Genomic DNA, 72,089 nt, shown 5'->3' with positions numbered 1-72,089 from the left:
TTCTGATGATAAACTGTTTAAATGTAAGCACCAATCTTGAAGGGACCAGCATACAGGGGAACATCGAATTCAGAAACATGCACTTCAGTTGTCTCTCGGTTAAGAATAATGATAACTTGATTCCACTTCTTAGAACTTGACCTAGCTATAACCATTATGTGTTTCAGCATGGTTGACCTCTATGTTTTTTTTCTATTTGTATTGCTGCACATCTGTAAGAATCACAGTTCCTAGCTTGATCTGCTGCTCCCTTTTCTGTTGAGCCGCATATAAATGACAGTAATTGTAATGTGATATTGTTATGCTGCCTCACTTAAAGTAGCTGACACATTCTCTTTCTTTTTACTACTCCTGCAGGTAGAAAACAGGCACACAAGTTCATTCATGTGAACTTCCGCGGGAACAGTAGAATATTTCATTTTATTTTATTGATGCGCCATGCTAATAAAGGGCATTCTCCGGCAAAGAGGACTGCCTGAGATTAGTGTGTCCAAGATGCAGCATCAACAAAAGATGAAATCGGGGGTATGCATCAGGTGTATATACTGGAGTGTATATCAAAACAATGAGGAAAGTGTGATTTCTTATAAACGTAGTTTCACGTTCCTTATGAATATTATTTTATTGATTGATTTCAATTCTTACCATGGGTCATGTTCTAGCGAAGTGTCAGTCACTGGCATAAAATATAACTTTCTCCATGAGTCAACGTGTAAACATCTAGGCTCTTCCTTACATGCATCCTTATATATATTTCCATTGAAAATATTCTCATCTCGTTTGTAATGTAAACATATTACCAATACATAAAATGTTTTACCTGGCAGTTGACTGCAAACCATTGGTTGAGGGCGTCCGATGATATATTTTCCTACTGTTTCTCCGGTTATATATAAACCTTTGTTTCTCTGTTTATAATTTATTGTGATTCGAAAGGTTCTCTAAAAGTAAAAATATATTGTTATTGCCTTCTATATACGGGATTTATGGGATCGTGCGCCAAGGCGCACCACAAATCTTTGACATATCAATGGCCAGTCAAATCCTTGATATGTATGATTTATCCAATATACGGGATTATGATTGTCATTTTAGCATATAGATTGCTTAGCCTGAATGTGACACAACTCCATCCTTGTTATGTATGATTTACCCTGCCCGCAAAATTTTCGTGCCTCTTATTCTGATTTTTTGGGATAGATTGGTCTAGAAGGTAATGAGTAGGAAAAAAATTTGTGACTCAAGGATTGGCTCAGTTTATTTGAGAAGGCAGAACAATTCAATAGAAGACATATATTTAGTCATGGGATTAGCCATTGGTGTTTTCTTGCTGTGGTTCTGATATTGTCCAGACAATTTCCTTTACTTTTTCTTGAAAGGTAATTTTATTTGCTTATATTTCATCTGTTTTTGTTGTTCCTCAGATCACATATTTCATTGATTTTCTTTGCAGTATGGATTTAGTTTGCAATCATAATATTCAGCTAATTGTAGATGCTAGCTATTATTTTGGTTATATGAAGCAGCAAGTTGTTTCTTTGGATGTTTTCCACATCAATACAATGTGCTTGATTTTAATCATGCTATGGCTATTCTTTTCAGTTATGTACATGTTTTGCTGTATAAGAAAAAACAAAGCTTTTAGTTTGTTCATGTGATTATTACCAGGTATGGATGCTATTTAATATGTGGTCTAGAAATACTGTTTTCTTCTCTTTCTAATGAAATTATGGTTCTACAAGCCAACACATTTTTCTTCCTTTAACAAGTCAGGGATAAACTAACTGTATTTTATATGGTTGGCTTAAATCCCAAGTCGAAAAGCTTTTTTTTCATCTCTTTCTGATTTTACTGATATTTCTTTCGAAAGTCTTATACCATGGATGGATATGCGAAAAAGAAAAAAGATAACCTAATGTCTTTGTTGGTTGTTTCCTATTTTACCATTAATTAAGTTGTAAAATATTGTGACCCTGCAGCCTCGAGTCTCTACAAGTGCTTTATATGTCTTTTGCTTCAGGGATCCTGTGCATCCTATCGTCGTCGAGCTCCTCTGCCTCCATGATGTCTCTCTTCGTCGTGTGTGGTGGCCAGAAGGTTCGCTTTACTGGCAGTGATACAGAGGCAAAGCCACCTGCGCAGTCGTCGCCTACGTCATGCACGGCAGACGGACGAGGAGGTACCCCTCCTCACTATTAACTTATTTTGCATCATTGCATGTAGTGCATGTGTACAACTAATAATAAATAATGGTCTTCCAATCACGGACCACTTCAATTAGCGTATATAGGGACTAAAACAGGATCACATTTTCACTGTTTCTCAATTTTCCAAAAGTTTGTCGGAGAAGCATCAAGAGTGGTGATTTAACTTGCATTTCTATGCAGTATAATATCATTTTGATGATTGCACTTTGTTTTACCAGAGTATTAGTGCGAATAATCCTGATAACTTACCATTCTGTTATATTACAAGAATTGATTTTCTGAAGTCATTTGTATTATACCGGTTACTTGTTTTATCATACTGATCTTGATTGATTTGATTCGGATTCTGTGCATTGATTATACCATGACTGTGTACGTATGCACATATGTGATACTGAATTAATCATCGAGTTTTCCGGTAGATTGGCTCCTACTACATATATATGATGCCAGGTTTTGTTGATGTGATATTCATGGTGTCTTTACTCAAAACTGTTGTGGGGCGCTCAAATTGTAGCTAGCTCATCTATTTTGCAGCGGACCATGCGTTTACCAGCAAAAAAAATTCTTTTGACTATGTATTGGCTGGCTAGCTCTTCCTACTACATATTTCAACCCAGGTCCTTGTGTTAGTTGCGTGACCTTGGTGAGGACATATAGATCATTCCACCTTGGCCAAGATGTCGCAACTTATCTGTTTCAAGGTATATATCTTCGGTATTAACTACGCATTTTCCAGTATTTTGTATTTGTATGAATCCTGATATGCCATATTGTAGTGGCTAGATTGGATTGTGCAGTTCAAGATTTATGTTTTTTTGTCTTTCAACTACCCTCCTCAAAACCTTTAGGGGTGTATCCATATGAGACTGGGTTTGCCAAAGGTGAGCAGTTCTCTGGCTGCTATGGGTCAGATGAAGATGACACAATCAATTGAACCCTAAGGTCTTCAACCCTGACTCCCAACTGATGTTTGTTTGTGTCTGCTGTTTTCGTGTTAGGCTACTTGTGAGAAATAATTAGTAGCTCTATTGTGAACTCGACTAGGACCTCTCTATGTATTAGCTATTGTTAATATATTTCCTGTTTTTTCCACTTGTATGTAGCATGTGCATTCAACAAAGAGAGATTTGTAAATTCCTGGTTAAGTCATGCCGCTCCCTCAAGAATTGTCTCTGTGTTCTTTACTTATTACATTCTCCCTCCATTCATTAAAAGATGCCTCAACTTCTTAAAATTTGGGTGTACCCTTTGATACATCTAAATTTTGACGAAGTTGAGACATTCTTTTATTGATGGAGTAGTAGACTTTCATATGTGGTTAACATAATGTTGATAGAATGATTTACTTTCTCAGGCGATTAGCGACACACCCACCAAGGCCGAAGTGGTGGTGACATTCCCCCATCTACATGTCATATACATAGTTCCATTGGAGAACTCTCAGTGCAGTTGTTAGACGAGCAAGCAACCATTGGATAGCTTTTTTCCATGTATGTTTTATTACCATTGATTTGTAGAGATGCTTAATATAGGGTTTTACAATCTGTTCACTAGGACGGCGAGCCAATGCGAGCCTCAAAATACTGCTCTATTTTCCGATTGTATATAAGCATTTTCTACTTTGTTCGTGATTTTGCAATAATGGTATATGATAAATAAGTATGACACAAGATGTAAGCGTTATCTGGAATAATTGGGCATAGAGCGTCTATAGGTGGCTTTTCAAGTCTGCCGTCAAATTCCATGTGTTTTATCCTAATTTCATCTTTCAAATTCGTTTTATAAAATTATATTTTCATCATTTGTATACAAAGTGTAAATATGTACGAATTTCACGGGATCGTGCGCCAAGGCGCACATCTAAATCTAGTTTTGGTTATGCTTGGTTGCTCCTCCTGTTCTTGGCTTTGTTCTTTTGTCAGTAAGTTACAGTTTGCTCTCACAGCTTTGATTGATACAATCTCTGAATCTACTCCCAGCATTTAGAGCATAATCACCGGTGACTCCCAGCTGGCAGCACACATGTTGCCTACCTACTGGGGTTGCCGGCAGCAAATGCCGGTCGGTCAAAAGAATTAGAGTGTCCACACCGGTTAGCCCCCATAGCATGTGCAGGCATCAAATGATAGAGGAGGTGGAGTGTTTGGATGGTAGATGGGGAATTAAAAAGGAGAGAGGGGTAAGTGGGGAAGAGAGAGGCTGACAACGTGGGTTTATGTGAAGTTGTTGTGGAGTTGTTGCCGTGCCCGATAGCCTCCCTATGGATCCTTTGGGGTTCGCCGACGTTTCTATTGGGTTCGAGCTGATGTAGATTTTCTATAGAACCGCTGGTGTGAGTTTTTTTTTTTGTTTGAACCCCAATTTTCAAACATCCGCGGATGACGAAGGCATGTCCACGAGTTGGTCATATGTGGCCTGTGATGTAGTTTGTGCACATTGGATTGCTGATAAATCTTAAATAACCTTGTGAAGTGAACAAGTACTTACATGTCAAAGTCAGCAGGAAGAAACTTAACCTTGTAAAATGAAGCGTAAAATGGAAGGAACTTGGGATCACTGGTAGGAGAATTACTCCCCAAGAGCCACTGCATCTGGGTTTGTGATCACAGAAATGAAACTATATGACTGCTTCAATTACCTTGATGCTGAAATTTTCATTGCTAAGTACAGATCTGGAATCTGAAGGATTCAGTAAAGCCATGCCAAAATGGAACGAAAAAGAATCCCTCCTCTTCCTCGAACTTGCACTGAGAGATCATATCCATTAATGCATTTCTTCATGTCATATATATCACTTGTGTCGGAAATGGTTGAGTATGCCAAAGAGCAGGATTGATTGCTCGATGTGGATTTACTGAACCGAGCTGAATTGCATCGTTTAGAAAGTTTTGAGAAATGTGTTCTAAAGTGTCAGGGACTAGTAGTGCTATGGAGTAGTGGGTTATTAGCTGTAAGGGTAGTATCGGTATTCCACCTATGTTGTCATGTTGTAGTTGGTTAGGTCTATATAAGCTTATCCTTGTATCCCCTTCAATAAATCAAGAAATATGAATCCTAATTTTATCTTACTTTCCTGCAATTTACCTTTTATTTAGTTCTTGTAATTTACCCTTTTTCTACCAAATTCCTCTTAAATCTCCCTTCTTGATGATCCTTCTCCGGTCAGATCCATCGGGATCCTGACAAAGTGGTATCAAAGCAGTCGATCGATCATCTTCCTCCTTCGTCTTCCTCCTTGATTCCGTGCAGATCCCCTCTTCCTCGTCGATTTCGGTCGCGTCGGCGACTTATCCTTCTTCACGCGATCCGATTCGTAAATCCCCACACTCTCTTTCCCCAATCGACTACGGTCGGCTCCAGATTTGCATCCATGGCGAGCTCCCCTTCGACCTTCCCCTTCTTCTCCCCCACCGTCGTTTTTCCCCCGCCCCCGTGTAGCTTCGGAGCACCAGCGTATGGCCACTACCCGGCTCCATCACCTTTTCCCTCCGCCGCCACCTACCCACCTCCTCTTTCCCATGCCGACTACTCCACCTCCCCTCCGCCCTTCTATGGTGCCTCTCCGCCTACGCATACGGCGTCGCCTTCCCAGCACCTGTGTCCAGTTTCTCCCCAAATTGGCCAACTTGGTCACCACCTCCTCCAGACCCTTCCCCTACACCGCTCCTTCCGCCCACTCCAATTCCGATACATGGCGACGTATCCCATCTCTCTCCCGTTCTCCACCACCCCGTACACCTCCCATGTTCTCAAGTCCAGCCGCCGCCTTCAGGGACGCCGGCCACAACATCCCTCGACTGCCTCCTCACCGACGTATTCGACCGCACTCTCGAGGTAACCTCATCTGCTCCCACCAGGCCAGGAAGCACGACCACGAGTTCCACCTCTTCCTGGTTCTCACCTGCTCCCTCAAGGTTATGTAATATGGGTACATCAGCAAGCTCCTCAGAAATTCCCCTTAGCTTTCCTCTGGGCGAATCTTTTGTTGCTCCTACACCGGTGTGTGTTTCTGCTCCTGGGATGAGCGCATCAACTATCAACTGTGCCACCAGCTACTGTTTATGTCACTCCACACGTGTTTGGTGAAATATCAACACCAAGATCTTGGCATGGAACACAGGCTGCACCTAACTACTATTATGGGTATCAAACTCCAGTTCAGAGTTCGTGTATGCAAGATGGAAACACCAAGCTCAGCTGCAATTATCAACCTTTTACTCCCCCAAGGAATGAGCAACTTTCAGAACAACATACACGTTCTGTCACTGAAGCACAGAGTATTGCTGATATGATGGCGCATATTCAGGCTAAACTAAAGATCATGAGTGAGAATCTGAGCTAGTCCCTCAAGCGCATGAAAAGTACGGAGAGTAAGCAACCAACAGCATCACAGCCCAACCATTCCACTCAAGAGGCCATGAACATGTCAGGAAAAATGCCATTATATGATGTGTATGCTGAAGAAGAAAATATTTGTTCGATTGGTTCCTGTAATGTTTCAGATACCAACCTTGTCATTCAGCAAGATGGAGAGGGCAAACCAGAGATTGAACATACTCCCAAGTACTTCAGCAACCCATCAGAGAATGAGATACCGTCCCAACAGCCTCCAATGTCTGCTACTGCTACTCACCAAATACAGTTTGAGACATCTGAGAGCACGCCAAATTCTAATGTGTATGAGAAAGAAGATATTTGTCATCGTGGTGAACAGACAGATGCCATGTGATGACTTAAGTTGGGGCCGAATGGGCGCTAGAGGATTCGGGTGAGGGTTTTTGGTAAAGATGGGATGGATCTCCTAAGATCTTGGCCTTGGCCAGAGGTAGAAGAAGAAGAACACAAGTAAGAACTCAGCTCTAGATCTCTTCCTTTGTTTATCTCAAATGGTTACAGGTTTCTGGATACAAGGCTCAGTATATGGCTCATGCAACATCTCATGTCGTGCCCGCGATGGGGTGTGCCCCCTCTCCTTATATAGGGGAGAGGGTGGCTTACAGGGGAAGAAACCCTAGGAAACCCTAATGGCATCCTTGAACAGACAAACTACTTTACAAAGCTACTTTAATCATAGATGACGCCGGTATCTCTTTAATCAGGGAGGCTGACGTCCTCCGGATGCTTTCAGCTTCACCTTCTTCTTTATTGTCACGGCTTCGTTTAAAGCTACTTTGCTTAGCTCATCTTTGTCCTCTTGCCCTTCAGAGAATCTTTGACCAGTCTCGCCGACGTGCTACAATACACATCTTACCGGTAACCCGGTGTCTTCTTAGCTCATTCCGGTATACCCCTCTTGGGGATACCGGTATAGATTTACTTAGCCAAACGTTTAACTTCGCACTCCGGAATAAACCTTAAACCGGTATCTTGATGGCTCAAACCATCCGGTTTGGCATGCCTTTGGCTAACCGGGGGTCATCCCCCCAACATTAGTCCCCGAAACTGGTATAGTCCGGTGGATTTTATCCGACGGACCATGCCAGGTTCCCATATTACAAGGTACCGGTTTAATCTTTCCGGTAGCCAGTTTAAATTCCCCGGCATCTTTGCCGGACTCATATCTTTCTCTCTTTACGAAGCATTTCCGGTATCTTCCCTTCCGGTATCTATGACATTAAATTCTTCCTCGGTGAAGTCGAGAATTTCTCGGGTACAGTGCCTGTCAGAGACATGCGCACCGTTCTCGACGCGCCAGTGCTAGGGGTCACTTCCCTTCGGCTTCTGCGCTAGCATTTATGGCGCCGCACCGGATCCTCGCTGCCGTTCCGGATCCGTGCGGCCTCCCTGTGGCATTTCGTTTTCCGCGCGTGTATCCTTGCGCCACGTGGTGGCCCACGAACCGAACCGCCGCGGCCCAGCGGTTGCCAGCCCACTACTTCTTCTATATAATAGGGGTGCGGTTCCACTCCATCTTCTTCTTCGCACTTGCCCTCTTTCCAGCGCACAGAGCTCCTCGCCCCTTGCGTTCTCATCGCCGCTGGTCGCCGCCAGAGCGCTGCTCCCGACGAATCAGCGCCGTTGCTTCCGCTGCGCTGAAGGTCTCCGCAGCACAAAGATCCACCGATGCTCCTTCGCCGCCGCTGCCTCGAGCTTTCTTCGGCGGCTTTTGCCCCTCTTCGTCGCCGGCCTTCGTCGTCGACTGCGAGCTCTCCGTACCTCCGGCGAGCCTCTTCTTCACGTCTCCCGCTGACTCAGGTGAACCCCAATGCCCATTTGCCCTCTTCTTTCTCGTTTTCCAGTTCTTGGGCCGGTAGAGTATTTACTCTTTCTTTTCTTTTGCTTTTTCTCCTACTCGTAGATCTTCGCGCAAGGCTAGATTTTGGGGAATCGGTTTCTAGGTAGAATCCGGTGTCTCTTAGACTTGTATGTCTAGCGAAGACTATCTTTCCGAATCAGCCTCCAGCAGCCACCAGAGCGAAGCTTCCGACGGGCTTTCCGCTGAACTTTCCCGGATGGAATCTGATACCGGAAGAGGTCAAGAGGCCGGCAGCTCCGGCCAAGGTTCCGGGGTGGATCTATCCGGTATCACCCGCGGAGCCTGGAAGGGCTCCGATGTAACGCAGGCTGAAATTGACTGGATGTACCGGTCTAGAAGGATACCGGCAGAAGTATCCTGCTGGCTTCCGCGCGACGAGATCGAACCGGTACTTGAACTCGGCGAGTCCGTCGTTTTCCTTGCTCATTTTGAGCGCGGCTTCGGCCTTCCTGCTTCCGACTTCTTCCGTCAATTCTTGGATTTTTTACCAACTCCAGCCTCACCACCTTCCTGGCAATGCCATCTTCTACCTTTCTTGTTACGTTTCTTTCATGGAGGGCTACATCGGCCTCCTTCCCACTAAAGAGACTTTTGCTCGCTTCTTTAGCCTTCGGATCAACTCGGTCCAAGGCAAAGATATTCCTAAGCCCAAACCCCCCGTTCAATGCGGGTCTTGCATCATCGGCTCCCGCGAAGGGAGCCCCTTTTTTAAATTCTCCGGTCTCGAGTCATGCCGGGCATGGCAAAAGACCTTTTTCTATGTGAAGAACACCGGCGCCACAGATCTCATCAATCTGCCGGCTTTCAATCCGGGGGTGCCCACGAAGGCCAATTGGGGCTACAATCCTGGGACCAATCATATTGAAACAAACCGGATTGTTCGCTTCATGGATCAGCTGATGAGGGAGACAGACATTTGTTCTGACGACATCATCCGCACCTTCATTTCACGCCGGGTGCTTCCCCTCCAGCGTCGGGCTCATAAGATAAGCGAGATGTACGGCCCTCGCGACCCCACCAAGATCACCGGCCTCCCCTTAAGCAAGGAGCACGTGGTCCTTAAGGCTAGGCAAATTTGCCAAACAGCCATGCCGATGGACTGGGAGTGGGGCTTCGTTCCCCTCAGCTCCACCAATCCTCCAACTCCTGAAGTAAGAGATTATGCAATCCGGGTTGTTTTACCGGTAGCTTTTATGTTATGGCTAACTGTCTTTCCATTCTTTTTCAGGCAAAGGAGCGTTTATCTCGCATTGTTGCGGAGAAACGAGGCCCTCGCCAGAAGCGGGATCTTGACACGGAGGATCCGGATCCATACGTGCACTGGACCGATCTCAAGATGGGCCGCAGCCACACCTCGCGCCCCGGTAACTTCTCATCCGAAGCTTCCGGTTCCGATGATGATGTCACTATTCTTGAGGTATCTTATTCTTTCACCTCCTCATATGTTTTCTTGCTGTAGATGCTCCCTCAGCCAGCGCCAACCCACAGGTCCTGGATCACGCTACCCCGCTACACGCCGAGGTTTGACGGGAGTTCTTTGATAAACTTGCCTCCCAGGGCAAGAAGAAGAAGGCGCCGGCGTCTGAAGCCGGCCCCAGCGAGGATCCTCCCGCCAAGCGCCCCCGGCAAGAAGTTGTCGGCGGGAAGGTGGTCTCCAAGAAGCAGTACAAGAAGCGGCAGATGCCGGTTTCTTCCGGGTAAGTTTCTTTTTTCCCTTTTGTTATGTGAACTTGTTTTTTTCCGGTTGCTTTTTCTGAAACTCCCTTTTTTCTATCTTTTTTAGTCCTGCGCTTAAGATCTCCAAGAGCGCTTCCGGCATGAGGCCGGAGGGCTCTGAGGAAACCGCGAGGACCTCAACTCCTCAACCAAGCCCGGCACCATCTGGTGTCGGCAACCTTTCTGCCTCCCCTCTGGGAGGCACCACAAGTGCGGGGCGCGCGGCCCCTACACCTCCAGATCACCGCGCGGAGGAGGACTTTGTCTCCCCTCCAAAGACCCAAGATACCGGCGCCACCAACACCGGCGCTACCACTGAAGATGCCGGGAGGGTGGAGCCTTTGGCTCCTACCGCCCCGAAGAAGAAGAAACAGAAGGACGCTAGCTCCTCTCCCTCCAAGACCGCGCCGGACTCCTCCGAGCCGGCAAGTTCCACTTCGGCAAAGGATGCTCCTGAGGCTCCTGCGCCAACCAAGACTGCACCGGCACCTCCACCGGCTTCCTCTACCGGCGAGCCAGCCGATGTGAAGCCAACGCCACCAAGCCAAGCTCCCGCGGCGGCCAAGCCTACGGCTTCGGGGGCATCAAGCTCTCCAAGCCAGAAGCTACTGCCACCAGCCCCTTCTCTTCCGGCTCGCAGACGCTAGCTCTGCACGCCGGCCGCGCCGCCGTTGTGGCCGGGGAAACGGCTTCAGCTCAGCTGGGCCGGATCACCGAGCTCACCCGCGGAGGAGCTGAGCTTGGCCATCTGCTTGATTACGCTGAAAAGTGGAATCAAGCGGATCTGACGCCGGCGACGCGCGGCCTCGGCAAAGACAAGCTGCCGATTGTCGATCCTTACGGCCCTCGGAGCACCGGTCAACATTTTGGCCGGCTGCGACGCGCGGTTAAGGAGTTCGCTATCGCGTGGCATGATGCCAGCGACAACGTATCGGTAAGTTGCCCAACTTCCACCTCTTTTAGATTCTTGCCGGTTTACTTTCCAAATTCTCAAGATTATATATAATCTTCCCAGTCCCCGAGTTTCGGGTTGAGAGCATAGCTCTGAGCGCGAAACTTTCTTAAAATACTAAAAAACCGGCATCTCCTTACTTGTCATTTTTACTTGAACAGAGCACAGCGGACGCCCGGAAGCGCCTCTTTGAGGAGCTTCTGTGGGAGCACCGGAATCTTGCCGAGGCCCACAGCCACTGAGCTCTTTTAGCTTCGGCTTCTTTTTACCGGTTGGTTTTTCTTTTCGTTACTTATGAATTCTTTGCATAACAGCTGTTCCGGAAGCCTCAATTGACGCCCTCAAAACTCAGCTCGCCGCTCTCCAAGGTATTTTTCCCTTTTCCGGTTGAATTGCTCCTCTTCCTTACCGGTTATTTTTCTGTTAATATTTTCCTTCCGGCCTGCAGCTGAAAAGGAGCGGCTCGCCAAGGAGCATCAGCGAGCTCTGGATGTTCAGAGGACCAATTTCTCTGAGCTGAAGGAACAACTCAAGGCGGCTGAGTCCCGGCATTCCCGGGAACTCAAGGAGGTCCGGGTGGCAGCGGAGGCCAAGCTGAACGAATCTCTGGAGGAGTACACGAACTCTACCGCAATGCTGCAGGCTAAGCTGGAGGAGCAGACCAAGCCTCGGGAGGAGCAGAGCAAGGCGCGGGAGACGGCTGAAAACCAGGTTGCCGCCCTCATGACGGAGCAGAAGGACTATGACCGGCTGGTCATACAAACCGACACACTGCTCCTCAGTAAGCCTTTCCTCTTTCCCCTTACTGCTTATAAGATTATGTCATCCTGTAGTGTGTCCTTATCCTCTTTCTTTTCTTGTAGGTCTCTTTCCGGACTCCCAGGTGTACGCCCACCAGAAGGTGGAGGAGCGCAGGGCAGAGCTGTCTTTCCGCGACCGGGAGCTTCCCTGGGATGCATATGACCATCTAGTCGCGCTCTCCGCCCGGGTTCAGCATATGCGCTCCATGGACTGGCACCTAGTCGATCTGCCAGATCATGCTAAGGAAATCTGCAAGGTGCTGTGGCCTAAGGACGTTGTGCCGGAAAACGTAACGCTTCTCTCTGACCGTCTCAAGGACGCCTGCCGGAGGATCCGGGAATGGAGATGTTCTGCGGCTCGTGCCGGAGCAGATGCGGCACTGCGCATCGCCTGCTCCTGGTACGACGACCTGGACTTGGATGCCTTCCACGCCCTTCGTGGCGACTCGCCTGCTGATAAGGATCCGGTTCGCGTCGCCAAGCGCCGGGACCGCGCCTACCACATCGCCGAGTTCGCCCACGTGCGCACCTTCATCCCTCCTCCTCCCGACGTCAAGGATGCAATTTCCGACGACGAAGGAGTCGAGGACGAGGAGGATGAGGACGTCGAAGAGAACGCGGTTGATCCGAAAGAAGGCGCTGCTCCCCCGGAAGCCCCTGAGGCCGGTGCTTAGCTCCCTGTTGCCTGAATCTCCTGTTTGTTTTTACCAGACCTGTTGCCTCAAAAACTTAAGCTCGTTAAATTTCTCCCCGGTATGCCGTGGTTCATGGTGTAAGATAAAACTTAGCATTTTGGTTGTGGTACAACTTTTATGCCGGTGTCTTTTTACACGGTATTTTATTAAGTTAATTTTATATGCTATCTGTCGCATCTTACTTAGTGTTTGCTTTTATCCTGCACTGCAAAGATTCCGGAATTGTTTCCGCGTCCAATCTGATGCACACTTGGTTCTTTTGCTTTGCCTCTGCCTACCTATTTGGGTGTCTTGGCGTATGAGTTACAAAGTTCTTTTGCCAAGCGAACACTTTCTTGAACTTAGAAATAACTCGAAATTTTCACAAAAAACCGGTATAACCGGGGTTAGTTAAACTTTTCCGGATTGTTCGTTCCCACTTCCTCTTTTCGTGTTTCACGTGCTTAATTCCTACCGGTTTATCTTGCTTGCCATGAAGCCGGGTTGCGGACAGCAGCAGAGTCGAAGACTTCGGTAGGTTTAGCACGTTACTAAACCGGAAAGAAAAAAGGTTCAGCAAGCAACCGGTAAACTGAAAAAAATAAACATATTGCATGCGACTTCGGTAGGGGTAGTCCCTGAGATTCATTCGAGGTTCCGACATCTTTTATTCATAGCATAAAAGGTACAAAAAGAACTCCTTACAGCACATCTTCAGGAATAGAAAGGACGCAGCAAGGCTATGTTCCATGGACGTTTGGATTCTTCTCCTGACCTGTCCGCCTTTCCCTTCTTTGATTCCTGTGCATCGATTAGGTAGTAGGCATCATTGTGTAGAGCCTTGCTCACAGTGAACGGTCCTTCCCATGGAGGTGAGAGTTTGTGGCGTCCCTCAGTGCGCTGCACTAGGCTTAACACCAGGTCTCCTTCCCGGAACACTCTCGGGTTAACCTTCCGGCTATGATAGCGTCTGAGGTTTTGTTGGTAAATTGCTGTTCTTGCCAAAGCCAACTCTCTTGCTTCTTCTAGCAAGTCCACATCGTTTTCCGGGGTCTCTTTTACCTCCTCTTCGGTATAGAGTTGTACCCTTGGTGAATCATGGATGATATTGGTTGGTATCACGGCCTCTGCGCCATAAACCATAAAGAATGGAGTGTATCTGGTAGACCGGTTTGGAGTCGTTCTTATGCTCCACAACACTGATGGCAGCTCATCAAGCCAACACCCCGGTGTCTTTTCGAGTGGTTCAATGAGCCTTGGTCTTATACCGGAAAGTACCAGCGCATTTGTTCTTTCCACTTGGCCATTGCCTTGTGGGTGTGCCACTGAGCACAAATCCAACCGGATGTTGTTATCCTCACAGAATCGTTTGAATTCCCCTTGGGCAAAATTTGAGCCATTGTCAGTGATGATGCTATGCGGGTATCCATACCGCAAGATGACATCTTTCAGGAATTTCACCGTTGTGTGCCCATCACATTTTGCAATAGGTTTTACCTTCAGCCACTTGGTGAACTTGTCCACCATAACCAAGATGTGGGTCATGCTTCCCCTTGCAGTTTTGAATGGGCCAACCATGTCGAGGCACCAAACGGCAAATGGCCAAGTTAATGGTATAGTTTTCAAACCGGATGTTGGGGTATGATTTTGCTTGGCGTACCTCTGGCACCCGTTGCACTTTCTTACCAAATCCTCAGCATTTTCCAAAGCAGTGGGCCAGTAGAACCCATGCCGGAATGCTTTTGATACCAGCGCCCTTGATGAAGCGTGGTGCCCACATTCCCCTTGGTGAATCTCCACAAGCATTTCTTTTCCCTCTTCTGGTTCCACACATCTTTGGAGGACACCGGTAACACTTCTTTTGTATACCTCACCATTGATGATGGTATATGCTTTGGACCTCCTCTGGATCCTTCTGGATTCACTTTCGTCAACCGGGAAGGTGCCGTTGATCAGGAATTCCTTAATAGGTTTAACCCAAGATGGTGCCTCTCGAACCAGAAACACCGGTACGTCTATCTCCATATTATCCACCAGCATTGCTTCCTCCGGTATGGACGCAGCAGTCCCCGAGTTTACCGGAACAGTCCCCAAGTTTGCCGGAACAATCCCCGGGTTTCCTTCATCGATATCCATTGGTACTACATGTGATTCCGGTACGAAAATTGACTCCGATTCCGGACTCGGTTTGATCGATGGTACTCTTAAGTGTGCCAAGGCTATTCCGGGAAGAATTTCTTGCCTAGATGAGCCCAGCTTGGACAAAGCATCCGCGGCTTCATTTTCTGCTCGTGGCACATGGTGAAACTCACACCCTTCAAAGAAGCCGGCAATCTTTTGCACGTGAAACCGGTATGAAGCCATGTTGGCATCTTTTGCGTCCCAATCTCCGGAACATTGTTGCACCACAAGATCTGAATCTCCGTAGCAAATGATCCGGTGTGCACCGATTTCTTTTGCGACCTTAAGTCCATGAATCAAAGCCTCATATTCAGCGACATTGTTTGATGCCCTGAAATGCACTTGCAAAACATACCGGAGGTGATCTCCTTTTGGCGAGGTCAGTACCACACCGGCACCTAGACCCTCTTTGAGTTTGGATCCGTCAAAGTGCATCTTCCAGTACTCAGTTTTTTGTTCCGGCGGCTTGTATTGCATCTCCGCCCAATCAACCAGGAAATCAGCCAAGGCTTGCGATTTTATGGTGTCTCTTCTTTCGTATACCGGTACGTATGGTGATATCTGAATTGCCCATTTGGCAATCCTGCCGCTAGCATCTTTGTTGCACATGATATCGGAAATAGGTGTCTCACTCACCACCTTCATGGGGTGTTCCTCAAAGTAGTGCTTAAGCTTCGTGGCGGCCATGAACACGCCTAAGGTCATTTTCTGGAAGTGTGGGTAGTTTTGTTTTGAGAGGGAGAGCACTTCGCTCAGGTAGTATACCGGCCTCTGCACGGTTTTTCCTTCCTCTTCTCTTTCCACCACAACCACAACACTCACAACCCGGTTGGTCGCTGCTATGTACAACAGCATGGGTTCCCTTTCCAAAGGCGAAGCCAACACCGGTGAAGTGGCTAGCATCGTTTTTAGCTCTCTGAATGTTGCGTCTGCCTGAGGGGTCCAGACGAAAGTATCGGATTTTTTCATCAAAGCATAGAGCGGCAAAGCCTTCTCTCCCAATCTGCTTATGAACCGGCTTAGCGATGCCAAGCTTCCGGTACACTTTTGCACGTCCTTGAGATCTTGTGGTATAGTCATTCTTTCGATTGCCCGGATTTTTACCGGATTAACCTCAATGCCCCGGCTTGATACGAGAAAACCAAGCAGTTTGCCGGCGGGAACACCGAAGGTGCATTTTGCCGATTGAGTTTCATCTGGAATCTTCTTAAGTTATCAAATGTTTGCCGGAGATCGTTGATCAAGGTTTCTTTTACCTTAGTTTTTACCACGACATCGTCCACATAGACTTGCACATTTTTTCCGATTTGATCAAACAAGCACTTTTGCATACAGCGCTGGTACGTTGCACCAGCGTTGCGCAAACCGAAAGGCATAGTGACATAGCAATAAGCCCGTGCGGGGTAATGAACGCAGTTTTTATTTGATCTTCCTTTTTCAGGGGAATCTGGTGGAAACCGGAATAAGCATCCAGGAAAGACAACAACTCACACCCAGCAGTGGAATCAATCACTTGATCGATCCGGGGTAACGGGAAAGGGTCTTTTGGGCAAGCTTTGTTCAGGTTGGTGTAGTCGATGCACATGCGCCACACCTTTGGAGCCTTTGGTTCAAGGTTCTCCTCTTTCTTCTTCTCGACCAGCACCGGATTGGCTAGCCACTCGGTATGCAGTACTTCCACAATGAAACCGGCAACCAGTAATTTTGTCACTTCTTCTCCGATGATTTTTCTCCTATCCTCAGCAAACCGGCGTAAGGGCTGTCGCACCGGCTTAGCATCCTTCCGGACGTTTAAAGAGTGCTCAGCCAGCTCCCTCGGAACACCTACCAAGTCATCAGTAGACCAGGCAAAGATATTCCGATTCTCACGGAGGAAGCTGACGAGCGCGCTTTCCTATGCCTCATTCAGGCCGGCGCCGATACGAACGGTACGCTCCGGATAAGCCAGGTCCAGCACGATGTCTTTTGTCTCCTTGGTTGGCTTGAACGCTGGTGTGCCCAAGTTTCCACTCATTGCCGCTAAGCTCAACTGTGAGGACTGAGCCAACACAACTGCAGTTTGCATCCTTCTTTTTTCTTCTGCAATCACCAGCGATTCTGCCAGGTTTGATCCGGCGGAAGCGGTTTCCAGTGAGACTTTGTAGTTTCCCACCACAGTTAAGGGTCCACGAGGTGCCGACATCTTCATCTTGAGGTACGCCGTATGAGTTGTGGCCATGAACGCTGCCAATGCCGGTCTCCCCAGCAACGCATGGTAAGGGCTGTCTAGGTCCACCACTTCAAACTCAATGTTTTCAATCCGGCAATTGTCACGCCCTCCGAACGACACATCCACCCGTACTTTTCCCACTGGCGCGCAGGACAAGCCTGGAACGATTCCGTGGAATGTTCTACGAGTTGGCTGCAGCATGTTTTCTGTTATGCCCAGCGTATGCATGGTGTGCCTGTACATGATGTTTATGTTGCTTCCATTGTCTATCAGCACTTTGCTGAACTTGACTCGAGTCGTTGGCCCATGCATGATTGGGTCCACAACGAGAGCGTAACCACCCGGATTAGGCATTATTTTGGGGTGATCCTTGAACGACCAGGAGATTTCTTGATCTGACCACAGCATGTACTTTGGTACCGCCGGCATCACAGCGTTCACTTCCATGGAACGGCGACGTAGGCTTTGTCTGTCGGTTGGCTCAGTGATGAACACAACACAGCACATATCCGGATCCTGGTAAACGTTCCGGCCTAAAGGTGCCGGTGGAGGTGGTTGGCCATTGCCTTTTCCCACCTGATGAACTTGCTGATGCTGCTGCCGGTTTGGCTGAGGCTGTACCGGTAGAGCGTTTGCTCCAGTAAGCGGTGGTGGTGGTGGTGGTAATGGGTGTTGGTGCAACATATCTTGCGATGGTGGTAATATGGTGGAACAGCCTTGCGCTTGGGCATCTTTTGCCGCGCCTTTCAACATCAAGTACTTGACCCAGGAACAATCTTTCGTCAAATGATTTGCCGGCCTCGCCGGATTTGGAGTATGAAACCGGCATGGTTGCTCCATTGCCGATTCTATGGTGTATCTGGTATTGTCTTGCCAATTCTTTTTATCTCCCCACGGCTTCTTTTCAACCCATTGTTTTTTAGGACCCGCCCACGGCTGCGATCCGGTTTTTTGCCTTTGGCTTCCGCTGGGGCCGGAATTGTCCTGCACCGCGGCTACTTGCTACGGACCATACCTTCGATCCGGAAAATCTTCCCTTCTTTTGTTGTGCCGGTTATCCCGGTATTGATCTTGGCGCGGTTGGCTTGTTTGCGCCGGATCGGCTTGCACTGCCGGTTGCATTGGGTCTCCCAATGCGTAGCTATCTGCCACACGTATCATTTCCGCCAACGTTACCGGCATGTTCCGCTGCAGCTTTTGCCACAACGGTGAACCTCTGCGGCACCCATTGCAAAACCACGCAATGGCTTGCGCCTCTATCACCCCTTCACAGGAGTTTCTTGTGGAGTTCCACCGGGTCAGGTAATCCCGGTCTGTTTCATTTGGGCGTTGCACGTACAAGGCGAGCTGCTGCGGCCTATTTGGCCTCCGGTACGTGCTGCTGAAGTTACTCACAAAAGTCTCCTCAAAGTCCAACCAGCCATTTATGCTTCCTGTCGGCAAGTTGTTTAGCCAGATTCGTGCCGGTCCCACCAGGAATGATGGTACAATTCTCACGGCCCAACGTCGGTTTCCTCCACCGGTTACGGTTCCTCCGCCACCAGCGACGTACACCGCGGTTACGTAATCCGCGAGCCGGTCTTCCGGCTTAGTGGTGCCATCGTATGTTTTTGTGTCGCGGGGCAACTGGAAATTGCGAACCGGTGGTTCCTCTTTCATGATCCTTGGACCAAAGCATTTTGGGCCCGGAGGACCTTCTGCCTCGATCATCTCAGATAAATACACTCTATCCAGACGGTGCCTCGCATCCCGTTCTGGCAGGTGTCTTTCTCCTACACGTTCCCCCAACGGGTTCCGGTATGCCGTAAGTCGTTCAGTTGTTGAATCAGCTTCATCGTAAGGTTCCGGTACCGCGGCCCTTGCCTGCCGGTACCTTGGCGGAGGCATTTCCTCTTCTTCGTACGCTGCCCTTGCAGCTCGATAATTTTGCCCGGTTTCATGTCTACCGGCATGATTGTTTCCGGCATAGCCTCTTTTGGCGTAGCCTCGATCTGCCCCTTGGCTTTTTCTACCGGCATCGTGTTGCCCGGCTTGTTGTTTTCCGGCAAGAACCGGATCGTACACAGTCAACTGCTGCGCGTTCATTTCTTTTTCTTTCCTTCTGTCCGGATGGGGGGACGATGCCTGCCCATGGGACTTGCTAGCGGCATTCTTTGTTGAACGCACAAATTTTGATGCCGCAGCTTTGTTTGCTCTAGCAAGCTCAGCATTTTGTTCCTGAATCATGTCAAACAGCTCCCTAACTCGCTCTTGTTGCTTTGCTAAGGCATCTTCGCTAAGCAAGTCGCACAGCTCTACTGCAGCCCTAGCAGCTTTTATGGTTTTATCCGGGCTACTGTACTTAGGTTTCTCTACAATGCTCAAAGATGCAGAAGTACTCTTGCCGGCAAGAACTTCCTTACGCAGATCTTGATCTAGATTGCGAGCCTTAAGCCGGTTCCCCGGTATCCTAGCAGCCTGAGCGCTAACAGAAGCAAAGCCATGGGCAGCGTTATACTCACGTAGGGTTAGGTTCAGCTCGCGCTGCGCTCGGATGATGTCCGCGCCTGCGGAGAGCAGCTTCTGTTGTTGCGCCTCCAGCTCCGCCTGAGCCACTGCCGGATCGATGTTCTGCGCCAGGGGCGTCGCCAGCACGTTCATCGCCGCTTGGAGAGGGGTCTCCGGTGGCGGTGCAGATGAACCCGCAACCACCTGGTCGCGCTCGGTCGGCGGTTTGGCCGTGCGCGTGGACCTTGCTTGTCCTGCGGCTTCCGCCGCGACCTCCTTGCCGGCGTCGGTCACGCCTGCCATCATCACCTCCACGCTACCAGCCGCGCGGCCAGCACATAGCCACCTCGGCGGATCCGGCGCCACCAGCACCGGCGGAAGGTGCTGGCGCACAGGGACAGTGCCGAAGTAGACGCGGTGGCTGCCGAACTCGATGACGCGGCCGTTCTTGGGGAAGACGCCGCCATTGGCGAAGCAGCCCGCGTTGTCGTTGATGAAGTCCAGCGAGTAGATGCGCTGCACGAGCGCAGACACCACCCGCTCGCTGGAGACGTTGAGGATGCCCGCCCGAATGTGAACTCTAGCAAGCGTCGCTTCTTGCCCCACGGTGGGCGCCAACTGTCGTCGTGGTGAACAGACAGATGCCATGGGATGGCTTAAGTTGGGGTCGAATGGGCGCTAGAGGATTCGGGTGAGGGTTTTTGGTAAAGATGGGATGGATCTCCTAAGATCTTGGCCTTGGCCAGAGGTAGAAGAAGAAGAACACAAGTAAGAACTCAGCTCTAGATCTCTTCCTTTGTTTATCTCAAATGGTTACAGGTTTCTGGATACCAGGCTCAGTATATGGCTCATGCAACATCTCATGTCGTGCCCGCGATGGGGTGTGCCCCCTCTCCTTATATAGGGGAGAGGGTGGCTTACAGGGGAAGAAACCCTAGGAAACCCTAATGGCATCTTTGAACAGACAAACTACTTTACAAAGCTACTTTAATCATAGATGATGTCGGTATCTCTTTAATCAGGGAGGCTGACGTCCTCCGGATGCTTTCAGCGTCACCTTCTTCTTTATCGTCACGGTTTCGTTTAAAGCTACTTTGCTTAGCTCATCTTTGTCCTCTTGCCCTTCAGAGAATCTTTGACCAGTCTCGCCGACGTGCTACAATACACATCTTACCGGTAACCCGGTGTCTTCTTAGCTCATTCCGGTATACCCCTCTTGGGGATACCGGTATAGATTTACTTAGCCAAACGTTTAACTTCGCACTCCGGAATAAACCTTAAACCGGTATCTTGATGGCTCAAACCATCCGGTTTGGCATGCCTTTGGCATACCGGGGGTCATCCCCCCAACAATATTGCTTGCCTGAACATTATCTCAGATGTGTTAGATTTCACTCTTGAGCTGCAGCAACAAGATGATGAGAGGGCAAGCAATTTTTTAGTCTGGAAGGCCTCCATTTCATTTATCACAAGGTCCAGCCAGCTTAGTATTGAGCATACCATGAGAGAACTGAGGCTTCTATGGGATCCAGGCTCCCTGAAAAGCATAATGGATGCTCCTGCACTTGTTAAATTTTCTTCCTTGGCAGGTTTGGCACATGCAGTAATTTTTTCACCAAATATACTGCTCCCCATGAGTGTTTATGCTGCAACTTCTATTCCCAATATTCTCGTTAGTTTGCCTCTGTATATTCTGTGGGATACAGGAGATACAAAATACCATGCCATGTTTACGACTGCTGCTGGTGCTACAAAATTTCAGTGTGTAGATATCTGCAAATCTACAATGGTACAGAAACTAGATGTGCATTTTCGTGCAAGAAGTGAATCCATTCTTGAATCTGCTATCATGAGTTCATGTGCTTTTGGTCTAGGACGGACAGAAGTAAATGCACATCAGCTAAGAGGCCCGCCGTTGAAGGTGTTGGTCACTCCTGAGAGAAGAAAAGAATGGGATCCAGGAGAACATACATTTAGATTTTAGAAGTTCAACACAGAACAGAGACATTGTAAGTGTTCTACAGACTTCAATATTGACACAAGAAACCACAAATCGCCCTACCCAATGCATTAGTCTGAAGTACTTGTTGCAGTCAGCTGAGATTAAATATCCATGTATACCGAGCTATTTCTTCCATTTGAGGTACACCAATGTGAAATGCAACTGTTGGCTGATTACTGTTCTACAGTCCATAGATGATCAAGTAAAGTGTCTGAACCCTCTGTCTCTAACCACACCCTGGGATCCTGGAGTTCTGGTAATTCTGCACTCGTGTACTGCAACCCATCCTATTGTTACACATCCTGGAGCTTTCGCTCATGTGCTGCAATCCATTTTTGCTTCTACCGAGTGTTACTATGTCTTTTGCTTGGGAGGGACAGAAGCGAAAACAACAACTGTACTTGTTCTAGTCATTCCATGTTCTAAAGGCAAGTCTGTATCTATGCACTCTCTTTGTTCCTGTCAAATGGTGACAATAGCAGGCCAAACCATTACTTTCCAAAGCTGTGCAACCAAATCAGTGCAAGTAACCAAAAACAAGCATCCTAGGGAGTTCTTAATGGCTGAGATGTTGCTGATTGTGAGTGAGTTCAATACATGCCACAGAGTCCAACGATCAATTCTTCTGAATTCGAAAGGCATATGGTCACTGTTTTGTCTTGCTGGTTATCTTCATTAGAAAACAGGGCCAAACTGCAGTGGGACCCTGGAATTGCAATTTCCTCCTACATGCTTAACTGGCTGAAAATGAGAGCAGTGAAGACATTACACTGGTTGAAAAGGCCATTACTCAATGACGAGGAATGTCAATCAGCAATGAGCAACACCCCTTGTGTTTGGGATCCTGGTATTGAATCACTCCTTTTTCCATGCAACCGGCTGAACATAACAGAGCTTATTCAGATTAAGCGCTGGACTAGTATAACATATAGTGGCATTTTCTTATCTGAATATCCATACACCATGATCTTCCTTCATGACCAATGGGAATTTATCCATCAGCAATGTATCCAGGAGAATTACAATCCAAAGTTGCTGGTATCTTCACAGGACTGTGCTAAGGTCCAAGAAATGGATGTTATCTTCATTACATTTCTACCTCCTTGATACGGTAAATGAATTCTGGTGGATAATTGATGATGATGAAAGTTTCTGAAGAAACTTGTCCATTGCTGAGCAATGGTCTTGAGGGGGGGGAGGTAATGTCAGGGACTAGTAGTGCTATGGAGTAGTGGGTTATTAGCTGTAAGGGTAGTATCGGTATTCCACCTATGTTGTCATGTTGTAGTCGGTTAGGTCTATATAAGCTTATCCTTGTATCCCCTTCAATAAATCAAGAAAAATGAACCCTAATTTTATCTTACTTTCCTGCAATTTACCTTTTATTTAGTTCTTGCAATTTACCCTTTTTCTACCAAATTCCTCTCAAATCTCCCTTCTTGATGATCCTTCTCCGGTCAGTTTCAGATATTATGGGAGATTGGGTGGTATAGCATGTATGTGTAAATTTTCGTGATAAAATGTGGTGATTGTACTTTACTCATGTACATACGAGGTTGAGTTGGAAATGATGAGCTGCTATTTTGTTTGGCCCAACAGATAATCATTTTCTTTTCGTTGTGAACAACTAGCACTAACATGTAAGCTTTTGTATGTTTTATTAGCAAGCTATGCTGGTACAGTACAAAGTGGAAACTTACCAGGCCTTCTGAACTAAGCTAGTATAAATAAAATAAAAAATAGCAGAAACAAATGTTTTCCCCCAAGAGCCACTGCATTGGCTGAAATGAATTATCATTGCTCTCATGCTTGGGCGAATCATTTCAAGTTGTAAATCATGTGGATTCATGTACTGTTCGGCCATCTCCTGATCTCCTCGATCCTCACGGCACATCACGAGCCACCAGCATCTCTGCATGCACCAGGTTGGCCATGGCGGCAGCAGGAGGGAGGACATCGATGGAGTGCAACTTTGATCCGATCGTCCGTTTATAGATTCCCAGGAGGAGGAAATACTCAAAGGTAAATTGTGCCAGACCAAATTTCTTTGGGAGTTGCAATCAGTGTTTTTACTATGCTGCATTCAATCAGATAGAGGTAAACAAAACTCAAAGCAAAACAAGTTACGATTGTACTTGGCAGACTTGGAGATATCAGCACGTGTGACTTTGTTTTCATTTATTACATTCGATTCAATTTGCGAACATAACTCTTCTAACTCGCTTGTAAACTTCTAAACTATTGACTAATTGATGAGTAGTTCTGGAATTCTAGAGAATATCCCCGTCACAGCAAAAATGAGAACCTATAGAATTTCTCGGGAGAAAGCAACCATCACATACATCTCAGCGATCACATTTGATTCATCTCAGCTTGCAATTTATGCAGCACGAGCCGTAGCTTGAGGCACATCCGCTTCTTCAGGTCTGCTGAGCACAAAAGATGTGGTTAATAACTGACTACACGAGCACGCAAAATATGAGCAAGAACTAAGGATGAGCTGAGTCAAAACAAATTAAACCACGAGATCGAGTAAGAAACAACTCATATTTCTATTTCCATAAGATTGTGCAAAAAAGTGAGTTCATTTTAGTTTCTATGAAAGATAGGCCATCAGTTCATGTGGTGTGTATATTGTCATCAATATGCACAACAAAACAGATTAAACAAGTAAAAAACAAGGAACCCAAAAAAAAAAAAATACAAACTGTAAGAAATAACATTTGACGCACGCACCTCTCAATTCCTTCTCCAACTTCCATTCTGACAAAATTGCCAATTGTCACTTTAGAACCGACCTCCTTTGATAAATCATTCAGCAGGGTCTGATAAGGATGATACAAACAAGCAAAGCTTATAAGAGATCACAATTCACAGCCATAAATTGTCAATGAAAAGATTTGCAAGCTTACCTTAATGTTTGTGCTATCATTAACAATATATTTTTGCTCCAAAAGCACAACTTCTTCAAAATACTTCCTCAATCGACCTTCCACCATTTTCTCCATAGCCATTGGGGGTTTACCTGATTTTTCAGCCTAACATGATACAGAACAGCATGCCATGTCATTTCTCAAGTAACTTTTTTTAAAACTGCATTTCTCAAGTAACTTGGCAATGCACAATCCCTAATATTGAGGATGCATGTAGTCCATGTCTTTAGAATATATAGAAACAAAGTTATAAAATAGAGGTTATTCAACTCACAGGAAATAAGCAGTGTAAATGCTGAACTTCTAAACCTGAACCAAACAACTGTCTTGATATGGGTCTACATCCAGAAATCACAATATGGTATGTATGATCTGGTCGCTTTCCATTTCAGAATCAGATGCACATGTTTCCCTCTTCTTTCTATCCAAAATCTTACAGCAATGCATGCATTTGCTTCTTATTTATTCTTAGCCATTCTCTACTTCCTAAATTGTTTTGTTTGTTCTGTGAAGATAGTAGGAGAGTACTTAAAAGCTGGCTCATGGATTAATGACCTGTGACAAACACATTTAGTATAAAAGTGCATGTCCATTTCTTATGTCATGGTGGATGAACATACGACTACTCCGAGATATATTAGCATACAATGGTAAATCCTTGTAGGCAGTGTCAGAATAAGGTACCTGAGTTCGGAGCACGTCACGTTCATTTTCCAGAGCTGCGGCAGAAACCAGGTCTTTTGATAAGAATAATGGCTTTTGCGCAACAATATGCATTGCGATAGACGACCCAACTCTCTTGAGAGCATCAAGCGGGGCACTACTATCTTCTGCTTCTAATGTAACCAATCCAGCCATTCGACCCAAACCTGAAGCAAGAAAAGTGCATCACTTAAGTGAACGAGCAAATATGCCATTTCTCAAACGCCAGGAGAAGATTATGAAGAGTGCCGACAGGAACAAATCCATAATACTGAGTCTGGCCAGCTTATGAAAGAGAATATAAGTAGGATCAATCTAATATGCTGACTCATCGTTCTTTAAAGGAGCACAGAAACAACTTCTAGCCGAAATGTCAATGTTTCTTTTTCTTTATGTTGTACTGCTAGTACAAAATACAAGAGTAGTTGTTAAAATTGTTGTCAGTACTCAGTAGTATGGTTGCACGTTTATATTTCTACCAACAGTTTCACAAAAGTAAACTACCACTTGTCTCGTGCTACAAAGTACAAACACAATAAATACTGAGGGAAAGATAGCAAAAAAACACAGTATGATGTCCAGTTGTCTACAAAAGATAAAATGGTGATGAAAATTAACAGGAGACAGACATGCTCCCTAATCAGTAGAAAACCACTGTTCATGTTTTTTTAATAATAAAAAATAGCTAACCGAAGGGGGAAATCTGAAGAATGATAACCAGAGTATGGATAAAATTTGAGGGACTGAAATAAAATCGTCTGTGCACCTGGCTGAGGACAGTTATGCAGATAAGATGAAACAACACCATGTCCGGCCGTGGAAAACATGAAGCCTCTTCTGAGTTTTACGTTCTCCCCCACCATGGCAGCAACTTCTGTGACAGCATCGCGAACAGTTGTTTCACCACTGAGTTTAGGATGATCTAGGTTAATGCTCATGTTCTGAAAAGATTGAGAAAATTTATAGTTTCTCGCGCATGAAAAAAAAAAAGAACAAAAGGACAATATATGATAAGTTCAACTCTAATGCAGACATTTGAGTTTATACAGATCATCATATGTTATTATCCGCCTATGTCAAATAGACATGGGCACTGCATGACCCTACAAGTCTACAACTGGGAAACGGGAACCTAATTGTTCCAAGAGTAATGAAACAGAATCAAAACAGGAAATTCAACCAAAAAAAAGAAGTAATTTTATTCTATTTCACATGAACATGATCAGCTCACAAAAAACTACCAAATTTAAGTGATATGCTGATATCGCAAACATAGGTATATAACTGTTTGGACGTCCTCCATGTTCTCTACTATTTAGCCAATATAACATTATGTCAAGAGTAGTTTTGTACATGTATCATTTTGTCAAACCGACACCACAGGTAATGAAATCCAATGCCAAGAAGGCTTAGATCATATTAGGTCACGACATAACACAACACACAAATTTGATCACATGGCCGGTTTAAATGGAACATAATTCAATATGGAACTCCACTTAATTTAAATCCAGTGATGCAGAGTCCGTACATGACAAGTTTAAGCCTATCAACTTGTGGATATAGTGATATAAACAACATCTCATGTATCAGAACAGCTCAGCAAGGTGTGGATAGAAACAATAGATGTCCTATAAAGTAACAAAATGGGTAAGTACACACCTCCAAATATGCAGGAGCAAAAGGAAAAACCAATTTGTCAGGATCCTGAACTGACAAAACCATTTTTGCCACGGATGATGCCTGCAAGACAAATGAAATTTGAAAGAAAGAACTTATCAACATTGTACCTGTGTGAGTAAACAGATAATCAAATGATGCAATACAATATCCAAAGTTATTAACATCCTAGAAGATAAAAAAAAAAGGCAGGAACAGAGTACTTCGGAATACAAATACAACAGAGTTTGAAGTTGGAATTTGTCAAACAAAAAAAAAACAAAAAAACTAGAAAGCTGATTGATAAATGGTTAGACAACTCCTATTTATGATTGACATACCATAGTCATAAGTCACAACCGACGCAATATACATACATGCTTAAATGCACAACATATCACGCTCAGCATATGCAAGCAAAACAAGACAGGAACGGAAAAGAGATGGCCCAAAAACATCTTCAAGACGAAATCAATAAGCAAGACTGAAAAAACAGGGCATAACAGTCACTATATTGGATCTGGTGAGTTAACACAACTAAAAATGAGGCACGGAGAATCATATTCGCAACGACCAAGGCAACAAACGATAGAAACAACATGCTGCAATAGTAGGAAAAACATTACAAGAAATAGCAACATTTACTTCAGAATTGACCATCTCCTTTCCAAAAAGTAAAGTGATAGTCTTCAAGTCATGAAGAAATGATTTCTACATACGGTAGCAATAAACCCATGTCCCAATTCCCATATGCTTATGTTGATGATATGAATTTAAAGGGATCCTGCCTCTATCTCACTAACACAGTTCAACATAATTATAATATATATGGTACAAAGCATGTGGCTGAGGGCGAAACCAACCAGATACTGGAAAACTTCGTTCCTTGCCACAAAGTCAGTCTCGCAGTTTAGCTCAACCACAGCAGCCCGCTTCTCATCCTGTGCCATAGCTAGCAAACCTTCGGCAGCAGTCCGTGACGACTTCTTGGCAGCAAGAACCACCCCTCTCTTCCTGAGATCCTTCTGCGCCTCCTCTGAAAGAAGTCAACAAACTGCAATAAGAATAGAGGACATGACAAAATTCCTCAACCAAAGCGATGAGAAGGAAGAGCTAACCGATATCCCAGTTGCAGCTGACCAGCGAAGCCTTGACATCTTTGATCGGAGCGCTAGTTCTTTCTCGGAGCTGCTTGATAAGACCCATCTGATCGGGCACTTCGGAGCTAAATCTCCTGTGAAGCATGCCATTTTGCGGAAAATGGTTGCCCAACAGATGAGTTTGGGATGTCGCGGAAGGGGAGAGTTGGGCAGCTTGCTGTTGGGCACGCGACAGAAGAGTTGCTATGGGCCTTCTAGCAACCTGGCCCCAAGCCATTCTCCGATGGGATTGTGCTGCAGCAAGAGCGGACAGGCGCAATTCTTCAGGAAACTGCACGGGCAACGAGCATCAGAGTGGCGAATTCGGTATCGGGAAAAGTATGATCCATCCACAACCGGTGTGTTTTATTTCAATGGAATATCGCCGCCGCCGAACGCCCTCGCGGCCAGCGCAGGAAGAGAGAGAGAGAGAGAGAGAGAGAGAGAGAGAGAGAGAGAGAGAGAGGAGGAGGAGGAGAACCTGCCAGGGTCCGGTCGCCGCCGCACGTCGATCTGCCGCTGCCGCCGCCGCCGCAGGAGAGAAACGATGGAGAGGAAATGAGAGGGTTTGTCCTTCTCGGGGGTTTCGGCCTTTCGGGTCGCGTCTACGTGACCAACGGGCCGGCCCAGGCACGGCACGGACTGGCCCACCTTTAAACGGGCCAGATACGGCACAGCACGCGGAGGCCGCTTATTTGGCAGGATCCTCTGATAAAAACAAAATTGGCAGGATCGTGTTCACCGCTTATCAGGGTTGGGTGTGTTGGTGCGGGGGAGCTCGCCGGAGATGGAGAAGAGGAATTTAGAGGGTGAGCCGGGGGCGGCGGACTGGCGTAGGTGGTTGGGGTTGCACAATGATACGTCCATTTTGCATCACTATTTTATATCATAATTTACTGTTATTTATTGATATATTTCATATTTAGAGATGATACTTATGTTATTTCACCTATTTTGTATGTTTCATGATTATTGGAGAATTACTCACCGGAGTCGGGATTCTCGCTGGAAAAAGCACCGTCGAGATACGATATTTCTGAAGATCAACAATTGACGGAAAATATACCGAAGCTCTTATTATTCCAGAAGACGGACACAACCAAAAGGGGAGGCCGAGGAGGGCCACCATGAGCTCCCCATAGGGCGGCGCGGGCTCCACCCTGGCCGCGCCGCCATGTGGGGAGGGGGCCCACGACCCCCCTCGGCCATCTCTCCTTCGCGTACTTCATCTCCCGAAAACCCTAAGGTGTGGGGGGGACATCGAGAATAGACACAGCCGCCTCTGCGGGGCGGAAAACACGAGAGAGAAAAGAGCTCTCCGGCATGCTGAAATCTGTCGGGGAAATTCCCTCCTGGAGGGGGAAATCGTCGCCATCGTCACCGCCATCGAGCTGGACTTCGTTGGGATCATCATCTCCACCGCCGACACCATCATCTCCGCCGCTGCACCTCGTCTCCGCTGTAACATCTAGGGTTGAATCTTGATTATTTCATAGGGGAAACTCTGCCGGTATTGATTACTCCTTGTTATTGATGCTATTGAGTGAAACCATTGAACCAAGGTTTATGTTCAGATTGTTATTCATCATCATATCACCTCTGATCATGTTCCATATGATGTCTTGTGAGTAGTTCGTTTAGTTCTTGAGGACATGGGTGAAGTCTAAATGTTAGTAGTGAACTATGTTGAGTAATATTTAATGGTTTGATATTTAAGTTGTGGTGTTATTCTTCTAGTGGTGTCATGTGAACGTCGACTACATGATACTTCACCTTTATGGGCCTAGGGGAATGCATCTTGTATTCGTTTGCCAATTGTGGGGTTGCCGGAGTGACGAGCAACTCTGAACCCCCGTTGGTATATCGATGCATGAGGGATAGCAGGATCTCGTAGTTTAAGGTCGTGGTTAGATTTATCTTAATTACTTTTTTGTATTTGCGGATGCTTGCAAGGGGTTTAATCACAAGTATGTATTAGTCCTAGGAAGGGCGGTGCATTAGCATAGGTTCACCCACACAACACTTATCAAAACAATGAAGATTAATCAACTATATGAAGCGAAAGCACTAGACTAAATTCCCGTGTGTCCTCAAGAACGTTTGGTCATTATAAGTAAACAAACCGGCTTGTCCTTTGTGCTAAAAAGGATTGGGCCACTCGCTGCAATTATTACTCTCGCATTTTACTTACTTGTACTTTATTTATCTGCTATATCAAAAACCCCTGAAAACTTGTCTGTGCGTATTTACAGTGAATCCTTCATCGAAACTGCTTGTCAACGCCTTCTGCTCCTCGTTGGGTTCGACACTCTTATTTATCGAAAGTACTACGATACACCCCTATACTTGTGGGTCATCACACAAGCACACGAACGTCCAGTGTGATTTCAGTGTTCCCCTGATTAAGAAATTATATGCTACTTTGACCTTCAAGACGGATGATGATCGCACCATGCAGTGGATGTCTGGGTCTTCTTCCTGTGAGGCCTCTTTCCACAAGTTTGCTGAGCTTCTTGCCTATCCCTTTGAACGTGGTCGCCGTCTCCATGGTCCTCAACGTACAGACAAGGAGGTGCTCTATGATCTCTACACTGAAGAAGGAGCTATTGGCACTATTACTGGACTTCTTCCTATCTATGATCAACTTCTTCGCTTCTTGAGGGCCACCATTGCTCCAAGTGGTGGGAACAGTGATGCTATTAGAGGTGCGCTCGTGGACCTTCTTCGTCTTTCTTGTGAGTGTGCACAAGATGGTGTTGAGACCAATGATTTCGTAGTTGATGTCATGGATTATATCTTTCATGAGATCTTTCATGCCATGGTCTCTCGGACTTCTATGCCATATGCTCCTTACATTCAGCTTCTTATCAATGACACTGCGGTGGCGGAAGATATGAGTCAGTTTCCTTTTATGGATCACAAGTTCAAGAAGGCTTACATCAAGAGGAAGACAGTTGCACCAGCTGCCCCAGCTGCTCCAGTTGCTGGTTCGTTTATGGGAGATGCTCGTTCTAGTGTCCATGCACCCGGTCACCCAGTTGCTCAAAGGGAAGTGAAGAAACTCAACTGGTTCCAGCGCAATGTCCTGTGCATGAACATTGAGATCCACAAGAAGAACTTCGAGGCCAGCCATCAGCGCGCAGAGATACAGCATACTCAGGCGGTTAATCTACACAGGCTCAATGATGAGCAAGGTCCTCCTCCTAAGCCTCCCGTTCACCCTGCCTACAGTGGTTGGCACTCTTCTCAGGTTCAGTGGTCTGACATCGAGCAGAGTATTCAGAGGAGCAACATCTCTCGCGCCTCTCCACCAGCTGCAGACAGTGCCGAAGACTATGAGTCCGAGACCAGCTCCGAGTGATCTCCATGCGACGAGTAGCATCGCTCTTTTTCCTTTTTGGCGTTTCGATGCCAAAGGGGGAGAAGTGTTCTATTTAGGCTTCTACGGGCTTTGCAGGGTGGGGCACAAGTATATGAATTTACCATTATTTTATTGCTTGTGTCCTCTTGTTTATCATTTGTGCTTATGAACTATTTAGCTTGCTTGTTTAAAACTATGTTCTATGTGTGGTTGTGAGACATATTGTTAAGGATTTCGAAATTCATTATGGTAATTCTATATGTTGAGACCAAAGTTTATGATATGGTGTGTGATTTAAGGTATTCGGTATTCTATATCACCATATTGGTATGATCTCTATTTCTTTGTCTCAACTATATGTGTTTATGTCTCTAGTTTTGTTCATGTTGGATAGCTTTTGTGTTAAGGCACCTCGTACCTATGTGTGGTACATTTGTATTCAAATGCAAATTACTTATATGCACGCATGTTGGGGGAGTGCCTTTATCCTTTGCCAACATGTTGGTTCATGCTAGTAATATTTTTCCAAATCTGTATATTGTCATCAAACACCAAAAAGGGGGAGATTGAAAGAACATCTCTCGGATTCTAATTTTGTATGTTTGATGACAATATATGTGATACACTAATGTGCGTTGATATAATGCAGAAAATATATGAAATATCCGGCCACTGAAAAACGGCTAAGGACTTTTCTGTCGAGCTCTCGCACCCCCCCCCCCCGCGGATATTTAGCCGGATATTTATGCCAGACCCGGATAATCCGGGGAGCGGATAATCCATCCCTTACTTAGGATGGATAATCAGCCCCCACATTTCCTGCAACGGCTCGATTTTGGGAGGGGTATAAATACCCCTCTTCTTTCTCCATCACAAGCTGCTCAATCCTGCTCAAGTTCATCCACCATTAGAGCCAACTCAAGAAACACAACAATCACAAGATCTCCTGCTCCAACCATCCAAAGCTCTTGATCTTTGGAGAATCGAAGGAGAAGACCCCGATCTACATCTTCACCGAAGCGATTTACATTTCCCCCTTATTTGATTGAGGGACCCTTTGCTAGTGTTCTTCTTTGGAAACCTCAGTTGTTTGTGGTTGATTTGTTCTTGTTGTTGTTGTTGTGATGTTACAGATATTGAGAGCCTCCAATTCGGTTGTGGATGTGTGCCCCAAGAACCTTATAAAGGCCCGATTTCTGTCTCGAGGAGATCCCTTAGTGGAAGTGGGATATGCCTTTGTGGCGTTGCTCACAGGAGACCTGAGTGAGGCCTTTGTGGTGTTGGTCTGGCCTTCGTGGCGATCACACTCCTCCAAGCGTAGACGTACTTCCTCTCAAAAGGAAGGAACTACGGGAATCATCTTTGTGTCTCCGCGTTCTCCACTCTTGGTTACCTCTATCCTTATTAGCTCTACTATATCTTATTTAGTTATATCTTGCTTAGTAGTTGATTTTGTCATATAGGTAAATTCACATAGTTGCATATCTAGAGAATTTACCTTTGTGTCAAGCCTAAATTGAAAAAGAACTATAAATTGGTTAGCACCTATTCACCCCCCCTCTAGGTGCGGCATACGATCCTTTCAAGGGTGCACTTTTATTGTTGCTATAGGAATTACCATAAGAATTGCCATAAGAATTTACCATTAGTATAAGGATATGACCTATAATTGTTACTACCAAAATTATTCTGATAAGCATTGTTGTTGAAATTGTTATTTTTAATGAAGTTCACATCAACATGCTCTTCTTGAGCAACTAAAGAAGCTAACGGAATACTATTTGGATCAACATGAGCTTTACCATTAACAAGCATAGATATAATATTATCAATTTTATCACTCAAGTAGGAGGATTCTTCGACATAATTTACCTTCTTACCTTGTGGAGCTCTTTCGGTGTGCCATTCAGAATAATTTATCATCATATCATCAAGTAATTTAGTTGCAGCCCCCAAAGTAATGGACATAAAGGTACCTCCAGCAGCTGAATCCAGGATATTTCTTGAATAAAAAATTAGTCCTGCATAAAAAATTTGGATGATCATCCAAGTAGTCAGTCCATGAGTGGGACAATTCTTTACCACCGATTTCATTCTCTCCCAAGCTTGAGCAACATGCTCATTATCAAATTGTCTAAATTTCATTATGTCGCTTCTCAAAGATATAATCTTAGCAGGAGGATAATATTTTTCCAGTAAAATCATCTTTGCATTTAACCCAAGAATCAATACTATTTTCTAGGCAAAGGTAGCAACCAATCTTTAGCTCTACCTCTCAAAGAGAAAGGAAACAATTTCAGTTTAATAATGTCGCCATCTATATCCTTATATTTTTGCATCTCACAAAGTTTAATAAAATTATTTATATGAGAAGCGGCATCTTCAGTACTAACACTAGAAAATTGCTCTTTCATAACAAGATTTAATAAAGTATGTTTAATTTCATAGAAGGCTGCTTCGGGAGCAGGTGGAGCAATAGGTGTACAAATAAAATCATTATTGTTGGCGCTAGTAAAGTCACACAACTTAGTATTCTCAGTGGAACCCATTTTAGTAGAATTAAGACTAAGCAACAAAAATAACAACTATAATAGAAACTAATTTTTTGTGTCTTTGATATAAAGACAACTATAAAAGTAAACTATTTTTTTGTGTTTTTGATATAATGAAAGAAAATACAAAATAAAGTAAACTAAGCAAACTATAACAAGGTAAAAATATTGGAGATGAGAGACTCCCCTTGGAGAAATCCTCTTTCTCCCCGGCAATGGCGCCAGAAAAATAGCTTGATGGTGCTTATCGTAACGCCGACTTCACACTGTTGGGGAACCCCAATAGGAAGGTATGATGAGCATAGTGATACGTCTCAAACGTATCTATAATTTCTTATGTTCCATGCTAGTTATATGACAATACTCACATGTTTTATATACACTTTACATCATTTTGATGCATTTTTCGGCACTAACCTATTAACAAGATGCCGAAGCGCCAGTTCCTGTTTTCTGCTGTTTTTGTTTCAGAAATCTTACACATGAAATATTCTCGGAATTGGACGAAACAAAAGCCCACGGCCCTATTTTCCACGGAGAGTTCCAGAACATCGAAGGACAGTCGGAGGCGGCCAGCAGGGCCCCCACACCACCTGGCGGCACGGCCAAGAGGGGGGTGCGCCCCCCTAGGGTGTGGGCCCCTCGGGACTCCACCGACATCGCCCCTTCGTCTACATATTCTCCCCGTCGCGAAAACCCTAAATCATCCAGTCATATTCCACGAAGAGTTCCGTAGCCGCCGCCATCGCGAAGACAAGTTTCGGGGGACAGAATCTCTGTTCCGGTACGCCGCCGGGACGGGGAATTGCCCCAGGAGTCATCTCCATCGACACCACCACCATCTTCATCGCCTTTGCTGTCTCCCATGATGAGGAGGGAGTAGTTCTCCCCCGAGGCTGAGGGCTCTACCGGTAGCTATGTGGTTCATCTCTCTCTCCCATGGTGTGATCTTTATGAATATGTAGATGTTACTCTTGTCTATTATGCACTCTAGAGGTTACTGAAAGTGCATGGAGCCCCCATGTGTGGTTTTGGTAATTAATGACAATCCCTATGGACTAATGTTTGCATTGAGTTATATTTGTAGGAGTTGTCCATAGGCAATGCTTGAACCATATGTTGGCTTCAAGATTGCAATAAGGAGCAAATGAAGAAGATCAAATGTCAAGTATGTCTTGAAGATGAAGAAATGAAGTGCAAGTTCAAGATGAGTGATGCGTGCAGTTAACACACGTCCGTTGGGAACCCCAAGAGGAAGGTGTGATGCGTACAGTAGCAAGTTTTCCCTCAGAAAGAAACCAAGGTTTATCGAACCAGGAGGAGCCAAGAAGCACGTTGAAGGTTGATGGCAGCGGGATGTAGTGCGGCGCAACACCAGGGATTCCGGCGCCAACGTGGAACCTGCACAACACAACCAAAGTACTTTGCCCCAACGAAACAGTGAGGTTGTCAATCTCACCGGCTTGCTGTAACAAAGGATTAGATGTATAGTGTGGATGATGATATTTGTTTGTGAAGAACAGTAAAGAACAAGTATTGCAGTAGATTGTATTTTAGATGTAAAAGAATGGACAGGGGTCGAGAGTTCACTAGAGGTGTCTCTCCCATAAGATAAATAGCATGTTGGGTGAACAAATTACAGTCGGGCAATTGACAAATAGAGAGGGCATGACAATGCACATACATGATATGATAAATATTGTGAGATTTAATTGGGCATTATGACAAAGTACATAGACCGCCATCCAGCATGCATCTATGCCTAAAAAGTCCACCTTCAGGTTATCATCCGAACCCCTTCCGGTATTAAGTTGCAAACAACAGTACAATTGCATTAAGTATGGTGCGTAATGTAATCAATAACTACATCCTCGGACGTAGCATCAATGTTTTATCCCTAGTGTCAACAGCACATCCACAACCTTAGAACTTTCTGTCACTGTCCCAGATTTAATGGAGGCATGAACCCACTATCGAGCATAAATACTCCCTCTTGGAGTTTGATGTCTACGGGTGCTTCTATTCTTGTAGACAGTGTTGGGCCTCCAAGAGCAGAGGTTTGTAGAACAGCAGCAAGTTTCCCTTAAGTGGATCACCCAAGGTTTATCGAACTCAGGGAGGAAGAGGTCAAAGATATCCCTCTCATGCAACCCCGCAACCACAAAGCAAGAAGTCTCTTGTGTCCCCAACACACCTAATAGGTGTACTAGTTCGGCGAAGAGATAGTGAAATACAGGTGGTATAAATAAGTATGAGCAAGTAGCAACGGTGCCGTAAATTAGCTTGTCTGGCGTGTAGTTGATGGTGGTAGTATTGCAGCAGTAGTAACGCAATGAACAAGAAACAAGCAGCGATAGCAAGTATTTAGGAACAAGGCCTAGGGATTAGACTTTCACTAGTGGACACTCTCAACATTGATCACATAACGGAATAGATAAATGCATACTCTACACTCTTGTTGGATGATGAACACATTGCGTAGGATTACACGAACCCTCAATGTCGGAGTTAACAAGCTCCACAATTCAATGTTCATATTTAAATAACCTTAGAGTGCATGAAAGATCAATTCGACTAAACCAAGTACTAACATAGCATGCACACTGTCACCTTCATGCTTATGTAGGAGGAATAGTACACATCAATACTATCATAGCAATAGTTAACTTCATAATCTACAAGAGATCATAATCATAGCATAAACCAAGTACTAATACGGATGCACACACTGTCACCATTACATCGTACAGGAGGAATAAAACTACTTTAATAACATTGCTAGAGTAGCACATAGATAAATTGTGATACAAAACACATTGCAATCATAAAGAGATATAAATAAGCACCTCACTATGCCATTCAACAGTGAATAAGTATTCTCGTGAAATATAGCCTAAGAGACCCACACGGTGCACACACTCGTCACCTTTACACACGTGGGACAAGGAGTCTCCGGAGATCACATAAGTAAAACTCACTTGACTAGCATAACGACATCTAGATTACAAGCATCATCATATGAATCTCAATCATGTAAGGCAGCTCATGAGATTATTGTATTGAAGTACATAGGAGAGAGATGAACCACATAGCTACCGGTACGGCCCCGAGCCTCGATGGAGAACTACTCCCTCCTCATGGGAGCAACAGACGGTGATGAAGATGGCGGTGGAGATGGCAGCGGTGTCGATGGAGAAGCCTTCCGGGGGCACTTCCCCGTCCCGGCGGCGTGCCGGAACGGAGACTCCCGTCCCCGGATCTTGGCTTCGCGATGGCGGCGGCTCTGGAAGGTTTCTGTGGGTTTCGTCGAACGTATCAGGGTTTTCGCGACGGAGGCTTTAAATAGGCGAAGAGGCGGCGCAGGAGGGCTGACAGGGTGGCCACACCATAGGGTGGCGCGGGCCCCCCTGGCCGCGCCGGCCTAGGGTTTGGTGGGCCTGTGCCCCCTCTCTGGTGGTTCTCGTGTGTTCTGGATGCTTCCGGGCAAAATAGGAACCTGGGCGTTGATTTCGTCCGATTCCGATAATATTTCGTTACTAGGATTTCTGAAACCAAAAACAGCAGAAAACAGGAACTGGCACTTCGGCATCTTGTTAATAGGTTAGTTCCAAAAAATGCACGAATATGACATAAAGTGTGCATAAAACATGTAGATAACATCAATAATGTGGCATGGAACATAAGAAATTATCGATACGTCGGAGACGTATCGCATCCCCAAGCTTAGTTCCGCTTCGTCCCGAGCAGGTAAAACGATAACAAAGATAATTTCTCGGAGTGACATGCCATCATAACCTTGATCATACTATTTGTAAACATATGTAATGAATGCAGCGATCAAAACAATGGTAATGACATGAGTAAACAACTCGAATCATAAAGCAAAGACTTTTCATGAATAGTACTTTCAAGACAAGCATCAATAAGTCTTGCATAAGAGTTAACTCATAAAGCAATAATTCAAAGTAGAGGTATTGAAGCAACACAAAGGAAGATGAAGTTTCAGCGGTTGCTTTCAACTTATAACATGTATATCTCATGGATAATTGTCAATGTAAAGTAATATAACAAATGCAATATGCAAATATGTAAGAATCAATGCACAGTTAACACAAGTGTTTGCTTCTAGGATAGAGAGAAATGGGTAAACTGACTCAACAATAAAAGTAAAAGAATGGTCCTTCAAAGAGGAAAGCATCGATTGCTATATTTGTGCTAGAGCTTTTATTTTGAAAACATAAAGAGAGCATAAAAATAAAGTTTTGAGAGGTGTATGTTGTTGTCAACGAATGGTAGCGGGTACTCTAACCCCTTGCCGGACAAACCTTCAAAGAGCGGCTCCCATTTTATTTTATTTTTGGGTGGCACTCCTTCCAACCTTTCTTTCACAAACCATGGCTAACCGAATCCTCGGGTGCCCGCCAACAATCTCATACCATGAAGGAGTGCCTTTTTATTTTAGTTTTATTATGATGACACTCCTCCCAACCTTTGCTTACACAAGCCATGGCTAACCGAATCCTTCGGGTGCCGTCCAACAATCACATACCATGGAGGAGTGTCTATTTTTGTTAATTAATTTGGGACTGGGAATCCCTTTGCCAGCTCTTTTTGCAAAATTATTGGATAAGCGGATGAAGCCACTAGTCCATTGGTGAAAGTTGCCCAACAAGATTGAAAGATAAACACCACATACTTCCTCATGAGCTATAAAACATTGACACAACTCAGTAGGTGATAAATTTTGAATTGTTTAAAGGTAGCACTCAAGCAATTTACTTTGGAATGGCGGAGAAATACCATGTAGTAGGTAGGTATGGTGGACACAAATGGCATAGTGTTGTTTGGCTCAAGGATTTGGATGCATGAGAAGTATTCCCTCTCGATACAAGGTTTAGGCTAGCAAGGTTGTTTGAAGCAAACACAAGTATGAACTAGTACAGCAAAACTCACATAAAAGACATATTACAAGCATTATAAGACTATACATCGTCTTCCTTGTTGTTCAAACACCTTACTAGAAATTATCTAGACCTTAGAGAGACCAAATATGCAAACCAAATTTTAGCATGCTCTTTGTATTTCTTCATTAATGGGTGCAAAGCATATGATGCAAGAGCTTAAACATGAGCACAACAATTGCCAAGTATCACATTATCCAAGACATTTATAGCAATTACTACATGTATCATTTTCCAATTCCAACCATATAACAATTTAACGAAGAAGAAACTTCGCCATGAATACTATGAGTAGAAGCTAAGGACATACTTGTCCATATGCTACAGCGGAGCGTGTCTCTCTCCCACACAAGCATGATGTAATCCAATTTATTCAAACACAAACAAAAACAAAAGCAAACCGACGCTCCAAGCAAAGCACATAAGATGTGACTGAATAAAAATATAGTTTCAAGAGATGGAACCTGATAATTTGTCGATGAAGAAGGGGATGCCTTGGGCATCCCCAAGCTTAGATGCTTGAGTCTTCTTGAAATATGCAGGGATGAACCACCGGGGCATCCCCAAGCTTAGACTCTTCACTCTTCTTGATCATAGTATATCATCCTCCTCTCTTGACCCTTGAAAACTTCCTCCACACCAAACTCAAAGCAAACTCATTAGAGGGTTAGTGCATAATCAAAAACTCACATGTTCAGAGGTGACACAATCATTATTAACACTTCTGGACATTGCCCAAAGCTACTGGAAGGTAATGGAACAAAGAAATCCACCCAACACAGCGAAAGAAGCAATGCGAAACAAAAGGCAGAATCTGTCAAAACAGAACAGTCCGTAAAGATGAATTTTAAAATGGCACCAGACTTGCTCAGATGAAAATGCCCAAATTGAATGAAAGTTGCGTACATATCTGAGGATCACGCACGTAAATTTTCAGATTTTTCTGAGCTACCTACAGAGAGGCAGGTCGGAATTCGTGACAGCAAAGAAATCTGTTTCTGCGCAGTAATCCAAATCTAGTATCAACCTTACTATCAAAGACTTTACTTGGCACAAGAAAACACAAAACTAAGATAAGGAGAGGTTGCTACAGTAGTAAACAACTTCCAAGACACAAATATAAAACAAAGTACTGTAGCAAAATAACACATGGGTTATCTCCCAAGAAGTTCTTTATTTGTAGCCATTAAGATGGGCTCAGCAGTTTTGGTGATGCACTCGCAAGAAATAGTAGTTGAAGCAAAAGAGAGCATCAAGAAGCAAATTCAAAACACATTTAAGCCTAACATGCTTCCTATGCATAGGAATCTTGTAAATAAACAAATTCAAGAAGCATAATGCAACAAGCATAGGAAGATAGAACAAGTGTAGCTTCAAAAATTTCAGCACATAGAGAGGTGTTTTAGTAACATGAAAATTTTTGCAACCATATTTTCCTCTCTCATAATAACTTTCAGTAGTGTCATGAGCAAACTCAACAATATAACTATCACATAAAGCATTCTTATCATGAGTCTCATACATAAAATTATTACTCTCCACATGAGCATAGTAAAAAAAATTAGTTGTAGTGGGAGCAAATTCAACAAAGTAGCTATCATTATTATTCTCATCATCAAATATAGGAGGCATATTGTAATCATAATCAAATTTATCCTCCATAACAGGTGGTAACAAAAGACTATTATAATCATCATAAATAGGAGGCAAAGTATTATCAAAGAAAATTTTCTCCTCAATGCTTGGGGGACTAAGATCATGAAAACCAGCTTCCCCAAGCTTAGAACTTTCTATATTATTATCAACAATGGTGTTCAAAGCGTTCATACTAATATTACTACCAGCATGCAAATAAGATTCCATAGGTTTTTTAATTTTCGCATCAAACAATCCATGTTTTAAATCAGGAAATAGAATAAGAAGCTCATTCTTCTCCATTATGCCAAACTAGTGTAAACAAGAAACAAAAAGATGCAATTGCAGGATCTAAAGGAAATAGCTTCGAGTACTTACAACGGCGAAAATAGCTTAGTAGCCGAGATCCGGAGTGTGAGTACCTTTTACCTTTCCTCCCCGGCAACGGCGCCGTGAAAATAGCTTGATGTCTACGGGTGCTTCTATTCTTGTAGACAGTGTTGGGCCTCCAAGAGCAGAGGTTTGTAGAACAGCGAGCAAGTTTCCCTTAAGTGGATCACCCAAGGTTTATCGAACTCAGGGAGGAAGAGGTCAAAGATATCCCTCTCATGCAACCCCGCAACCACAAAGCAAGAAGTCTCTTGTGTCCCCAACACACCTAATAGGTGTACTAGTTCGGCGAAGAGATAGTGAAATACAGGTGGTATAAATAAGTATGAGCAAGTAGCAACGGTGCCGTAAAATAGCTTGCCGGGCGTGTAGTTGATGGTGGTAGTATTGCAGCAGTAGTAACGCAAGAAAACAAGTAAACAAGCAGCGATAGCGATATTTAGGAACAAGGCCTAGGGATTAGACTTTCACTAGTGGACACTCTCAACATTGATCACATAACGAATAGATAAATGCATACTCTACACTCTTGTTGGATGATGAACACATTGCGTAGGATTACACGAACCCTCAATGCCGGAGTTAACAAGCTCCACAATTCAATGTTCATATTTAAATAACCTTAGAGTGCATGAAAGATCAATTCGACTAAACCAAGTACTAACATAGCATGCACACTCGTCACCTTCATGCTTATGTAGGAGGAATAGTACACATCAATACTATCATAGCAATAGTTAACTTCATAATCTACAAGAGATCATAATCATAGCATAAACCAAGTACTAACACGGATGCACACACTGTCACCATTACATCGTGCAGGAGGAATAAAACTACTTTAATAACATTGCTAGAGTAGCACATAGATAAATTGTGATACAAAACACATTGCAATCATAAAGAGATATAAATAAGCACCTCACTATGCCATTCAACAGTGAATAAGTATTCTGTGAAATATAGCCTAAGAGACCCACACGGTGCACACACTCGTCACCTTTACACACGTGGGACAAGGAGTCTCCGGAGATCACATAAGTAAAACTCACTTGACTAGCATAACGACATCTAGATTACAAGCATCATCATATGAATCTCAATCATGTAAGGCAGCTCATGAGATTATTGTATTGAAGTACATAGGAGAGAGATGAACCACATAGCTACCGGTACAGCCCCCGAGCCTCGATGGAGAACTACTCCTCCTCATGGGAGCAGACAGCGGTGATGAAGATGGCGGTGGAGATGGCAGCGGTGTCGATGGAGAAGCCTTCCGGGGGCACTTCCCCGTCCGGCGGCGTGCCGGAACGGAGACTCCCGTCCCCCAGATCTTGGCTTCGCGATGGCGGCGGCTCTGGAAGGTTTCTGTGGGTTTCGTCGAACGTATTAGGGTTTTCGCGACGGAGGCTTTAAATAGGCGAAGAGGCGGCGCAGGAGGGCTGACAGGGTGGCCACACCATAGGGTGGCGCGGCCCCCCCCTGGCCGCGCCGGCCTAGGGTTTGGTGGGCCTGTGCCCCCTCTCTGGCGGTTCTCGTGTGTTCTGGATGCTTCCGGGCAAAATAGGAACCTGGGCGTTGATTTCGTCCGATTCCGAGAATATTTCGTTACTAGGATTTCGAAACCAAAAACAGCAGTAAAATAGGAACCGGCACTTCGGCATCTTGTTAATAGGTTAGTTCTAGAAAATGCACGAATATGACATAAAGTGTGCATAAAACATGTAGATAACATCAATAATGTGGCATGGAACATAAGAAATTATCGATACGTCGGAGACGTATCAGAGTTAAGAGCAAAAACTTGGCCAGATCCTCTACTAATAACGGAGAGCATGCAAGATCATAAACAACACATAGGTAATAGATTGATAATCACCATAACATAGTATTCTCTATCCATCGGATCCCGACAAACACAACATATAGAATTACAGATAGATGATCTTGATCATGTTAGGCAGCTCACAAGATCCAACAATGAAGCACATAAGGAGAAGACGACCATCTAGCTACTGCTATGGACCCATAGTCTAGGGGTGAACTACTCACTCATCACTCCGGAGGCGATCATGGCGATGAAGAGTCCTCCGGGAGATGATTCCCCTCTCCGACAGGGTGCCGGAGGCGATCTCCTGAATCCCCCGAGATGGGATTGGCGGCGGCGGCGTCTCAGTAAGGTTTTCCGTATCGTGGCTCTCGGCATCGGGGGTTTCGCGACGGAGGCTTTAAGTAGGCGGAAGGGCAACGCGGGGGGCCACACGAGGGCCCCACACACCAGGGCCGCGCGGCCAAGACCTGGGCCGCGCCGCCCTGTTGTGGCGGCGCCTCGTGGCCCCACTTCCTTTCCCCCTCGGTCTTCTGGAAGCTTCGTGCAAAAATAGGACCCCGGGCGTTGATTTCGTCCAATTCCGAGAATATTTCCTTTGTAGGATTTCTGAAACCAAAAACGAGCAGAAACAAGAATCGGCTCTTCGGCATCTCGTTAATAGGTTAGTGCCGGAAAATGCATAAATACGACATATAATGTGTATAAAACATGTAGATATCATCAATAATGTGGCATGGAACATAAGAAATTATCGATACGTCGGAGACGTATCGGCATCCCCAAGCTTAGTTCCTGCTCGTCCCGAGCAGGTAAACGATAACAAAGATAATTTCTGGAGTGACATGCCATCATAACCTTGATCATACTATTGTAAGCATATGTAATGAATGCAGCGATCAAAACAATGGTAATGACATGAGTAAACAACTGAATCATAAAGCAAAGACTTTTCATGAATATTACTTCAAGACAAGCATCAATAAGTCTTGCATAAGAGTTAACTCATAAAGCAATAAATCAAAGTAAAGGTATTGAAGCAACACAAAGGAAGATTAAGTTTCAGCGGTTGCTTTCAACTTATAACATGTATATCTCATGGATATTGTCAATGTAAAGTAATATAACAAGTGCAATATGCAAGTATGTAGGAATCAATGCACAGTTCACACAAGTGTTTGCTTCTTAAGGTGGAGAGAGATAGGTGAACTGACTCAACATAAAAGTAAAAGAAAGGCCCTTCGCAGAGGGAAGCATCGATTGCTATATTTGTGCTAGAGCTTTTATTTTGAAAACATGAAGCAATTTTGTCAACGGTAGTAATAAAGCATATGTATTATGTAAATTATATCTTACAAGTTGCAAGCCTCATGCATAGTATACTAATAGTGCCCGCACCTTGTCCTAATTAGCTTGGGTTAACACCGATTATCATTGCATAACATATGTTTCAACCAAGTGTCACAAAGGGGTACCTCTATGCCGCCTCGTACAAGGGTCTAAGGAGAAAGTTCGCATTGGATTTCTCGCTTTTGATCATTCTTCAACTTAGACACCCATACCGGGACAACATAGACAACGAGATAATGGACTCCTCTTTTAATGCTTAAGCATTCAACGGTTAATATTCTCATAAGAGATTGAGGTTTTATGTCCAAACTGAAACTTCCACCATGATTCATGGCTTTAGTTAGCGGCCCAATGTTCTTCTCTAACAGTATGCATACTCAAACCATTTGATTGTGAAAACCGCCCTTACTTCAGACAAGACGAACATGCATGGCAACTCACATGATATTCAACAAAGAGTTGATGGCGTCCCCAGGAACATGGTTATCGCACAACAAGCAACTTAATAAGAGATAAAGTGCATAAGTACATATTCAATACCACAATAGTTTTTAAGGCTATTTTGTCCCATGAGCTATATATTGCAAAGGCGAATGATGGAAATTTAAAGGTAGCACTCAAGCAATTTACTTTGGAATGGCGGAGAAATACCATGTAGTAGGTAGGTATGGTGGACACAAATGGCATAGTGGTTGGCTCAAGGATTTTGGATGCATGAGAAGTATTCCCTCTCGATACAAGGTTTAGGCTAGCAAGGTTTATTTGAAACAAACACAAGGATGAACCGGTGCAGCAAAACTCACATAAAATACATATTGTAAACATTATAAGACTCTACACCGTCTTCCTTGTTGTTCAAAACTCAATACTAGAAGTTATCTAGACTTTAGAGAGACCAAATATGCAAACCAAATTTTAGCAAGCTCTATGTATTTCTTCATTAATGGGTGCAAAGTATATGATGCAAGAGCTTAAACATGAGCACAACAATTGCCAAGTATCAAATTATTCAAGACATTTTAGAATTACTACATGTAGCATTTCCGATTCCAACCATATAACAATTTAACGAAGAAGATTCAACCTTCGCCATGAATACTATGAGTAAAGCCTAAGGACATATTTGTCCATATGCAACAGCGAAGCGTGTCTCTCTCCCACACAATGAATGCTAGGATCCATTTTATTCAAACAAAAACAAAAACAAAAACAAACCGACGCTCCAAGCAAAGCACATAAGATGTGACTGAATAAAAATATAGTTTCAGGGGAGGAACCTGATGATGTTGTCGATGAAGAAGGGGATGCCTTGGGCATCCCCAAGCTTAGACGCTTGAGTCTTCTTAAAATATGCAGGGGTGAACCACCGGGGCATCCCCAAGCTTAGAGCTTTCACTCATCTTGATCATAGTATATCATACTCCTCTCTTGACCCTTGAAAACTTCGTTCACACCAAACTTCAAGCAAACTCATTAGAGGGTTAGTGCATAATCAAAAATTCACATGTTCAGAGGTGACACAATCATTCTTAACACTTCTGGATATTGCACAAAGCTACTGGACATTAATGGATCAAAGAAATTCATCCAACATAGCAAAAGAGGCAATGCGAAATAAAAGGCAGAATCTGTCAAAAACGAACGAGTCCGTAAAGACGAACCTGGAAGGGGCACTTAACTTGCTCAAACGGAAAAACTCAAAACTAATGAAAGTTGCGTACATATCTGAGGATCAGGCACGTAAATTTGCAGATTTTTTTGATTTTTTTACAGAGACTTCTGCGTGAATTCGTGACAGACAACAATGCTGTTTCTGTGCAGCAATCCAAATCTAGCATCAACTTTACCATAGAGACTTTACTTGGCACAACAATGCACAAAACTAAGATAAGGAGAGGTTGCTACAGTAGTAAACAACTTCCAAGACTCAAATATAAAACAAAGTACTGTAGTAAAAACATGGGTTGTCTCCCATAAACGCTTTTTTAACGCCTTTCAGCTAGGCGCAGAAAGTGTGAATAAAGTATTATCAAGAGATGAAGCATCGACATAGGTGTTGGGAGTTTTATCAATTTTAGGCCTATAATAATTTTTTGGTTTAGGCACTTTGGAGACATACATGAATTTTTGCTCTTTACCCACATAAGCTTTCTCCTTGTATTTAAGAGAAGAAAAAGTTGAACCCAAGGTTCCCATAGCCTTTTCAAGTTCGCCAATCCTATTGATTTGATTATCATGGTCAACACAAGTTCCTAGGACACTAATTCTTTCATCAATTCCTTCTAAGGATTTATCAAGTTCATCAGTTTTATCAAGTAACATTTCCAATTTAGTTTCAACACTTGGAAATTTTTTCTCTATGGCTTCCAACTTTTTCATGACGTCCTCAAGAGAGATTTCAATTTTAGTTTCATTAACGAGTGGTATTCCAACTAGACTCTCAATGATGCAACTAGCTTCTAAAGCAGGAGTACCTAGGAAATTACCCCCCTAAAGAGTATCAAGAACATACATATTCCAACTAGATATACCAACATAAAAATTCCTAAGTAGGGTAATAGTGGAGTGTTCTTAGTGCACCTATGATGAGCATCACTAATTCTATACCAAGCATCTTTAAAACTTTCTCCACCTTGTTGTTTAAACAAACGAACTTCAACTTCGGGATTACTCATTTTAGCGAGTAGTAAATAACGCAAACTAGATAAAGTAAATGCAAGTAACTATTTTTTTTTTTGTGTTTTTGATATAGAGAACAAGACAAGTAAATAAAGTAAAGCTAGCAACTAATTTTTTTGTGTTTTGATATAATGCAGCAAACAAAGTAGTAAATAAAATAAAGCAAGACAAAAACAAAGTAAAGAGATTGGATTGTGGAGACTCCCCTTGCAGCGTGTCTTGATCTCCCCGGCAACGGCGCCAGAAAAAGAGCTTGATGCGTGCAGTTAACACACGTCCATTGGGAACCCCAAGAGGAAGGTGTGATGCGTACAGTAGCAAGTTTTCCCTCAGAAAGAAACTAAGGTTTATCGAACCAGGAGGAGCCAAGAAGCACGTTGAAGGTTGATGGCGGCGGGATGTAGTGCGGTGCAACACCAGGGATTCCGACGCCAACGTGGAACCTGCACAACACAACCAAAGTACTTTGCCCCAACGAAACAGTGAGGTTGTCAATCTCACCGGCTTGCTGTAACAAATGATTAGATGTATAGTGTGGATGATGATGTTTGTTTGCGAAGAACAGTAGATTGTATTTCAGATGTAAAAGAATGGACCGGGGTCCACAGTTCACTAGAGGTGTCTCTCCCATAAGATAAATAGCATATTGGGTGAACAAATTACAGTCGGGCAATTGACAAATAGAGAGGGCATGACAATGCACATACATGATATGATAAATATTGTGAGATTTAATTGGGCATTACGACAAAGTACATAGACCGCCATCCAGCATGCATCTATGCCTAGAAAGTCCACCTTCGAGTTATCATCCGAACCCCTTCCGGTATTAAGTTGCAAACAACGAGACAATTGCATTAAGTATGGTGCGTAATGTAATCAATAACTACATCCTCGGACATAGCATCAATGTTTTATCCCTAGTGGCAACAGCACATCCACAACCTTAGAACTTTCCGTCACTCGTCCCGGATTTAATGGAGGCATGAACCCACTATCGAGCATAAATACTCCCTCTTGGAGTTAAGAGCAAAAACTTGGCCAGAGCCTCTACTAATAACGGAGAGCATGCAAGATCATAAACAACACATAGGTAATAGATTGATAATCACCATAACATAGTATTCTCTATCCATCGTATCCCGACAAACACAACATATAGAATTACAGATAGATGATCTTGATCATGTTAGGCAGCTCACAAGATCCAACAATGAAGCACATAAGGAGAAGACGACCATCTAGCTACTGCTATGGACCCATAGTCCAGGGGTGAACTACTCACTCATCACTCCGGAGGCGATCATGGCGATGAAGAGTCCTCCCGGGAGATGATTCCCCTCTCCGGCGAGGTGCCGGAGGCGATCTCCTGAATCCCCCGAGATGGGATTGGCGGCGGCGGCGTCTCGATAGGTTTTCCGTATCGTGGCTCTCGGTACTGGGGGTTTCGCGACGGAGGCTTTAAGTAGGCGGAAGGACAACGCGGGGGGCCACACGAGGGCCCCACACACCAGGGCCGCGCGGTCAAGACCTGGGCCGCGCCGCCCTGTTGTGGCGGCGCCTCGTGGCCCCACTTCCTTTCCCCCTCGGTCTTCTGGAAGCTTCGTGCAAAAATAGGACCCCGGGCGTTGATTTCGTCCAATTCCGAGAATATTTCCTTTGTAGGATTTCTGAAACCAAAAACAGCAGAAAACAACAACTGGCTCTTCGGCATCTCGTTAATAGGTTAGTGCCGAAAAATGCATAAATACGACATATAATGTGTATAAAACATGTAGATATCATCAATAATGTGGCATGGAACATAAGAAATTATCGATACGTCGGAGACGTATCAATGAGCCAACTCAAAGAGATCATAAGCTTGAAGCTTGCCATGAAGAAATGAAGTGCAAGATCAAGATGAGCCAACTTGAAGAGATCATATGCTTGAAGCTTGCCATGAAGAAATGAAGTGCAAGCTCAAGATGAGCCATCTCGAAGAGATCCTTTGCTTGACTCTTGCCATCCATATGGTGATCATGGATATGTGAAGATGCGCCAAAGAAGAAGCTCTCCCATGGTGGATTATGGGGGAGCAATCCACAAGACTTCGTCAAGCAAGCACAATCAAGAAAGGCGTTCCATCTTGTTGAGGTCAAGATCGTCATCATCGAGCTCAAGTGGAATGCGCAAGTATAAGGTTTGCTCTTGATAGGGTTTCTTTCTCACCGGTCTCATAGTGTAGTTGGAGACCGGTTTATAGTTTAGTTGTCGTACTATCAAGAGGGCTCTCGAGTGAGTAACTCGATCGTATCCTTCGGAGAGCTCAAACCTTTGCATCCTTGCATCATCTTAATTTCTTGGTTGTTATTTGGATCTTATCCATGTGATGTTTTAGAGCTTGTACTTATTCTCATGACAAGCTCTAGTTCATCAAGAATGGTTTTTGCACGGGCAACTTGTTGCATTTTCAAGGTTGGAGGTTTTACCGGTATGTCTTTTTTAGATAGGTCAACCCTTTCATCATTTGTTTTTATCCTCCCTTGCTGGACTATGATGGTTCCCTGCATGATCTTTTAGAGCTTGTTACTAGCTTCGAAACAAGCCCAAGATCATCAAAATCGAAGTCCGGATGCTCAAGTTATGATCATTCTCGTTTTGATGTTTCTGCCAGTTTTTTGGGGGGGCGGATAATCCGGCCCGAGTCCAGGGGTGATTTTCGGGGGGGTGGATAATCCGGCCCGGGGGCGGATTTTCCGGCCTGGGAGGTCCCAAACGGTCATATTTCGTTGGGAGGGGGTATATAAGACCCCCTTCTTCTTCCTTGGGCTGGTTGGTTCACTCTCTCTCTCTCCCCTCCATTGTTGTCCTTCAAAGCTTGCCCTAGTTCTTGATTACTCCCATGATTCTTGCATATTCTTGAGGGAAAAGAGAGAGGAGATCTACATCTACATCTTGACCGATCAAATCCCTCTCTTTGTGAGGGAATCCACTAGATCTAGATCTTGGAGAAATTTGGTGTTCCTCCTCTTATTTTGTTCTTCCTCTCTTATTCCCCCAATAGCTTTTGTAGCTTGTTGGAATTTGAGAGAGAAGTACTTGAGCATCTTTGTGGTGTTCTTGCCATTGCATTTGGTGCATCGGTTTGAGTTTTCCACGGTGATTCGTGGAAGTGAAAGCAAGAAGGTTGTTACTCTTGGGTTCTTGGAACCCTAGACGGATTCTAGGCCTTTGTGGCATCTTAGTGGTGTTCTTGGGGACTCCAATTAAGTTGTGGAGATTCTTCAAGGGCAAGGCCTTTGTGGCATCTTAGTGGTGTTCTTGGGGACTCCAATTTAGTTGTGGAGATTCTTCAAGGGCAAGGCCTTTGTGGCAATTTGTTGGGAGCCTCCAATTAAGTTGTGGAGATAGCCCCAAGCTTTGTGCGGGTTCGGTAACCTCCCTAAGGTTACATAGTGGATTGAGGACATCCCTCTTGGTGGGAATTCTCGAGGAGAATACGGTGGCCCTCGTGCATTTGGAGTGACTTGTCCTCCACACCGCTCCAACGGAGAGTAGCACTCGCAAGAGTGTGAACTTCGGCTACATCGTCGTTTCCCGCGTGTTTCGGTTATTCCTATACCCGGGCTCTTTACTTATGCACTTTACTTTGTGATAGCCATCGTGCTTGAAGTTATATATCTTGCTATCACCTACTTGCTTGTATTGCTTAGCATAAGTTGTTGGTGCACATAGATGAACCATTGCTTAGAATAAGTTGTTGGTGCACATAGGTGAACCATAGTATATAGGCTTTGGGCTTGACAAAGTAAACGCTAGTTTTATTCCGCATTTGTTAAGCCCATCTCGTAAAAGTTTTAAATCGCCTATTCGCCCCCCCTCTAGGCGACATCCGTGTCCTTTCAATTGGTATCAGAGCAAGGTCTCTCATTCTTAGGCTTCACCGCCTTGAGAGTAAATATGTCGGTTAGGAGATTAGTGCACATTAACTTGTTTATATTTGATGGCACAAATTATGATCTATGGAAAATTTATGTGCTTAATATTTTACGGGGTATGTCCCTGGACATGGAGCGATTTCTTGACATGGGTTTTTCTTCTCTTAAGGATTCTCAAAATTTATCTCTTGAGGAGGAGAAAAACTCTTGCCTCGATGCTCTTGCTTCTCATGTGTTTTCCATTGTTGTGAGCAATGTAGTTACTTCTTCAATCATGCCCTTGGGGAGCGCTCATGAATTATGGACAAAGCTTAAAGACAAATATGATGTGTCCAATATTATTGAGGATGATTGTATTGCTTCCACTTCCGGCCGTGATGAGTTCTCATCTTCATCCACTTCACCAAAGTGTGGTGAGACACAAGGTAATGATATGGTGAGTGGTGATGAAAATTGCAATATTGATATTGAGCTTACTATTGATGATTCCTCATATCTATCTCATTGTAATGCTTCATCTTCGGACTTAAACACATCTAGCACTAGAAATGATTTACATGCTTGTGTTGATAGTCCTTGCATATCATGTGTAAGTTGCTTGAATAAATATCATGATGATATGCTTGATTTGTCTTGTGGCCATGATAAAAATGCTTCTATTTCCTCTAGTTGTTGTGTGGCTAACAATGTAGAGGAAACCAAAGATTCTATTGGTCAAGACAAGATCTTGAAAGGAGCCTCAAGTAACTCCTCATCTTTATCTCACGGTTCTCATATATGCCTTATGGCCAAGGGTTCCACTGGTACCTCCTACCATGGAACCTAATATTTCTCGTGGGAATAAGGATGAGGATGAATATGAAGAAGATGATTGGGTTGTATCTCTACGCGATAAGGGTAAGAGTGTTTTCAAGGTTATTTGCAAAGATAAAATTGCTTGCTTTCACTTCTTTGAAATCTTGACTACCGCTATTGAGAGCCAAAAACTTATTTGGATGCATGAGAACACCATTGATAAAAAAGGTGCTCTTGAACGTGAGTATGCCAATGATGTGGCATCCCTAAAGGATGAACTTGAAGAAGAACAAACCACCAAGGAAGCTCTTGAGGAGACCTTTTCTCTAGAATTGTCTAGAAAAAAGGAAAACCATGATAGAGCTCTTGAGATGGCAAATGAACTAAAGCTAAAAAATGATAAGCTTGTGTTTGTTAATGCTAAACTCCTTGAGGATTTTGAGCAACTCAAAAAGGGCTCAAGGGTCATTGAGAGTGCACTCACTAAACTCACCGAATCGCATGAGAAACTTAAAGATTCGTATCTAAAAGAGCATGCAAACTTGCCTTCTCCTATTGCTATTAATAATGATGCTTGTGCTACTAACTCTACTTCTTGTGAAGCATCTATCTTGAAGGAGAATGTTGAGCTAAGGGCTCAACTTGATTTGCTAACTAGCAATTATGGGAAATTAGAAGAAAATCATGGAAAGCTTGCTAGCTCCCATGAGGATCTTCTAGCCTCTCATGATAGGCTAAAGTTAGCTAATAAGGCTATCATATCTAAGGCAACACCTTGTGAGCCTCATGTGGGTACTAGCACTACTACTCAAAATGTTATATTGCCATGTGCTAGTCCTAGTAATTCATCCACTCATAATATTGCTAAATCTTGTGATGAATTATCTTCCTTGCCTTCTTGCTCTAACAATGAAGGTTATACTTCCTCTAGTACTTGTGTTGTTACTAACCATGTAGAGGAAATCAAAGAGCTCAAGGCTCAAGTCATTTCTTTGAAGAATGACTTGGTAAAGAGTCATGAAGGGAAATGCAAACTTGACACGATGTTAAGTGTGCAACAATCCCCCAATGATAAGAGTGGACTTGGATTCAAATCCAACAACAAGAACAAGTCCAACAACAACAACAAGAAGAAGAAGGGCCAAGTACAAGTCAAAGACCCGACCAAGATTGTTTGCTTCAAGTGCAAAATTGAAGGGCATCATGTTAGATCTTGCCCTTTGAAGAAGAAGCAAAAAGGGAAGCGGCCTCAAGCTCAAACTCATATTCAACCTCAAGTTGAAGAAACGCCACTTCCCAAGAAGAATCAAGCCAATGCTCCCATTGTGGAGAAATCTAGTGAGAAGAAGGAGAAGAAAAGAACTTGCTACATATGCCGTGAGAAGGGCCACATCTCTGTTGGAGATATGCCCAAGAGGCAATAATAAAATGGTTATTATAAATCTTTGTGTTTATGATAATGTTTACATACCATGCTATAATTGTATTAACCGAAACATTGATACATGTGTGTTATGTGAACAACAAGGAGTCCCTAAACCTCTTGTATAACTAGCTTGTTGATTAATAAATGATCATAGTTTCATGATCATGAACATTGGATGTTATTAATAACAAGGTTATGTCATTATGTGAATGATGTAATGGACACACCCAATTAAGCGTAGCATAAGATCACGTCATTAAGTTATTTGCTATAAGCTTTTCGATACATAGTTACCTAGTCCTTTCGACCATGAGATCATGTAAATCACTTATACCGGAAAGGTACTTTGATTACATCAAACGCCACTGCATAAATGGGTGGTTATAAAGGTGGGATTAAGTATCCGGAAAGTATGAGTTGAGGCATATGGATCAACAGTGGGATTTGTCCATCCCGATGATGGATAGATATACTCTGGGCCCTCTCGGTGGAATGTCGTCTAAATAGCTTGCAAGCATATGAATGGTTCATAAGAGACCACATACCACAGATACGAGTAAAGAGTACTTGTCGGAGACGAGGTTGAACAAGGTATAGAGATACCGATGATCAAAACTCGGACAAGTAAAATATCGCGTGACAAAGGGAATCGGTATCGTATGTGAATGGTTCATTCGATCACTAAGTCATCGTTGAATATGTGGGAACCATTATGGATCTCCAGATCCCGCTATTGGTTATTGGTCGGAGAGAGATCTCAACCATGTCTACATAGTTCGCGAACCGTAGGGTGACACACTTAAGGTTTGATGTTGTAATAGTAGAACTTGAATATGGAATGGAGTTCGAAGCATTGTTCGAAGTCTCGGATGGGATCCCGGACATCTGTTATCACCAGAATTTGACCAAGTCAGAGGTGGGCCGCGATCGAAGATGGATGTGAAGAAATATATATAGAAGAAGTATGTGGATCGGCCTTTTTACCAAGTTGGGCTTAATTGCCCGTGTATCTGTAACATATTAGATCGTATCTTAGTTTAGAGATAGAATCTTATTCGTGCACGGTTTGGTGCACGCCCGCATTAGAAAGTCCCCTGGACTATAAATATGTACCTAGGGTTTATGGAATAAACAACAACTCACGTTCAACCCCAAAACAAACCAATCTCGGCGCATCGCCAACTCCTTCGTCTCGAGGGTTTCTATCGGGTAAGCGACATGCTGCCTAGATCGCATCTTGCGATCTAGGCAGCACAAGCCCCACGTTGTTCATGCGTTGCTCGTACTCGAAGCGCTTTTGATGGCGAGCAACGTAGTTATCATTAGATGTGTTAGGGTTAGCATTGTTCTTCGTTTAAGCATGCTTACGTAGTGCGACCCTTGCATATCTAGCCGTCCTCACGCCTATCTCAGGTGTGGGGGCGGCACCCCGCTTGATCATTATTTAGTAGATCCGGTCCGTTACGATTGCTCCTTGTTCTACAAGGATTAGTTTAATATCTCGCAATAGTTTGGCCTTACAAAGGGGGAGGATCCTGTGGCACGTAGGGTGGCGTTCGCAAGTCCTAAACGGGATGTTCCTAGGATCAACTTCATGTTGGTTTTTTGGCCTTGTTTAGGATCGGCTTACGAGCACCGTGCGTGGCCATCCGGCCCAACCCGGAGTAGGATGATCCGATTATGTGGTGAAAACCCTAAATCGTCGTAGATCTCATTAGCTTCATCTTGATCAAGCGGGACCACCAAGTATTCGTACACCCCGTACGGATCATGGGTGGATCGGCTCTTTGAGCCGATTCACGGGATAACCTGAGAGCCGATCGAGGCTCGTATTTAACGTTTACATGTATGCCCCGCAGAAACTAAGCGAGGCAATCTCATCACCTTCCCGACCGGGTATAGGTCAGGTGGCACGCCCTTGCACTTCGCAACGCCGCGTGTGACCGGAAGAGCATTGCGGGCCGTCGCTCGGAGGGGTCTCGGCCGGCCGCAGCTCTAGGCTCCCCCGGCTCTACGGTGTTGACAAGGCCGCTGCCCGCCGGTGGGTTTTGGCAGTCAACACATTCCGGCACGCCCGGTGGGACCATCGTCTACATCAACCACATCGCCATCTACATCCGAGATGGCGGACGGCACGCCGCTCACCTACGAGGATCCGCCCGACGACCTCAAGAAGCAATACAATGAGATCAAGGCTACCCTCGAAGCCGACCTCATCGGCTCTTTTCGGAGAACCCGTTACGGTGGCATCGGATGGAAGGGGTTCTCACCGGAAGGTGCACTCGATGGGATAGACCTTTCTTCCCCGTCGGAGGAACGCACCGAGGGTCCGCGGCAGGAGATCAACTACCCGGTGGCTCACTCGCTACACCGCCACTCCGAGAACTTGGTTAACGTGCTCTGGAGCGTGTCGCTCGCGCGTGATCCAGGAGATCATGAGCCACCGGTACTCGCCGTCGGGACCAGCTCTCGGGACGCATCAAGGAGAATTGCCATTCCGAGTCCCGTCCACCGCTGCCATTTGCGTTGGCAGCACCTGCTGAAGTGCCGACTACACCGGCATTCCTCGTCTACGGAATTGGTGGCGACCCCGGTGACTACCGGTTCTTAATGGAGGCGCCTAAGGAGATCCCTCATGGGTACGCATGCATGTATGTGCCGGATTGTGGTGACCGGGCACTCACAAACCAGGCCACAACATCGGGGACTCCGGCGAAGACGGGAGGAACGTCGGCGGCAGAGCGGACGTGGCTAACTAAATACGCCACACCGACGAAACTCCCGAGCCCGGCCCCTGCAGCTGGCTCGAGCCGGAAAAGCAAACGTGGCAGGCCAAGTACGCCACCCCGGCGAATCTTCGAGTGCAACTCCTACGGCCGATACGGCGGATCGGATCGGTACAATGCCGAGAGACCGGTTCGGCATGATGCCGAAAAGAAGGGCGGTCGGCTATTCCAAGCCGTACCACGACGATTACGAGATGATCCCGCTCGCCACCAAAATATCGGCTCCACGACTTCTCCAAATTCGGTGGATCGGATGGCTCCGGCTCCATCGAGCACGTCGGCCGATATTTGGCTCAACTAGGACCGGCTTCGGTGTCGGATCAGCTACGCGTGAGGCTCTTTTCACGGTCCCTCACGGGATCGGCTTTTGGATGGTACACCTCTCTACCGACGAACTCCATCCAGTCTTGGAAGCAATTGGAAGAACAGTTCCATATGCAATACCATTCGAAGCTTCCGAGTCCGGCATTGCCGATCTAGCACAACTACGTCGAAGCGCGGGGAAACGGTGACGAGAATACATCCGGCGCTTCAGGAATCTTAGGAACCGATGTTATTCGGTTCGTATAACCGAAAAGGAAGCGATCGAGTTGGCGATAGCGAGGCCTTGCAACACAGCTCAAGGACATGGCCTCCCAAGCAGATTATCCCTCGGCCGGCGCACATGGTTCGGAAACTATCGGCATATGAACGAGCGCCACCCCGACCTGTACCAAGACAAGTTCAAGCGTGCGGTAGTCATGGTCGATACGGAGGAGGATGAAGTGCCTGCGGGAGGCCAAGAGATAGCGGTGGCCGAGTGGACGCGGGGAGGAACCCCGTGGCCTGCAAATGGGTAAAGCCGCCGGGGCCGCCCGGGGGATTTGATTTTGACGTGACCAAGACCGAACAAATCTTCGACCTCCTACTCAAGGAGAAACGAGTTGACGGTTCTCGAAGGTCTCAAGTTCCCCACGGCGAAAGAACTAAACGGAAAGCCGTATCGCAAATTCCACAACTCGCTTTCCCATGCCACCAACGACCGCCGGGTGTGGCGTCGGCACATCCAAGCGGCGATAGAGAAGGGGCGGCTAATTTTCAACCGAGTACGCCATGAAGGTCGACACCCAACCCTTCCCCGCCGTTAACATGGTAGGAATCACCTACCCCGAAGGTTGCCGGCCAGGCCCCTCGTTCGAGCATCAACATGGTAGGGCCCGGAAACCACTCGGCAAAGATGGAGATGAGGGCAGCTGCTCTCACGGCAAGGATACAGATGAGGCCGCTCCATGCGATCGGCTCCGTCATGATGGCAAGCGCTATGTCACGGAGGGAGAGGTGAAGAATATAAGATATCGGCGACCCCTCTCGATCACCTCCTCAACAAATATGTTAATCGGTATGGTCAACGCCGGCGACCCTATTACAGAGAAGATCGTTTGGCTAGAGAAGCCAGAAGATATCGTCGGCAGGAGCACGATGAGGAGGAGCATGAGCGCTATGCCACGGAAGCATCAAGGGAGCAAGACAACAACGCCAGGCATTGGGACTGCCCCTTCTTCGGACTACTCGCCGGGATTCGAGGAATGAGCCGATTGCCCACAATCGGCAATTGCCCAGAATGCAATAAGAAAAAGAAGGAGGCAGCCAACGTGTACGTGTTCGAGCGCTTAGGGCCTCTCCCACCACAAAGCAAACGTGCTTGAGTCACCTCGTTGGACAGATCTTGAAGATTCGGAAGACGAGGGAGAAGTGGAAGAAGACAGTACCACCGGCCAAGGTGGTGCCCCGACGGACTCAGCCGTTCCCGGAAGCGCGGGGTTCGGCGATTGCGCGGCCCGGAGGAAGCCGAAAGGTTGTACCGCATACGCTAAGAAAGGCACGGCCCGATTCGGCTGCAAAGGTTCAGCGAACCCTGGATGAAGAGGGTCGTCCACGGAAAATGGAGTGGCGTCCTAAACAGAGGAAAGCCGATGATGAGACATCGGGCGGCACGAACATGGTACTCGTCTTGCCGACGGAGCGTAGCGCTCCACGACTCTACGGAGCACACAAGGTGGACGACAGCGGGCGCATCAAGTCGAGAGGTTGGGTTGGTTTCATCCAGCCTGACCAAGTAGCAAGATCAAACCAATGGGCAAACCGGAGAGAGGCTGATCCTTGTGATCGGCCCCAAAAAATTTACGAAGGGAATTTACAAAACCTTCAACGAGCAAGCAACGTGGAGGCCGATTCCGAGCAATCGGCCAAAATTATCCTCACCTACCTTTCGCACCGGGTTTAACATGTTATCCAACAGAGCCGATACCATCAATTTTCTTGACAGAATCGGCTCGGGGGGGCACCCAGGTATATGGAAATGTGAGGGTATACAACAGAAGCATGAAATGTGAGGGTATACAACAGAAGCATCTCATCTTTTGTTGATGGGTAGTGGAATATGGGGGCCGATGCACAGGTCGGCCGTAAAAAAAAAAAGAGTGCAAATTCGAAAAAATTTCGAACACAGCAATTTCGAACACGGCCGATGCGACGAGGCATCGACTTAAGGATATGAAAGCCGATGCATGGCCATCGACTCAAGAGGAATAGCCGTTACGATCAATGGGGTATTGTAAGAGCTCGGATCCTCTCTTCAAGAACAATGCCACCAAAGGAAAGGAGCCGATCTGGCCGGCAAGAACTGAAGAGACTCGGGGGCAGCTCACCTTGAAGGTTTTCTGCTTGGGGCTACATCATGAGTTAAGGCTAATGTCAGCACATGTGTCTGGTTCGCCTTCACTAAGGCTTGGGGGGCAGCTCACCCTAAAGGTATTGCCCTAGGGAGCCGATTTAATTGGAATCGGCTAGCTCTGCGACATAACTGGTTTGGAGAGCGGTGTTCTGTTACAGAGTCATCAGTTTGAGCATCCAAGACAGTTCCAGGGCTCTTTTAGAATCACTAAGATCAAGTCGCCAGCTTGCCAGGATCGGATGTGTCGTCGTCATCGGCGAAGCCGGCTAGCTTGAAGGGATGGCTAAATTGGCTCGTCTCGCGATTATCATGAAACTGATGCGGTGCCATCAGTCACTAAGTATGGATTAGGCCAACAGTCGACAAATTCAGCATGAAAGAAATCGGCAAAATCAAACTAAGGGAATTCTTCATTAATATGAGGATTTCTTACAATGGGGAGCCGATTGCTCAAGGAGGGAAGAACAAAAGAAGGGTCTATTGACCAATCTACTACTAGGCCTATACTAATTAGGTCCTAGTCTACGGGCCATCACTGCCCTCATCGTTATCCTCAGAACTCTCATCGGCACTGCTACCGACGGGCTCCTCGTCGCTACTCCCGTAGCCCTCCACGGGGGCTTCGTCCCCGTCTTCGTCGTCGCTGCTGTCGTCGTCCCACCACATGCGGAGGCGCTTCGGCCGGCGGGTAACCCTCGAGGGAGTCGTCGTCGTCGTCATCGTCTTCCTCTTCCTCTTCTTCGAGAGGTGGGGCAGCCGTCCCGGGGAACCGGTCGTCCTCGCTCTCCGACTCCGGTTCCCCGACGGCGAGGAACCGAAGACTTTCGTCCCCGCCGGTCGGGGACCGGTCGTCTTCGGACCGGACGGAGGAGGCATGGTCTTCCAGGTCCCATGCTTCTGGGGCGCGGATGTCCGGTGGCGTCTCGCGGGAGGAGGAGGACCCGTAGGAAAGCTCGGAGGAGGAGTCGTGGAAGACCGATGAGGAGGAAGAAGAAGAGGAAGACATGGCTGTGGGAGTTTGGGGGTTTTTTGGTGCCGATGGCCAGAACAGAGTAGGATGGTGAAATGGCGAACTGCTCAAAGCGGTTAAATAAAAGGGGGCCACGGTGAAAAAATTCAATGCCACAGCGAGTTTTCGAGGAGGCGGTACTCAAAGACAACGGTCAAATTGTGCGGAGCAATGGTTACTGCTTCGCCATGACATGACCCGACGAAAAATGCTGCAATGGTTCCTGCTCTGCCATGACATGACCCGACGAAAGGAAAACATAATGATTTTGGAAATATCATTTCCAAAACCGAGGGGCATGTGTTATCACCGGAATTTGACCAAGTCGGAGGTGGGCCGCGATCGAAGATGGACGTGAAGAAATATATATAGAAGAAGTATGTGGATCGGCCTTTTATACCAAGTTGGGCTTAATTGCCCGTGTATACGTAACATATTAGATCGTATCTTAGTTTAGAGATAGAATCTTATTCGTGCACGGTTTGGTGCACGCCCGCATTAGAAAGTCCCCTGGACTATAAATATGTACCTAGGGTTTATGGAATAAACAACAACTCACGTTCAACCCCAAAACAAACCAATCTCGGCGCATCGCCAACTCCTTCGTCTCGAGGGTTTCTATCGGGTAAGCGACATGCTTGCCTAGATCGCATCTTGCGATCTAGGCAGCACAAGCCCCACGTTGTTCATGCGTTGCTCGTACTCGAAGCGCTTTTGATGGCGAGCAACGTAGTTATCATTAGATGTGTTAGGGTTAGCATTGTTCTTCGTTTAAGCATGCTTACGTAGTGCGACCCTTGCATATCTAGCCGTCCTCACGCCTATCTCGGGTGTGGGGCGGCACCCGCTTGATCATTATTTAGTAGATCCGGTCCGTTACGATTGCTCCTTGTTCTACAAGGATTAGTTTAATATCCGCAATAGTTTGGCCTTACAAAGGGGGGAGGATCCTGTGGCACGTAGGGTGGCGTTCGCAAGTCCTAAACGGGATGTTCCTAGGATCAACTTCATGTTGGTTTTTTGGCCTTGTTTAGGATCGGCTTACGAGCACCGTGCGTGGCCATCCGGCCCAACCTCGGAGTAGGATGATCCGATTATGTGGTGAAAACCCTAAATCGTCGTAGATCTCATTAGCTTCATCTTGATCAAGCAGGACCACCAAGTATTCGTACACCCCGTACGGATCATGGGTGGATCGGCTCTTTGAGCCGATTCACGGGATAACTCGAGAGCCGATCGAGGCTCGTATTTAACGTTTACATGTATGCCCTGCGGAGAAACTAAGCGAGGCAATCTCATCACCTTCCCGACCGGGTATAGGTCGGGTGGCACGCCCTGCACTTCGCAACGCCGCGTGTGACCAGAAGAGCATTGCGGGCCGTCGCTCGGAGGGGTCTCAGCCAGCCGCAGCTCTAGGCTCCCCCCGGCTCTACAGTGTTGACAAGGCCGCTGCCCGCCGGTGGGTTTTGGCAGTCAACAACATCATGAGGAGTTCCGGAATGGTCCGGAGAATAAGATTCATATATAGGAAATCATATTCCAAGTTTGGAAATGATCCGCGGTCTGAAATATGTCACTAATATTGTCATACACAATATAGCTTCAAAGTTCTGACACTTTCGGAACTACACCAAGTTCTCAAAGAACCTCTTGACTTAACATCCTCAGTCATTGTCAAAACAATGACATACTCGCCTTCGTTTGTAGAATCCGTCACAACATTTAGAACTCATCTAAATCTAGCATAGACAACTTCTAGCTCATTGTGCTACCTTTTAAACAACACTTAGCCTAATTTGAGATTGAAATTTTATTTTTATATGTGACCAAACTAATATCGGTGCAACACCTTACGGCGATTTGTTTGTCATTACTCATACAAAAACTATATATCCTTGGTTCTTCTAAAGCACTCGGGGATATTCTTACTCGTTTATCCAATGATCATCACATGAATCATTCGGTATATGCTCCTAACCATTTAGAGCATAGGACATCTGATATTGTACATATTATTCGTGATCTAAAATCACTCATGTGTTTTTACTCATTGAGTGTCAGATACACTCAAGTCTTGTAAAACCTTCACATGAAAAGAACACCTTCTTTATATTGAACTACTTCAATATTAATTCTATGTACTTTTTAACTTAAACTTTTATGTGTTTCAATCCATCTTCATAGATCTTGACACTAAATATGTTTCAGCTTCATATCCTTTCATTGAAGTTTAATTCTCAATGAAACCTTTTTAATCAATTATATAATTACATTATTTATAATCAACGATATGTCATCTACATAAAGTATTACAAATATGTCTCGGCGCTCCCACTTAATTTCTTGCAAATGCAAGCCTCTTCATCGTCTCTGATGAAATCATAACTCTTTGATCATTTCATCCGGTGAAGATTCCAACTCCGCGATACTCACTTCATCCAATTGAAGTTCGTATACCTCTCTAGTATTCCACAGGTTAGCAAAACTCTTGGTTGTATCTTGTATACACCTTTAATACACATCTGTTAAGTAATGTATTTTGCCATCCTACTATCATATCTCATGAAAGAAATATGTAGCGATTACTAGAATAATCCACATAAACTATAAGCATTGCTACGGAAGATCTAATCTTATCGTAGTCAACTCTTTGAACTTTGTCGTAAACAACTTTTCGACAAGTCGAGCTTATTCAAGGATATTCCATCCAAGTTCATCAATTTTATAGATCCATTTACTTTCAAAAAGTATTCATCTATCTTGGATTTCATGGCGTATAGCCATTTTAACGGAGTCAGGGCCCATCATAACTTCTTTGTTTGTAGTTGGTTTATCATTGTTCAAAAACAATCCTTTGTTCACAAATCATTTATTTGATCACAAAGTAAATCATACCTACAAGGTTCAATAAGTACTTCGGTCTCCATGACTATAACATTTTGTAGACATGGGAGCCATGATCGTTGTGGCCACTTCCGGAACCAATTCCGATGCTGCGCTTGACAAGGGATTAACTTGTCAATGCCTATGGATTATAGGCTAGGGTTTAGTTAGAAGTAGAGGGCAAGTAGATCTCGAAGGTTTCAGCCGAAAAGTACTCGACGAATATGAAAACTAGGGTTTGCAAACAATGATTCGATGATCCTCTCGTCCCTCGACCCCCCCCTTTATATAGGTGGAGCCGAGGGATTCGTGCTATACAAGGATTACAGAGTCCGGGACGGTTTCTAACTCATCCCGCCAGATTTACAAATAACACTTCCTATTACAACTCTATCTTTTCCTTAAATACATCTTGGGCTCGTCGAGTCTTCTTATTCTTCGGGTAGTGGGCCTTCAATAAACCCCGGGTACTATATTAGGCAGGCCCATTTGGGATGCCTATGTCAGTAGCTCCCGAGATTTTGCTTGAATCGTAGAATCGTGGAAAATCTCCACCGTCTATTTTTATTCGAAAGCTTTTAACTTTTATACTTTTTCTCATAAAATTCTATATTGTACAAGGATATTGGTAGTTGGGGCTAGTTCATCCGACGGATCGTGTACTAGTTAACCGCTCTAGTGGCAATCCGCAAAAACCTACTTCAAAATCACGTCCCCGGACATGATTTCGGGATACCGGTGTAAACTTCGACAGCGCCGCTTAAGGTCTTACCATTCCGTCGAGTCCCAGTTAAATTTATCGAGTACCTAACGCGTCCGTTAGGATTTTTCTTCGTATCTGTTGATACGGATAAAAGTAGCAGAGCGCAGTCTTCGGCGATGCTACGCCCAGCAGAATAGGTCTGGGGTCTTACCTTCGCAATTTTGCGGCATTCAGAAATTGATCGCAACTTCGGCGTTCTGAGAATATATTGTCGAGTGCTTTTCCGGCTGTTGGAATGGCACATTTTATTGAGTCAAATATGACTTATATTGCTTTCCCGATGGGAGTATATGGAGAGTTAATGATAACTCGAAATATACTCTCTTGTTTGTTCTATTTTTCCTTTGTTAATTTCATCGGGCACGCGAACAGCGTTCCCGATGGGAGTAGCCCCCGAGGCTACAGCCAAGAACTTGTGCTTGACTGTAGGCTCAACATTTTCTATATTTGCCATTGTCGAAAGTTTTCTTTTTTCGAAGTAGCCCCCGAGCATTTGGGCAAAAACTTGTTTCCGACCAAAGGCTCCCGATGCATTCAAATAACTTATCCTCGTCGCCATTCTCCTTTCTCTTGTCGACATATTTTCCCTTGTCAAATTTTCTTCAATTCTATCACCGGTCGATATTTTTCTCGCTTTGTGGGTCCATCGTTCCCACCATGTTGACACGTCGTGCAAGTGGGGGACACACGTCCTCCGCTTTTTCCGGTGCTTGTGCGGTAACGCCTATCCCAAGAAAAATACTTTTTTGCCCTTGTAACCGTAAAATCAATTCTCACCACACGATTTCCTCATCCAACGGTACACTCGCTTCACCCAATTCTTATATAAACCTGTCTTCAACCTCCGTTCATCCCTCGCTTGCGCCGCTCACCCGTTCCTCTTCGCAAATCTTCCTCTCGCGCCCAATCTTCGCCGATTTCCCGCTCTCGCATACATTGCTCAATCCGCTTCCGTGGATGCCGCCGCGTGCGCGTTTGACCCGCCACAAAGACTCCGCAGTCCGCGATGGCCGCCGAAGATCTTGAGTGGGAGAGATCCAAGATCTCCAACCAAGACGCCAACCCGATGAAAAGGCTTGGCCTCGATGAAGAAGGAAGGCGCCATCCGCTTTCCCGTGAAGAAAGCTATCCCAAGCCTCCAATGGAGTATCGGGTTAGTTTCGTTGATCATCTTATCCGCGGCCTCTCTACCCCAATCCATGATTTCCTCCGCGGTCTTCTCTTTGTCTATGGGATTCAACCGCATCATCCGACCCCCAATTCCATCCTTCACATTTCTATTTTTATCACCCTTTGCGAATGCTTTCTTGGAGTCGCTCCTAATTGGGCTCTTTGGAAACGCATCTTCTCGCCTCCGCCGCAATGGCTCCCACAACGTCACTTATAACATAGGTGGCGTTGTTATCCGTATTCGTACCGATGTCGATTATTTCGACGTCAAGTTTCCCGATTCCGTCCAAGGATGGCGCAAGAAGTGGCTTTACATTCACGAAGAAAGCGCCAACTCCGTTGAGCACAACATAATTCCCTTCGACGGGAGTGCCAAAATTCAGCGCCGTCGCTCCTGGGATGCCGAAGCTTCTGAGGAAGAGAAAAAGGCGACAGAGGCGCTCATGTCTCGCATTCGCCAGCTTTCAAAATACTCGAGGCGAGGAGCTATCTCGGTGTTCAAATCACCGCTACTTCCTTAGGATTAGAGTGCAGCCTCTTCAGTGCTCGCAAAAATCCCCTTTGGACGTACTCGGTGAAAATGACGCCAACGTAATCTCCGGTAACCTTTCCACCAAGGACTTGGAGAAGTTGGTTCGAAGACTTTCTCGCCCGGGCAAAGATCCAGGTTCCTTCTTCTTGTCGCGTGGAACCATACAGCTCCACCAATCCACTCCCCAAGGTATTTTGTCTTTCCGCGTTTTTATCTTGTTGCGCCTTTTTTTCCCTGCATCTCATTGTATTGTCATCTCTTTACGTTTTCTTTGGTTTCTTATTTTTTCAGGCCATCCTAGTATAACTTCCCTTCCTCCTCTTCCCCGAGGGTGGAGAAGTCGAAGAAATGACCGTCGTTGCCGACGATACTCAAGGCTCTTCTCGTCCCCGAAAGTGAAGTCGCGGGTTCTCACAAATCCGCGGCTTCTCATGAGAGAGAGGTTGAGTCTCGAAGCTAGTGAATCGACCGAATCCCTTCCTCCCCGCCGTTTCTCCGAAGAACAAAAGGAAAAGGACCGAAGTCGAGGATTCCGGCATTTCTAAGGTCGAAGAAGTTGTTCCTTCGATCCGAAGGCAGCTTATGATCCTTATTTTGAGTCCCTCATCGGCTCGTAAGTCAATTTTATCTCTCCTCCTCTTTTTGATGTACTCGAAAGATTTAACTCTGTCTTGCTTTTTGTACCGTCGATTTTTTTTACTAGTGATGAGGAAGAAGTACCAGCCATCGACGTAGCTCCTCGACCAAGACGTCACGTATCGTGCTTGTTTCGTACACGTTAGTTGAAGGAGATGAAACATCGCCTCCCCAACAAAACGTCGTCACTACTACTCCACCATCGAGCCCCCTTGTCCCTTCGCCAAAAAGGGCAAGGGTTGAAATGATCGTTGAGCCTCCTCCTCAATTGGGCAGCTTCTTCCTCGCAGCTCTTGGATGATGTAAGTTTATCGAGATCTATATTTCCTCTATTTTGCTTTTGTGGACCTTTACTTTGTGTAATGCCGAAATTTTTCCCCTTCTTTCCTTCTTCTTTGACAGCCTATGATCAAGGATCTTATCCGCATTGGGTCCCAATTTATTGGGTACCGCGAGTATGCCAGCAGAGCCGAAGGTGACGACTTTTATACTTGCCGTTTTTCCTTGGTTTTTTACTCCCGTCGCTTGTCGCTATTTTTGATCTTTCTTCTCTTCCTTTTCCTTTCTCAACAGAAAACTTGCGGAAGCTAACCAACGTGCCGAGATACTTTCTCGAATCTTGAGAAAAGTGAAACGGCTCGCAAGAAAGCCGAGCTTGCCGCTAGCGAAGCCGCAGCCGAAGCCGATGATGCCAAAGCAAAGGCTGCTAGTGTCGAAGAATTGCAGCAAAGGCTCAAAGATGCTGAATCTGCCTTGCACGAGCAAAAATCTGCACAGGTTGCACGAGAACAAGGGATCATCAAGCGTCCGAATTCGCAAAGTCGACGTACACCGAGTAATATCACTTGTCCCTTCTATTTTGTTTGTACTTCTTGTTTCTTGGTTTTTGACTAATGTTCTTTCTTGTGTGGCAGCCCAAACCAACCAAGATTTTGACCTCGGAAAAGCCTCGTCAATGACCCTCTTCTTGACGCACTTTCTCTTCTAGAGTCCCATGGACGCGAAATTCGTGAAGGCGTGGCCAATGCCGTGGGGCTTTGTCGGCGTTGTTCCCCTACTTCTTCCCGAAGAAAGAGGAACCTTCGACTTTCCTTGACCTCGCCAAGATGTTCAATACATCGAAGATCTTGGGCTGAAGCCGCGCCATGAGAACATGAAGGTAGCCGTTGAAAATACCGTTGCTCGGTTGCCGACGCGCCGCAGTACTCTCGACCGGACGAAGGTTGGCGACACCGATCCGATAGAACAGCCGAGGTGGAAGTCACCGATGAAGGCGGCCAAGCCCAATACGAAGAAAATCTTGGCGTATCTCGGGATCCAGCCAACGTCGACTCCTAGTTCGTCAAGGCCGGAGGTCTAGTTGCATGCCTCTCGTTTTTCTTTTGCTTCTTTTGCTCTTGTCGCCAAAGTAGTCTTTTGGCGACACGTATTTCCCTAGCTCCACCGTAGTGCCCTTGTAATTATTCTCGAGAGATTAATGAAGAACTCTATCTTTGCCTCGTTTTTTAATGTTGTTCTGTTTTAAATTTCAGTTGATATTTGATAACTATACTCCAATTCCTACTCCTTCCAATGCTTCGCCTTCTTCCCGCGCGGAGAGAACTGTTATTGATACTGCACCTGTCGATGATACCTTGTCGCAAGAATTGAATGATCTTCGACAACAACTTCAGTATGCGAAAAGCAAACACTTGCGATGATGGAGCAAGCCTCGTAAATCATCCGAAGCCGAAAAGTTGCCCTTCGAGCAAGCTCCGCGAGGCCGTGGTCTGCTAAGGAGATTGCTGTTTCGAAGCCGAAAAGCGGTCACTCGAGAAAATTTCATGCTCGAGTTAATGAATGAGGCCAGTGCAGTATATATCGGGTATGTTTGTCTCGTCTTGTGATATCTTTCATCTTCATGCTATTGTCTCCTAAAGGTTGTCCCTTCGTTGTGTTGATAGGTGCCTTTATTGATGCCGCCGCCGAGGAAGAGAGGGTAAACACTAGGACAAACCTCCTTGTCAATCTTTCCTTGGACCATGGTTCTTTGTTTTGGGCCACTCCGGAGAGGACCCGCCAAATTACCGCATTTCAGGATCGTACCTCTCAAACCCGTGATTTCCTTCACTTCGTACCAAAACCTTATCTATGGTTTACAACTCCATGTTTCCTCGAATGTCCCACCAAAAACTCTTCCCGAATTGATGGAGAGGTTCAAGGATGCTCGCAAGATCCACGATTTTGTCAAAGCACAACCGGTAGCCGGTGCCGCATTTGCTCTTATCATGCTCCGTATCCGTCACTCAAAGCTTGACCTTGCCCAAGTTGTCGAGAGGGTTCATCAAAAGGTAAAACGCCGGAGAGTTGGTGTTGATAGGATTAACACGAAGGTTACACCTATAGCCGAAGAAATGATTGAGGACCTTCTTCGGATGGATGCCGACTTTTTTGCCGATGGCCATTATGCCGACTTTCTTGGTGCCGCTCCCGAAGAGAACGCAGTTACTCTTGATGACATACCGAATCAAGACTAGTTATTTGCTTCTTGTAGAAATTTCTTCTTTGTAGTCCATGACTATATTGTAAAGCAACCATTATATTCTTATGTTTGCCTAGCCCCCGAGTGTTTCGGTGACTTTTTACTATATTTGTATATTTGCGAGGTTGTGGACCAAGGCATTTATATATTGAAGGCAAATATGAGCCCCCGAGCTTTTACTGAGTACTATTTTGTATTTTTATTGACTCACGAGGTATTTGAATACCAAGGCAAGATTTTTTTTCTTCTTTTATCGATGAACTATATTGAAATTCGTCGGAGCGATGACTTTGGTCGCGTTGACAAAGAAAAAGGTGATATAGCCACTATCTTTATTATATTGCAGCACCGCGAGCCCGCCTCATTAAAAACCTTCTCCGGCCCCACTCGGTGCCCCGAAAAGGAAAAGAGTGCGTCCGAAAACTCGCGGGCGTTTCAAGACATTGAAGTTTTACAAGGACTATATTTCGACTCTAGGCGTAGAATCGCCCGAGTTGCGCCACGTTCCGTGGGTTTGGCTCCTCCACCCCCGTCTTCTTGTCCTTTATCCCGTATGCTCCTCCTCCGATTACTTCCGTGACGATGTAAGGGCCGAGCCACGGTGACTCGAGTTTTTCATGACTTTTTTGCGTGAGCCGAAGAACTAGGTCGCCCACCCGAAAAGATCTTGGCCGCAAACGTCGACCGTGGTAATTCTTCAAGTCCCGTTGATATTTGGTTACTCGAGACAATACTTCATCTCGAGCTTCATCAAGTGCGTCCACATCATCTTCTAATGCTTTTCTCGACGTTTCTTCGTCATACTCCGCGACACGTGGAGAGTTGTGCTCTATCTCGATTGGTAGTACCGCTTCGCTCCATGTACCGTAAAAACGGAGTTTCCCGTGTCGCCGTATTTGGAGTTGTTCGGATGCTCCACAACACACTTGGTAGTTCTTCGTGCCGTGTATGTCGAGCTTTTTCTAGTGGTCCTAACAAGCGCTTCTTGATGCCATTGCGTATGATGCCATTGGCTTTCTCGACTTGCCCATTGGTTTGAGGATGTGCAACCGATGCAAAGTTCAGCTTGATACCTACCTCTTCGCAATAGTCTTTGAATTCATTGGACGTGAAGTTGCCGCCGTTGTCCGTGACGATGCCGTGGGGCACTCCAAACCCGAAGACGAGGTCTTTTATGAATTTTACCGCAGTATGCTCCGTCCGGTGAATTTATCGGCTTCGCTTCTATCCACTTTGTGAATTTGTCGACAGCTACTAGCATGTATTCCTTTCCTCCCGGCGACGATTTGTGTAACTTGCCAACCATGTCGAGTCCCCATTGTGCAAAGGGCCATGACAAAGGTATTGGTGCTAGCTCGCCGCCGGAGAGTGAGGTTTTGCGGCAAACCTTTGACACGCGTCGCAAGTTCGTACTATGTCCTTAGCGTCCTCTATTGCCGTCAACCGCGAGAATCCTCGCCCGAAAAACCTTGGCCGCGATAGCTCGACTACTTGCGTGGTGGCCACATATTCCTTCATGTACGTCCTTTAGAATTATTCTTCCTTCTTCGGTGTAACGCACCTTTGCAAGACGCCCGAAATACTTCGCTTATATAATTCTCCCTTAACCACCGTGAAAGCTTTGGAGCGTCGGATTACTCGCCTTGCCTCAACCGGGTCATCCGGTATTTCTTTCCCGAGGATATATGATATGTATGGCTGCATCCATGGTATCTCGTATTACTAGGACCAGGTCTTGCTCTTCTTCTTCTTCCTCTTGCTTCTCCTTGATAGCCCCCGAGGGTTTCTTCTCCTTCTTTTTTGATTTTGTCGTCTCAGTGGATCTCTCTGTTATCTCCTCCCAAAATACACCTGGTGGGACCGCAAGGCACCGCGACCCGATGTTTGCAAGAACGTCGGCTTCGTCGTTGCTCAATCTGCTAATATGTTTTACTTCGCATCCATCGAACAATTTCTCGAGCTCATTGTACACCTCCTTGTATGCCATCATGCTATCATTGACCGCGTCACATTGGTTCATAACTTGCCGAGCTACCAACCGTGAGTCGCCAAAGATTTTTAGTCGAGTTGCTCCGCAGTGCTTTCGCCATCTTCATCCCGTGTATGAGAGCCTCATATTCCGCTTCATTGTTAGATGCGTTGGGGAACGTCATACGAAGGATGTACTTCAACTTGTCGCCTTCGTGTGATATGAGTACTACTCCCGCGCCAGCCCCTTCTAGCCTCTTGGACCCATCGAAGTTCATAGTCCAGTGTTCTCGATAAATCCGGGGTCCCGTATTTTGCAACTCCATCCACTCGCGATGAAGTCCGGTAGTATTTGCGACTTTATTGCTTTTCTTTTTTCATACGTGATGTCCCGAGGGGAAAGTTCTATTCCCCAAAGGGAGACACGACCCGTAGCTTCCGGGTTGTTCAAGATATTTGACAAAGGAGCTTCATTGACCACTATGATCGGGTGTGCCGAAAAATAGTGGCGCAATTTTCGTGCCGTCGTGAACACTCCATATGCTAGCTTTTGGTACCGAGGGTACCTCTGTTTCGAGGGCGACAAGACTTCGCTCACGAAGTATACCGGTCGCCGCACTCCATGGATTTTCCCTTCTTCTTCTCTTTCGACAACTAACACCGTGCTAACCACTTGGGGCGTGGCTGCAATATACAGCAGGAGAGGTTCCTTTTCCTTAGGAGCCACTAAGATTGGTGGTGTCGATATTTTTCGCTTTAGATCTTCGAAAGCTCGATCAGCCTTCTTCGTTCCACCGGAATTTATCTCCTTGCTTTATCGCGCATAAAATGGTAGTGCTTTTTCTCCTAACCCGGCGACGAATCCGCTCGTAGCCGCGACTCGCCCAGCTAGTCGCTCGTATTTCTTTTAACTTCGTTGGCTTCCTCATTGTTACTATGGCTTGTATTTTGTCGGGATTTGCTTCAATCCCTCTTGCCGAAACTAGAAATCCCGTAAGTTCTCCCCGCCGGGACCCCAAAAGAACACTTCGTCGGGTTCAGCTTGAGGCAGTAATTTGTCGAGGTTGTCAAAAGTTTCTTTGAGATCCTCGATCAGCGTTGCCCCCTTTTTTGATGTTATGACGACATCATCGATGTATACTTGCACGTTTTTCCCAATCCGTGTTGCTAAACACTTCGCATCATCCTCTCGATATGTTGCTCCCGCATTTTTTAGACCGAAGGGCATTGTCTTGTAGCAAAACACGCCGTAAGGTGTAATAAACGCCGTCTTGGCTTCATCATCTTCTTTTAGTCCGATCTGGTTATAACCAGCAGTATGCATCCAAAAAGGAAAGACGTTCACAACCTCGCCGTGGAGTCGATAATTTGATCGATCCTTGGGAGGGGAAAGTGATCCTTAGGGCAATGTTTGTTGAGACACGTGAAGTCGACGCACATGCGAAGGACTCGTCGTGTTTTTCTTTGGCACCATCACCGGGTTAGCTACCCATGTGGCTTCGTAGATATCTCTCCGATAAAACCAGCTTCCTCTAGTCGATTTATTTCTGATAGCATGGATTTGCGGTTTGGTTCCGAAAAGCGCCGCAAAGGTTGTCCGATTGGTTTCGCCGTTGGATCCAAATTTAGGTGGTGCTCGGCAAGTTCCCCGGGTACTCCCGGCATGTCACCGGACACCATGCGAAGATTTTCCAGCTCTCACGGAGGAACTCGACGAGCGCGCTTTCCTATGCGATATCCATGTTGTTTGCAATGGATGTCGTCTTTTTTGGATCCGTCGGGTGAATCCGCACCTCCTTAGAATTTTTCTCTCGTGTTGAAAGTTGATTCCTTGTTTGGCCTTCCGACGTCCGGCGTACGTCGTAATCAGATCATGCTCTTCGACGCCAAGTATTCCGCTTGCATCCCGAAGGTTTCCGACAATCGATGGAAATCCTTGTCGCACTTATCGCCTAAAGCAAAACTCCCTTTGACCGTGATTGGTCCCTTGGGTCCAGTGCAATCTCCATAACAGTATGTATAGTGTGGTACCGCCATAAATCTAGCGTATGCCGGTCGTCCCAACAAAGCGTGGTACCGCGATGGGAAATCCACGACTTCGAACTCCAGCCTTCTCGATTCTATAATTTTCTCGGTTCCAAACCGAACGTCGAGGTTGATCTTCCCCAATGGGTAACTTGGTTTCTCCGGTGTGATGCCGTGGAACCTTGTGTCCGTTGGCTTCAGTGTTTGCTAAGGATATGTTCATCTTCCTCAATGTATCTCGCATACATGAGGTTTAAGCCGCCGCC

The 72,089-nt window shown here is 45.4% G+C and overlaps 1 protein-coding gene across 1 annotated transcript; it reads right to left on the bottom strand.

Moving 5' to 3' along the window:
* Positions 1-23,595: 23,595 nt before the first annotated feature.
* On the bottom strand, positions 23,596-28,169 carry LOC124692647 (elongation factor Ts, mitochondrial-like). Its single transcript, XM_047226064.1, has 8 exons — positions 27,900-28,169; positions 27,645-27,817; positions 26,785-26,865; positions 25,889-26,063; positions 25,105-25,289; positions 24,400-24,525; positions 24,224-24,312; positions 23,596-23,913 (listed from the first exon to the last, which is right to left on the bottom strand). The coding sequence occupies exons 1-8, from the start codon at positions 28,156-28,158 to the stop codon at positions 23,868-23,870; spliced, it is 1,134 nt and encodes a 377-aa protein (XP_047082020.1). The 5' UTR covers positions 28,159-28,169; the 3' UTR covers positions 23,596-23,867.
* Between the last annotated feature and the right edge of the window lie 43,920 nt (positions 28,170-72,089).

Source organism: Lolium rigidum, chromosome 1, assembly GCF_022539505.1.
Source record: "Lolium rigidum isolate FL_2022 chromosome 1, APGP_CSIRO_Lrig_0.1, whole genome shotgun sequence".
Taxonomy (NCBI): Eukaryota; Viridiplantae; Streptophyta; class Magnoliopsida; order Poales; family Poaceae; genus Lolium; species Lolium rigidum.
This window is presented reverse-complemented; position numbering and strand designations above follow the sequence as displayed.

Bases quoted from the DNA above. Each gene is read 5' to 3' on its own strand.
- LOC124692647 (XM_047226064.1), bottom strand. From the start codon at position 28,158: ATGGCTTGGGGCCAGGTTGCTAGAAGGCCCATAGCAACTCTTCTGTCG. The intron at 27,818-27,899 runs GTTAGCTCTTCC...GACTTCTTTCAG, and splicing joins CAGCTGCAACTGGGATATCG to AGGAGGCGCAGAAGGATCTC. The intron at 23,914-24,223 runs GTGCGTGCGTCA...TGTGCTCAGCAG, and splicing joins GTTGGAGAAGGAATTGAGAG to ACCTGAAGAAGCGGATGTGC.